At 35.0% G+C, this 72089-nt stretch overlaps 1 protein-coding gene across 1 annotated transcript; it reads right to left on the reverse strand.

Moving 5' to 3' along the window:
- Positions 1–13102: 13102 nt before the first annotated feature.
- Positions 13103–35621, reverse strand: LOC127555562 (L-amino-acid oxidase-like). Its single transcript, XM_051987953.1, has 7 exons — positions 35609–35621; positions 26753–26967; positions 23618–23730; positions 20988–21189; positions 20287–20355; positions 20017–20153; positions 13103–17796 (listed from the first exon to the last, which is right to left on the reverse strand). The coding sequence occupies exons 1-7, from the start codon at positions 35619–35621 to the stop codon at positions 16935–16937; spliced, it is 1611 nt and encodes a 536-aa protein (XP_051843913.1). The 3' UTR covers positions 13103–16934.
- Between the last annotated feature and the right edge of the window lie 36468 nt (positions 35622–72089).

Consider the following 72089-nt stretch of genomic DNA (forward strand, 5'->3'; position numbering starts at 1 on the left):
TTTTTTTTTCTTTTGAAAAAAATTTCTTTACAACATTATCCCTTGCATTCACTTCTGTTCCAACTTTTTCCCTCCCTCCCTTTATCCCCTCCCCCAGATGGCAAGCAGTCCTATACATGTTAAATAGGTCACAGTATATCCTAGATACAATATATGTGTGCAAAACCAAACAGTTCTCTTGTTGCACAGGAAGAATTGGATTCAGAAGGTAAAAATAACGTAGGAAGAAAAACAAAAATGCAAACAGTTAACCTTCATTTCCCAGTGTTCTTTCTTTGGATGTAGCTGCTTCTGTCCATCATTGGTCAATTGAAACCGAGTTAGATCTTCTCTTTGTCGAAGAAATCCACTTCTGATGTTGACCTTATCTTGCTATATAGTATGAAATGTTGGTCAATGCCTAGTTTCTGCCATACTATTTTCTGGGTTTTCCAACAGTCTTTGTCAAATAATGAGTTTTTACTTCAGCATCCCTTCCTATTAAAAATACTAGAGAGCATGGGGTTTATCAAATAGTAGATTTCTATAATAATTGACTATTGCATCTTGTGTACCTAACCTATTCCACTGATCCACTATTCTATTTCTTAACCAGTTATCAAATAGTTTTTTTAAAATTAATAGTATTTTATTTTTCCAAATACATGCTAAGATAGTTTTCAAAATTCACCTTTGCAAAACCTTGTGTTCCAAATTTTTCTCCTTCTTGTTCCCTTTTCCCTCTGCCCCCCTTCCCAAGATAGCAAATGACCTGATATAGGTTAAACATGTTTAATTCTTTTTTTTTTCTTGCTGAGGCAATTGGGGTTAAGTGACTTGCCCAGGGTCACACAGTTAGGAAGTGTTAAGTGTTTGAGATCACATTTGAACTCAAGTCCTCCTGACTTTAGGTTGGTGCTCTATCCACTGTGCCAGACTCGCTGCCCCTTATGCAATTCTTTTAAACAGATTTCCATATTCATCATGCTGTGCAAAAAAAAAAAAAAAAAAAAAAATCAGATCAAAAGAGAAAAAAAAAAAAAAAACAAGAGAAGAAAAATCCCCTAAGCAAATATGCAACAACAACTAAAAGGTGAAAATACTATACTTTGATTCACATTCAGCCTTCATAGTTCCCTCTCTGGATGTGAATGGCTCTTTCCATTGCAAGTCTATTGGAATTGCCTTGAAGCAATTCATCACAATTGATTATTACATAATCTTGTTACTGGGTAAAATGTTCTCTTACTTCTGCTTACTTCACTCAGCATCAGTTCATATAAGTCTTTTCCAGGCTTTTCTGAAATCAACCTGGTCATCATTTCTTATAGAATAATAATTTTCCATTACATGAATATACTATAACTTATTTAGCCATTCCACACGGCATCCACTCAATTTCCAGTTCCCTATCACTACACAAAAGACTGCTATGGATATTTTTGCACATGTGGATCCTTTCCCTTTTTTATGACCTCTTTGGGATATAGACTTAGTAAAGACAGTGCTAGATTAAAGAGTATGCATAGTTTGATAACCTTTTGGGCATAGTTCCAAATTCCTCTCCAGAATAGTACTAAATACTTTTGATGATTGATGCTTTATAATATAATTTTAGATCTGGTATGGCTAGGAATCCTTCCTTTGTATTTTTTTCATTACCTCCCTTAAGATTCTTGACCTTTTGTTCTTCCAGATGAATTTTGCTATTTGCTCTATGAAATAATTTTTCTAGCTCTATGAAATAATTTTTGGGAGTAATTTGATTGGATAGTGCTGAATAAGTAAATTTAATTTAGATAAAATTGTCGTTTTTATTGACGTTTTTACAATTTTTTTTTTTTTGCTGAGGTAATTGCAGTTAAGTGACTTTCCAGGGTCATACAGCTAGGAAGTGTTAAGTGTCTGAGTCTGGACTTGAACTCAACTTCTCCTGATTTCAGAGCTGGTACTCTATTCACTGTGCCATCTAGCTTCCTATTTTACAATTGTTTAATTCCAAATTCATATAGTTCCTGGTTGTCTTGGCAGGTAGACACCCAAATATTTTATATTGTCTACAATTTTTTAAAATTGAATTTCTCTATCTCTTACTGCTGGACTATACTAGTGATATGTAGGAATGTTGATGATTTACACTGGTTTATTTTATATCCTATATCTTTGCTAAAATTATTGTTTCAAGAATTTTTTTAGTTGATTCTCTAGAATTCTCTAAGTATAACACCATCATCATATCAAAGAGTGATAATTTTGTTTCCTCATATTCTAATTCCTTCAATTTTTTTTCTCTTTTAGCTAAAGTTAACATTGCTAGTACAATATTGAACAATAGTGGTGATATTGGGTATCCCTTTCTTACTCCTGATCTTATTGGGAATGCTTCTAACTTATCCTCATTACATATAATGCTTACTGATAGTTTTATAGAAATACTACTTATCATTTTAAGGAAAACTCCATTTATTCCTATGCTCTTGTGTTATGGGTGTTATACTTTGCCAAAAACTTTTTCTGCACCTATTAAGATAATTATACAATTTTTTAGTTTTGTTCTTAATATGGTCTAGCCACTACAAAAGAGGGCTGCCACAAATATTCTTGCACATACAGGTCCCTTTCCCTTCTTCGATATCTCTTTAGGATATAAGCCCAGTAGTAACACTGCTAGATCAAAGGGTATGCACAGTTTGATAACTTTTTGAGCATAATTCCAAATTGCTCTTAAAAATGGTTGGATCCATTCACAATTCCACCAACAATGCACCAGTGTCCCAGTTTTCCCTCATCCCCTCCAACATTCATCACTATCTTTTCCTGTCATCTTAACCAATCTGACAAGTGTGGAATGGTATCTCAGAATTGTCTTAATTTGCATTTCTCTGATCAATAGTGAACACTCTTTCATATGAGTAGAAATAGTTTCAATTTCATCATCTGAAAATTGTCTGTTCATATCTTTTGACCAATTATCATCTAGAAAATGGCTTGATTTCTTATAGATTAGAGTCAATTCTCTACATATTTTGGAAATGAGGCCTTTATCAGAACCTTTAACTGTAAAAATGCTCCCCCAGTTTATTGCTTCCCCTCTAATCTTGTTTGCATTAGTTTTGTTTGTACAAAGGCTTTTTAATTTGATATAATCAAAATTTTCTATTTTGTGATCAATGACGATCTCTAGTTCTTTTTTGGTCACAAAAGAAAATATATTTAAAAAAATGAATGTACATATTGTTTTTATGTATAATTGGGGAAGATAAATTTTTTTAAAATTAATTTCTCTGGAAAAGAAAAGAAACAAAAGAGGGGGATGTGATTTTGTACACAATTTCTAAAAAAAAAAAAGGATCTGGTCTCTAAGATACACAAACAATCAAATGATACTGTGTGTGTATGTGTGTGTGTGTGTGTGTGTGTGTGTGTGTGTGTGTGGATGTGTGTGTGTGTTTGCACATGTATAAAACTAACATCCATTCCCCAACAAATGAATGTTCAAAAAATATGAACACAGTCTTCAAAAGAACTGCAAATTATTAACCATATGAAAGAATGCTCCAAATCACTAATAATAAGAGAAATGCAAACTAGAAGAACTCTGAAGCTTTACCTTATATGCTACAAATTGGCAAAGATGACAAAATATAGGAATAATCTGTATTGAAGAAGTAGACATATTAGTGCATTGTTGATTGAGCTGTGAATCAATAAAATCATTTTGGTAAACTATTTGGAATTAAGTAAATAAAGTGACTAAATCACCCAAGCCCTTTGATTCTACTATTAGTCTTATTTGATTCTACTATTAATTCTACTTCTCAAGGAGGCCATTGATAAGGGGAAGAGGCCAAAACAGAAATTTTTTATAGAAAAGAACTTTAAACAAAACAAAAGCCCATCACTTTGGGCCTAAACAAATTGTGATACATAAATGTAATGGAATATGACTATTTATAAAAAAAATAATGAATATGATGGAATCAAAGAAACATGGAAACACCCACATGAACAGATGGAAAATGAGATAAATGAAATTAAGACTACAACAATGTAAGTGGAAAGTATAACTTCAAAGAAAAAATCATAAGTGAATATTTCAAAATTACAAAGAACAAATAAAGGTGCAAAGAAAGGATATGAGAAGACACCCTTAGTCCATCCCTTTGCAGAAATCCATTGTGTATACTTTCATACTTTTCCAATGTATAGATCAATTTTGTTAATTTTTTCCTCTTTTTTTCCTTTTTGTCTTTAAAAACATTTATTTGTTAGATAGGATAACACTCTAGGAAGGAAAGGGAATGAATCCTGGAGGAATTTTTGGGGATATAAGAGAATAAAAGGTAACAAAAAAATTTATTTTTTAAAGTACATAGAAGAAAACAAAAGGAAATTCAAAAGAGGACACAAATAAGGTGATTTTGTTACTATTGTGCTAAATTTAATACATATGTTTGAAAAAACAAACAATGTACTATTTACAATTTTATAAATAATTTTCGTTTTTGTTCTTTTTATATACTGAAATGTTCTTATTTGTTGATATTAAGTTCACAGTGAAAAATTTAAATCAGAAAAAGAAAGAATTCCAATTAGTTATTTTTATATCTTTGGCCCTAGACAAATCATTCTGCAAGTTGTAGAAAAGGGACCAAACTGTGTTTGTCAACAATGAAGTTCCCTGTGTCAATAAAATCACAAGTCAGACCTTGTTCCCCTCCATTCTGATGCATTCCAAGATTACAAATTTCAAAATTACATTTTCATTAACAGAGAAAACAGGAGCAGAAAACAAATTTATCTGTGGTTACCTAGAGAGCAGGAACTGTCTTTTGATTTTCACTGTTTTGCTCACTACCTAGTTCAGAGACTGCACTTAATAAACGTGTATTGACTGATTGGCTGGCTGACTGAGTTAAGGTATCCATATTCTCTTCCTCACCAATGATCATTATCCCCATGCAGCTTCAGAAGATGACAGCTACAGATGTAACTCCAAAAGTGAAAGAACTATGAGAGGCAGAGTCAAGAATAAGAAGTAATATTTGTTTTCTGGGAGATATAACTATACTATTAGTATCATTTCTGTTTTACCCTAAAGTGTGAGTTGCTAAAGTAATACTTTCTCCACTATAGGCAGAGGAGTTTGTCTCTGTTTTGCTTATGAGGAATGAAAATATTTCCATAGTTTATTCCTCCCCCCCCACTTTATTATTCATCTTGTTATTCTATCTCTATTTAATGCATTGCTTTTTTTAACTGAAAAAAGAATCTTTTAAAAAATTATTTTATATTAAACTTAAGAAATAAAATCAATAATTTTAAGAAATAGAATCAGTAACAATAGAATAGAAAAAATGATCTATTATGTATAGTTTGTTATTCCTTTCAAATATATTTGCATATGTATATATGTATATATAACACACATATACAATATATAACATAATGTATATAAAAAAGTATATATATATATATATATATATATATATATATATATAAAGCTATCATGTAACATTTTTTACTTTTTCTCTTTCTTAACACCACTTCACCAACACCTTAAAAATGACTACCATTAGACAAATGTGTGTGTGTGTGTGTGTATGTAAATACATTTTATAAATACTATTTATCAGTTCTTTTTCTGGCGGCAGAGAGCATCTTCCTTCAGAAGTCCTTTGTACTTTATTTATAATAGTCAAAATAACAATTATTGAAAGTTGTTTATAAAAGAATGTTGCTTTACTGTATACAACATTCTCTTGATTCTGTTTATTTCACTCTTCATTATTTTGTGTAAATATATCCATGTTTTTCTAAGATCACTGAGCTCATTCTTTCTTATAGCACAGTAGTATTCCGTCATGACTTGTTCAACCATTCCCCAACTGGCAGGCATTCCCATGATTTTCAGCCTTTTGCCACCACAGAGAATGTTGCTATCAATATTTTAGGACATTTAGGTTTTTTTTCTTTTTTCTTTTCAGTGTCCCATTTTTTCCACATCCCCTTCAAAATTTGTCACTTTCCCCTTCATTTTAGCCCCAATTATTTTAGCCAATCTGATAGGTGTAAAATATCTAAGATTGTTTTCATTTGCATTTCTCTAATCAATAATGATTTAGAGCATTTTTAATGACTATAAATTGTTTTGACTTATCAGAAAACTGTTCATATCCTTTGACCATTTATCTAATGGGAACGACTTGTATTCTTTTAGATTTGGCAAAATTCTTTACATATTTGTAATATAAGATCTTTATCTGAGAAACTGTTTATAGAATTTTCCTCAATTTTCAGCTTTGCTTCTGATTTTGACCAATTTGTTTTATTTGTACAAACCTTTTTTTTTTAAGTTAACATAATCAGTTATTTTTCTCATACTACTCTCTATCTCTGTTTATTCATAAATTGATTGCTTATCTAAAGACTGATGGGTAATATGTTCCATATTCTTCAAATTTTCTTATAATATCTCTCTTTATATCTATATAATGTAGCATTTAGATCTTGTCTTGATAAATAGTGTAAAACATTGGCTTATACCCAATCTTTTCCAGACTATTTTCCAGTTCCCCCCCCCGCCCAATTTTTTCACCCAATAATGAATTCCTATTCCTAAAACTTATGTCTTTATACTTGTAAAACACAAGGTTACCGTAGTCATTTGCTACTATAAATTGTATGTCTACTCTGTTTCAATGAACTATCTTTCTATTTCTTAGCCAACACCACATAGCTTTGATAATTATTTAATAATAATATCTAGAATATTCCAAAGATACAACTAAAAAGTTAGTTGAAATATTAACTTAAACAAAGTAGCAAGACATGAAGTAAATACACATAGATCATTAACATTCCTATATATCACAAATAAAAACTGCTAGAAGAGATAGCAAGTGGTATCCCATTTTCAATAGCTTTATATGGTATAAAATAGCTAAGCATACACCTGCCAAAATAATCTCAGAAACCATGTGAAATGAACTATTAAAAAAATTTTTTTATACAAATAAAATCTGTAGAGGGTCAGTATTGAATAAGTCCAAGTACAGGGAGAATCCAGTTCAGGTATTACTTGAGACCTGCTCTATGTAAGGGTGAACAGTACAAAGCATTGGCTTACCACCTCCCTTAATGATGAATGAAAGACATACTTGAGATAAATTTAGGATAATCTTGATGGAGAATGCATGTGACAGGATCAAGGCAGAACAACTATACTATTTACAACTTTGTTTTGACAAATACCTTGTTATTGATAGTTACTGCTATTTATGACTGTTTTGACAAATACCTTGTTATTAATAGTTACTGTTATTTATGACCCTGTTATGATAGATACCTTGTTATGTCTAGTTAAGGTGGAACTGAAATCTCAAAGTATAGTCTATATATTAACCCTGAAATGTATGTAGTGTCATCTGGTGTTAATACAGCACTAGCTCAAAGAGTATATAAACTCTGGCTCTTAGATTAATAAATGAAATTTGCAATGCAAATCTTTTTGCCTGGCTCATGGAATATTCACATTGATTCATATTCTTGGTATTCACTGGACTTGGACTCCAACAAAAATCAGATTTAAATAATGGGAGAAATATTAATTTTTTTATTAGTTGGTAGGGTCAATATAATAAAAATGACAATTTTATCTAAACTAATTTATATATTTAATGCTATCCTAATTAAATTTCCATAAAATATTTTGAACTAGGAAAAATAATAACAATTCATTTAAAAGAACAAAAGGTCAAGAATACCTACAAAAAAAAGAATCTAATTTTTATAAAAAGGTAAAAGAAGATTTACCAGTATAAGATCTTTTAAGTTGTATATAAGGTAATTATTGTTTCTTGATTTAGAATTATTGCCTTACTTGTTCTTTGAGAATTCAATGGATGGTATCTCAAGGAACATTTGCACATGTATGATTACTCTTAATGGTTCACTTGAGATATCAAGGGGTTCCAAAATTAACAGGTAGATTTTCTATACAGGCTTGATACACATTTATGGTACTGGCCTTACAATCTTTCTCAAATTTATCTTTTGCCGGATCAAAGTCATATTTACCTCATAAAAGGAATTAAGTTGTCAATTTTCCCTTCTCTATATTTAGAAAGTCTAAATATAGTATAGCACTCACTCCCACCATTTATATGTGAGTCCTCTGAAAGTTAACCAAATTATAAGTTCATTATAGATTAGCATTCACTCAAAATCAAAACTTGCAAGGCCCCATCAATGTATTTCTATTATTATTATCAACCAGATGATATATTCATTCATAGCAAACAAAGCAACCAAAAAGTGACAAAAAAGATATACACAAAAGTATATTTTCCCCAAGGTCACTACCACCAATAAAAGAGTAAATACATTATACACACATGTATGCATACATATATTAACATATACATATGTATATATGTATTGTGCATGTATACACACATACATGTATGTGTGTCTAAGACAACTCATATTACTGGACTGGCATCCCAACTGGACCATCTCTTCACTCCTTGTGTTTGCTTCATTTGGATCAATTGTATGTATGTGTGTGTATATATATATATATATAGATATAGATATAGATATATATATATATTATCAGCCATTAGACTTGAGCCCAAGAAAATCATCTCTGGAGCAATGCTGAAAAGTACTAGCTAGAGCTCTTGAAACTGGTGCTCTATGTCTTAAACAGATCCCTGCATTACCTACAAAGGAATTACTTGTTCTTTAAAAGGCTGGTAGGACTTCACAACTGTGAATAGGGAGAGATTTATTGACCAAATAATAGATAGAAATGATCATGAAATGTGCCAAAATGTTTGTGGCACCCTTTTTGTAGTGGCAAGAAACTGGAAACTGAAGGATTGCCCATAAATTGGAGAATGGCTGAATAACTTGTGGTATATGAATGTTATGGAATATCATTGTTCTGTAAGAAATGACCAGCAGGATGATTTCAAAAAGGCCTGGAGAGGCTTACATGAACTAATGTTAAGTGAAATGAGTAGAATCAGGAGATCGTTGTACATGGCAACAACAAAATTATACAATGATCAATTCTGATGGACGTGGCTCTCTTCAACAATGAGATGATGCAAACCAGTTCCAATTGTTCAGTGATAAAGAGAGCCATCTACACTCAGAGAGAGGACTGTGGGAACTGAGGTGTGGACCACAACATAACATTTTCACTCTTTCTGTTGTTATTTGCTTGCATTTTGTTTTCTTTTCAGGTTTTTTTCCCCTTCTTGATCCGATTTTTCTTATGCAGCAAGATAACTGTACAAATATGTATACATATGTTGGATTTGACATATATTTTAACATATTTAACATGCAGTGGACTACCTGCCATCTAGGGAGGGGTGGAGGGAAGGAGGGTAAAATTTGGAACAGAAAATTTTTCAAGGGTCAATATTGAAAAATTACTCATGCATATGTTTTGTAAATAAAAAAAACTTTAATAAAAAAAGAAATTATTATGAAAGATAAAATGGGTAATTTTGGCATGCAAAAATCTTTCCCTTTCTTTCCCCCCTTTCCCTTCTACTTCCCTATAAGGTGAGACAAGTTTCTTTATGATACCAAATATGTCTGATATTCTCTCTTACAGCCAAATCTGATGACAGTAAGATTCACACAATGCTCACCCACCTTCCTTCTTTCTTTCAATTATAATAGGCTTTCTTTGCCTCTTTGTGAGATGTAATTTCCCCTTGTTTTACCTCCTTTTCCCTCTTCTTCCAGTATAATCCCCTTTCTACCTCTAGTTTCTTTTTCATATTATCATAACAAAATCAAAGTATACCCACATTCTCTAAGTATACCCATAACAGAAATATATTTCTCAAGAGTTCTTTCCTTTTTACCTTTTTATTGTGTCCTATCAGGAGCCCCCAAGTTGAGGTGACAAAACATACTGTGCTTTCTACAGCCCCCACACCAGGGTGATTAAAATATTGTGTCTTGCTTTCTAGAGCCCTCATGCCAGGGTGATTAAAACATACCACTTTAGTGGAGAAGTGATGAGGCAAGACTCCTGAGATGGTGGAAATATGGAGTCCATTTATTCCCAGTTCTTTCATTCTTATATATCTTAGTATCCTTATGTAACTAAAACAATACTAGGTATGTGCTAAGTATATGCTGAACACGTGGGACTACATGAACAACTTGCTACTGAATATAGATTGCCACCTGGTATCACTCTTTGCCACCCGGTATCACGCTGCTTCAATCACAATACAAGTTGTCACTGCCTCCTGACTTCTCAGGAAGGTGGAGAGCCCTTAGGCGAGATAGGGAGCCAAACCAGACATTGTCAGCAGGTTCCCTCTGGGCTGAAAGATCTTATACCTTACCCAGAGTTTCCCTATTGTCTGTGACCCTCTGACAGGGTCACAGACCTTTTTAATTCTTCTCTTGAATTCTGTGTTTGGAGCTCAAATTTTCAATTGAAATAGGTGAAATTCACCTATATCATTGGATATCTATCTTCTTGCCTGAAAGATAATGCTCATTTTAGCTGGATAGCTTATTCTTGGCTGCAATTCCAGTTCCTTTGCTTTTTGGAATATCAGATTCCAGGCCCTTCGATCCTTTAAGGTGGAAGCTGCTAGGTCCTGGGTAATCCTAATTGTAACTTTTCAGTATTTAAATTGTGTCTTTCTGGCTGCTTGCATTATCTTTTTCTTGGTATGATAATTCTGAAATTTAGCCACAATATTACTTGGGGATTTAATTTTGGGGTCTCTTTCAGGAGGTGATTGGTGGATTCTTTCCATGGCTATTTTATCTTCTGATTCTAAAATATCAGGGCAATTTTTTTTTATGATTTCTTGTAAAATAATGTCTAGGTTCTTTTTTTCATCATGGCTTTCAGGAAGCCCAATAATCCTTAGATTGTCTCTCCTAGATCTACTTTCCAGGTCAGTTGTTTTTCCTAGGAGATATTTCATTTTTTATTCTATTTTTTTTTTATTTTTTTAGTTTTTGTTTGACTGATTCTTGAAGTCTTATTGAGTCATTCAATTCCATTTGTTTAATTCTAATTTTTAGTGTATTATTTTCTTCAGTTACCTTTTATAGCTCCTTTTGCAATTGGCCAATTGAATTTTTTTCTTCATTGCATTCTTTTTTCATTTTTTCCCATTCCTTCTTTCAATGATTTCATTTCATTTTCCCATTTTTCTCCTAATTTTTCTTCTAACTCTATTTTAAGATCTGTTATGCAATCTTCAAAGAAAGCCTTGTGAAATGGGGACCAATTCATGTCTCTCTTTGAGATTTCTTCTGGAGTTTCTTTGCCTTTAGGAACCTCAGGATTTGAGGTCTGTTCTTCTCTTTCTCCATGAAAGCTGTCTATGATAAGAGTTCTTTTTGGTTTTTTATCCATTTTTTTTTAGGCTTGAGGTCTGTTCAATGCAAAGGAGTGACAGCTGCTTTAATTTTCCCTGGGACAGTTCTGCTGATTGATTTCCAGTGCTAGGTAATGGCAGCTAGGTTCAGCGGTTTTCTGGGGCTCAGTGGTTTACCATTTGCCATTAGTAGCAAATCTATCAAACCACCTGCTTGCAACCAGGATAGATAGACTAAGAGGCTCACAGAAGATTTCCAAGTGTGTGGAACTGCAAAGCTCTGACTTGCTGCCCCAGTTCCTTGCCTCGTCTCCCTGTGCTGTGGTCTGGGCTCCATGTATTGCCCCCCTGCCAGATTGAAACAGACTTGTTCTGAAGTTCTTCCAAGGTATCTTTTTCTAGAAATGTGTAGTATTTCAAATATTTGTGGATTCTTTGACTTCAAAACCAATTTAGAGGCTTAATCTGCTGTTAGTTTAAGAGAAGATTAGAGGAGGTTACAGAGAGTCTTGTTTGTGCTCCATCATCTTGGCTCTACCCCTGGAAGATCTTTAAGACTTCAACTATTTTTGTAAGATTTTGAGTTCTAAATTTTCTTTTTCCCTCCCTTACTTCTGCCTTCCTAAGACAGTCAGTAATCTAATATAGATTATACATTACATGCAAATGTAACTTATATGGGACACTTTTTAAATGTGATTGCTATGAAAAGTTTTTAATCAGAAATATAGTTACCAGATGTCTTTTGCATTTTCCAGTAGGAGATTTCCTAGGGATGACTTTTATGCCATATTCAGATGGAAGATCTTGACTTTGAAATGAATTGTGACTAAGACGATAAGAGATGATTTGGATGGCTTTCAATTTCTCAAACATAAATAAAAAATCTGAAAACATATGCAAAGCATATGTGTCCCTCCTTTGCTTTTCTCTTTCTCCCATTGTTTGATTGTTCACGGGGGCATAGATAAGAAGGGAGACTCCATTAGAAACAGGCTATTATTTCTGATGTCTTTACCATCTGCCTTTGTCTTGCAGTACCTGTCATCTTAGCTATGTCTTTCCATCTGCTCTAACAATGAACCTGTAGGATTTTAAGGTCTGTCCTTGTGCTTTTCAGCTGAACCTTCTTACACATGCTTTCTTCTTCAATTACAGTATTAGATCTTTAAGAGTAGGGACTATCTCATTTTTCTATTTGCAGTTTCACTAATTAGCACAATGTCAGACATATACAAAACACTTAAAAGATGATTTTTTCATTCATTCATTCCCAGACTAAGTTAGTACTGCCTATCAGAGAAGGATAATGACATCAGTTATCAATGAGTTCAGTGTCTCCCATTGGATCAGGGAGGGTTAGAGAGAATATTCTAAAAGCCCAAGGTGTCAAAACATGTGGCTGACAGACTTTATGTGTCCCACAACAATTTGGATGGAGCACATTATTATATTTAAAAACTATGTCTCCATACAGTCCCAAAGGATTCTAATATATGGTTTAGCAGCTCTTTTTTCTTTTTGAATTTGACACCACTGTTATAGGTCATGTGAGTTCAAAGCTATAATGATTCCAATGGGATATTTGAAGGCAATCTGTGATAATCAGGGAGCCAGACTTTTGTCATATGAAAGTGCATCTGAGAGTTTAGGACTTAACAATAGAGAATATGCTTACGGTAAAGATGAACATTGTTGCTTTAAAACCTGTTGTTACTGAAATCTATGAATGAGAGAAACAGAAGCAAGTGTGGCCAATTTATTAGCAAAACTAGCAATTTCCAATAAATGAGATCCAGGGATGCCCACCCCATTGTCAAGGCAGTTAGTTCTTTTGTAGTAAAGAAACACAATCTGTCATTAGCAATGTAGGCCTTGTCAAATTACCATTGGTTGGATTTAGAGAATGAGGATTTTTCAGTCTAAGTCTTGGGGATTTTTCACAGCAACAATTTATATTTTCTAGAATATCTGACATCAGTGCTTCCTGGAATACATTTGACTTTTACTTAAGTAAGTCTCTCCTACAGTGGATGGTGGGTGACTTATAAGGGTGAAATAGGTTGTAGGCCTAATGAGAGAGAAAGAGCCTTAATTAAATCTTAATGAAATAAAGTAGAATATCACATTTTAATACCACAATTTCCCACTTGAAGCCTTTGAAGAGGTTCTATTTAACCATCCAAAATAAATGAAAGGACAGTAATGATCAATCATTGCACAGGTCCATAAAACAGTAAAATAATTGAGGGAGTAGCTCTTGGCTTGGGCCAACTTCTCAATCTCAAGGAATAGATTTCTGTCTCCTTCACTTCAAAATCATAATATATGAAAATATAGATCAGTGGGTCTTTATTCTCTTTCCATGCTCTTTTTTTTTTCTTTTTCTTTTTTTAATTGCTGAGGCAATTGGGGTTAAGTGACCTGCCCAGGGTCACACAGCCAGGAAGTGTTAAGTGTCTGAGACTAGATTTGAACTCAGGTCCTCCTGACTTCAAGGCTAGTGCTCTATCCACTGTACTATCTAGCTGCCCCTTTTCCATGCTCTTTTATAGGATTACTGATGTGCATCCCTTTTTACCTTTGTCATTTGTGCCACGATGTACTAGTTTTAGAAGGGAGATTAACCTACCACCAAGAAAATTCAGCAAACATAAACACCCTGAACTAAAAGGTCAAAACAATGCAATACAAAACAAAACATTACAAAACAAATCTCTGTGCTAAGTGCTGAGAATACAAACAATCCCTGCTCTCTGTGAGCAGGGACTCCTCTAAAGGGGAGACATCACATATGGAAAATTCAATAACATCAATTCCTCCTGCATCCTGACAGCTCACTCCCAATGTTCATTTAATCTGTTCATTTTCATTTTGTGTCCCAGATGTTCCACAATACTAGAATACATAACACTTGAACAGGCCTTCACAGGCAGCTTGAGTTTTGCTGGCCCATTGGAAAATCTTGTCCAAAAATTTTGATACTGGAATGGAAGTAATGTAGCAAAAAGTCCAAAGGCCCAGTTTATACTGCAGTTCCTTCTTCATAAAGTTCGTTCAGTGTATTTTGCTTAAATCTGCTGGTAAAAAAGACTCAATACATTTTAGACTCAACATAAATTTCCTATGAAAGAAAAAGAAGAGACATTGCTTGTGATAATATCAAGATATAGTTCCTGGAAGGGCACACTTATCTGATGTTATAACAAGGGAAAACTTTATTTGCATAATGATATGCATGCATTGCCAAAACTAGCTTAGTATCTGGGAGGCTCCAAAGTGTGAGAAAGAAGAAGTATTAGACTGTCTATTAAACTGAAGATCTATAGAGCTGTTGTACTGATTTCATTGTATTTCTGTGAAACCTGAATGAGATATAAGTGCCAATGCAGAAAACTGAATGGTTTTCATTTGAATTGCCTTAGGAAGATTCTAAAATCACCTGACAGGATGAGATACTGGACATTCAGGTCTTTTCTTGAGCTGAACTGCCAAGTCTTCAAACTGTACTGGAAAGGACACAACTCTCATGGGATGGCTTCATTGTTCAAATGCCAACTATTAGATCGCCTAAAAGACTGTTTTTCAGAAAACTTGCATAAGGGAGGTGTTCACATGCTGGTCAGAAGAAGTGATACACAATTCTGATGGATGTGGCTCTTTTCAGCAATGAAGTGATTCAGGCCAGTTCCAATAAACTTGTGATGGAGAGAGACATCTGCACCCAGAGAAAGGATTGTGGGGACTGAATGTGGGTTATAACATAGTATTTTCACCTTTTTGTTGTCATTCGCTTGCTTTTTGTTTTTGTTTTTTTTCTCATTTTTTTTCTTTTTCATCTGATTTTTCTTGTCATTATGACAAATGTGGAACTATGTTAGAAGAAATGCATGTTTAACTTATATTGGAGTACTTGCTGTCTAGAGGAGGGGTGGGAGTAAGGGAGGGAGAAAAATATGGATACAAGGTTTTGCAAGAGTGAATGTTGAAACTAGTTTTGTATATATTTTGAAAATTAAAAAAAAACTTATTTAAAAAGAAGTGATATAACTATACTCTAAAAGTTTCTATGAAAAACTTTGGAAACGATTACATAACTTGGGAGAAGCCAAGAAAGGACCACCCAAAAGGCATGCCTGCTTTAAAAGGTGCTCTGCTAGGTGGCAATTAGATGGCATAGTGAATGGAATGCTGGTCCTGAAGTCAGGAAGACCTGAGTTCAAATCTGACCTGAGACACTTAATACTTCCTAGCTGTGACTCTGGGCAAGTCACTTAACCCCAATTACCTCAGTAAAAAAAAAAAAAATGCTCTGCTTTATAAGCAAAGAAGAATTTCAGTAGCTCAAAAAAAAATGTGAGATATGCAAAATTAGAGAATCCACTACAAATGTTCATATGGACCATTTGTGTCTGACCTGTGGTAGAGCCTTCCAAGCTCTTATTGGTCTGATCAACTATAATCAGACAGACTGTAATTTGATTCTAACACAGTGATGTCATTTTGATCCACTTAGAGAATGAAGAAAAACAACCAGCCGTTTTTTACTTATATGTATATATGTTTCCCCTGTTAAAACATTTATTTGAGGGCAGAATTGGTTCTATTTTATCCTTATACCACTTCCCCACATGCACAATACAGTATCTGGTACATAGTAGGTACTTGATAAATGCTTGTTGATTGGCTGATTCAATTAGTGATTCATTTAAATGATTTTAAATTGTTTTTTAAATCATATCAGTAGCTATATATATATATGTATATTTGAAAAAAATAAGTGTAAATATATGTAAGAAATATCATTTATTCATTCCTGGAAAATATGTTTGCTGATTTATTTTAACATGTCATTTAATGAGATAGTGGACTTTTTTTTTCTCCTAGAGAGATGAATTGAGTAGTCAGATAAATTTAGATCCCATGCCTGTCACTGTTCCCCATGGCAAAGAAATGATACTCTTACCCTTGACTCTCTGCCTTAAGGTTACTCAAAGGACCTGGAGGCTATTTTTGGGGCTTGGCCAGGTAGCTTTCAGTCCACATCTGTTAGCCAGAACAGGTTTTAGAAAAGATGTTTGCCCCTAAGAAGTTTTGCCTCTAGGCCTGCTGGAACATCTAAATTTTAAACAATTGCTTTCAGAACTACTGGGAGCCGTCTCACTGATCTACCACTCCTCTCACTTAACTCCTTTATCTCTGAATTATGTCAAAAAGTCAAACTTTGCTCTATTATGTCCTCAAATCCATTGCATAGAGAACAGCAACAAGAGGTCAAGCCCCTGATTCCCTTGGAAGAAAAAAAGGATTATTTTTTTAGGGGGGAGTGAAGTATGGGTCAGATTAGATGACCTTTAACATCCTTTTTGGTTATTTTGATTTTGTGATTAGGTTCTAATGCTTAATTTTTTAATATCCAGAAATGTCTCTCATAATGATCAATTGCTTATAAACTTATGGGCAAATTGCCTTAGGTTATGCTATATCACATATTTCCTACTTCTCATTTCTACCTCCTTTTATCCACTGACCTCTCAAAGGCCACTTTGTGATGAGTAGACCTTTTGGAATTTTCCTTTAATCCCCAAAGAAAGTTAATCCCTTATTCAAAATTACATCAACATCATAGTCCTCATCACAGTCAGCCACATCATAGTCAGTAGCAGCATCAATGGCTGCCTGTATGTTCTGGGCTGCCTTGATCCCAGATTTGATTGCTGTGTCTATCCAGTTATTGGGCTGGCATGTGTGCTCACCAGCAAAGTGAATGTTACCTTCAGGTTGGAAGAGTGTTTCTGAATAGTCAACAAATTGGTAAGGGTTGAACTGTGAGAATGCACCCAAGGTGAATGGGTCTAGGGACCAGCGTTTCACAACAGATGTCTCACACAAATCCTGGAGCTCCTTTTTAGACCTCTGATGGATAGTTGCCAAGTCACCCAGCACCAGGTCCACCAACTTCTTATGTTTCATGCCCAGAAAAAAGGTAGAGTCATCACCCACAGTATAGGAGGCTAAAAGGACACCTATATTGCCAGAGAAATTATGGCTGGGATAGTAGATGAATCTAGTGGGCAGGTCTGTGATAGTTGCCCCAGCTTTGATGCCATCTCGTTCCCAGAAGCGCTCTTTGCAGGCCAGGACCACCTTGGTGGCACTGGTGTAATGAATGGAGCGGAGGGCATCTTGCTTGGCCAAGGAGAGTGGTGGCTCAAATTGGATGAGGCGTGTGGCCTTGGCTGATGAAGAGATGATGGCAAAGTCACCTGTGATGGTGGACAGGTCTGAAGAAGGTCTTCCTCTCTGGTAGGTAATCTTGACCTGAGGCCCAACCATTTCTACCTTCTCCACTGTTGTCCTCAGTGAGACAGTGCCAGGTTGCAATGTATGGTAGAGGGCATTGGGGAGCTGATCAAAGCCACCAGTGATTTCATCAAAGCTGTCCCCAAAGAAGAAAAGAAGAAAGTAAGAGGATACTCTAGCCCTCTAAAGAGACAACGTATGTGGCCATCTATGGGGTGGTCTTAAAGGGCCTTTGATGCTCCCAAATATCACCCAATTTGCCTGTCATAGAGACTGAAATCCTATCATCATCAGTAAGATTCTTGGTGTGAAAAATTTCCCCAATCAGGCTTGAATTTTAAAAAACAAATACCTCCAGAGAAAGGAAAATCTGTTTAACTAGTTAAAGTAGGTGTTCTTAACATAAGGTACATGCTGCAAACATATATTGTATCTAGGATATACTGCAACATATCTAACATATATAGGACTGCTTGCCATCTAGGGGAGGGGGTGGAGGGAGGGAGGGGAAAAATCGGAACAGAAACGAGTACAAGGGATAATGTAAAAAAAATTACTCTGGCATGGATTCTGTCAATATAAAGTTATTATTAAATAAAAAAAACAAAAAAAATAAGGTACATGCACCTCATATAAAAATATTTTGATAGCTGTATTTCAGTATAATTGATTTCTTTTGCTTTTGTGCATTTAAAACTAAAGGGGTCCATAGGACTCACTCGATTGTATGACTAGTAGAAAAGGTTATAGATCCTTGGATCAGCGATTTATCTCTGACAAGAGAGGAGATAGTTAGCTTGGGACATTGGCAAGAGAAGCAGGTGTGGGGGACCTGAATGGATAATTCTGTCCATTTCCTAGCCCTATTTCTGGGATATTGAAGTTAAAGACTTGTGTTCAAATTCCAACTCTGCTGACTGCTATTAATGTGACCTTGGGAAGATTACTTAACCTCTGGACCCAATTTCTTCATGTATAAGAATAGGAGATTTGATTCTTGGCCTTTGAAGTCTCTTCAAGCTCTAAATCTTATGAACTTTTTAATTCTGATCTCAGAAGTCCCAAGGGAAAGCCAGTTTGGAAAAGCTCTATGACAATTCTCACATATATATTCCTCCTTTTTTCTTTTCCCATATTTAAAATGGGCCCTTGTCACCATTGGCCCAACCTACTTCAAGAGCTTCTTAAATTTGTTCCATCCTCTAGCTAAATGTCTTTCTAGCTAAATGTCACAGTGGAGAGGGTGCTGAACCTAGAATCAGGGAGACTTGTCTTCATGAGTTCAAATTAGGCCTCAGACACTTTTAGGTTGTGTGACCCCAGGCAAGTCACTTAACCTTGTTTCCTCAGTTTCCTCATCTATAAAATAAGCTGAAGAAGGAAACAAGAAACCACTCCAGAATCTTTGTCAAGAAGATGGAGCTCTGAAGAGTTAGACACAATTGAACAACAACAACTACTACTATTTCTCTTTTCTTTCCTAGCCACTGTATCACTGACAAAAGTTTTGTGGGTTTTTTGGTGACTGCACCTAGACACGTCATACTTCAGGCTTCTAGCTGTTAGTCTTTATCCTGATATTCAAGGCTGGCCACAACCTGGCATCATTTTAATTGTCATGTCCCCTAACAACATGCCCATCATCTTTTCATGCTTATTGCTTATGAAGAAGGGAGAGTGATTGTCCATCATGCATGAGGCCATCAGGACACCTTTGTGGCTAAAGATGTTCCTGGTATTTCCCAGACTTATCCAGATTAAATTTGCTTTACAGATTATCTTTTCCCACTCCTCCTTTGCATACATACTTCCTGCTCTAAACTTCCTGCTTCTAAATATACCCTCTGCTTTTCTATTACTTCATTCTTATTCCTACTGTCTCCATTCCTGGAATATCCTCCCTCCCTTTCCTTTTCATAGCTATCCTTTGAATTAAAATAACATTCCCTCCATGAAGCTTTCCCCATATTCTCTCTTCTATAATGATTTCCCCCCCCTGGACCTCCTATTATGCTTTGCTTAAAATTCTCTGATGCCCCTATGCACAATTTTCTTTCTTTTTTTTTTTTTAATAACTTTTTATTGGTAGACAATTTTCTATCATTATTATTGCTCCCTCAAGATCCCTTGGCTACTTGGAAAGAACTATACTGAATATGTTGAGAGAGAACACACCTCTTTTTCTACCTCCTCCCCAAGATTGTTGTGAGAACCAAATGCAATAATATTTTCTAAGCACTTAGCACAGTAACTGGCACACAGTAGGCATTTCAAGACTGGGGAGTGCCTGACATAGTAGCAATAGGGATCTACCCCTCACCTCCCAACATGAACTTCATGTTCATGTTCTACTTACCTATCTGAATGAGAGAAAATAATCTCACTCCTCAGGGATTGCAAGAAAGATTTGTAGTAGCCTGCATCTTCATTCATGATATCCCCAATCATCTGGACAGCTCCCTTGCTCAGCTTCCCCTCCTTTAGCAGGTAGACCTGGGTGAAGAGCAGAGGGGGTAAAGGAGATGCAGGGGATGGGAGAAAGGAGGAACAAGGGAAGGGATGTAGATATGGGGTTGAACCAGGTGGAGAATTCCCTATCCCCTCCCCCATTTCCCACAATTCATACCTTGGTGGAGAAGGAGTCATACGTAGACAACAGATGACTACAGTTGGTAAGCCTCAGTTTTTCCACCACCTAGAGGGAAGGGGTGACATGAGTCGTAAAGGAGCAGCCAAGACACCTGGGGTTTATTGCTGCCATTAGCCCAAACTCCTTCCCTCTGTACTCTTCTTCCCAAAACAGAAAGGACATGGCAGAGTTGTATCAGAAAGAAGAGGTACAATTTGGAGAAATTGTTTGAGGGCCTGAATTAAGAGTTGGAACTTAGGGAAAGTAGAAGAGATGGAACAGGATTGGCCCAGTTTTTAACTATACACCAGGACAGAAATTCAGGGCATCATAATTCCAGGGCATATCTATTTGCCATATAACCTGAAATTTTAGCAAGGATCTGTTTCCTCAAGGGCCTTCTGGAAACACATGTCTCTTGAGTCACTTATTTTCTGAGAGTGGATGATCACAGAAAAAGTCCAGGAGGTCTGGAGTGGGGATACTGATGAGACAAAGGACATAAAAGCCTTCAAGAGCCCAGTTGTCCCTCTACCCTATCCTGGAATAAAGCCTTATAGGAAAACAAGAATGAGCAGAGGCTTCAAAGACACAAGTTAGGTGTGATTGGTTAGACTGGCTGCTTCCCCAGAGAACTAGCATCTGATTGACAAGATGTAGGGGTTAGGAGGTGACTGAATGAGTAGTCTGTTGATCACCTTAGCTATTGCTTCTTTGTAGAGTGTAATGGGCATCTTGCCTGACTCCTCAGGTTTCACAGAGTAGCCCAGGATGTTGGGGTTGGCCAACACATCTGAAGTCCTATGCCGGCGGCCATTGACATAATACCAGGTATTATTACTGGACTGGATAAAGGTGTTCATTTTCAGACCAAGCTTCTCCACATAGAATCGGACCAGCCTGGGATACAGAAAGAAGAGAACCCCAACAAGAATGTTGTCACCTCATGGCTCAACCATGGTAGTGATTTCCCCAGAAAGGAATTCCAAAATTACCACTCCTTCCCCTCTCCAAAGAGCTCTGATCAATATGTTTTTCTTGAAGTCTAGCTTCTGCTTTCTCCTATTTTTTTTTTGGTCAATTTCACTTTGTTTTGGGCCCCAGGAAAAGGTATAGTTGCTCACCTTTCTTGAATAGCTGTAGCGCCTGGTGGTGACATAGTTCTGGGCTTGGCCTTGGGGAGACCTGGGTTCAAATCATCTCCTCAGATATTTACTAGTGTGATTTTGGGCAGATCACTTCCTCTGACTATTAAAGATTTTTCATTTATATGAAATGGAGAGAATAACAGCATTCTCCCAAGGTTGTTTGAGGGTCAAATGAGATAACACTGATAAAATGCTTAACAAAAAGGCCTGGAACAAAATCAACTGCTATAGAAACATATATTTTCTCCTTTAATTGATTGTTGGAAATTCTGAGACCATTTAGAATTTAGAGAGGTATCTTGGCTGGAGAGAAAATTCATTGTGGTTCAGAATAGTTCCTTTTTTCTTCTACATATCTACTTTAAGGAATTACACTATACACCCATAGCTTTTTCGAGGCAGAAAGGACTTTAGATATTACTTAATCCACCTCTTCATTTATAGAGTGGGAAACTGAGGGCCCAGCAAAGGGAAAAGGGTGGCTCAAGGTCACACAACAAGTGGCAGAATTGGAAATTTGAATCCATGTCCCTTGACTGTCCAGAACTCTTTTCCTCTTTCTGGGCTACATCATTAATTGGAATGGATTCATGGGAGGATGGAAGAGGGAAGACGAGAGGAGATGAAGGGAAGTAGAACAGGAAGCTATGATTTCTGTTGAATAATAGTTTAAGCAAAAACAGAAAATAGAATACATGAGTAAGTTATATTAGAGAATGGGGTCAGAAACCACAAGACAATAACAACTAGCTATATGGTGCTTTAAGGGTTGCATAGCATTGCAAATATTTCTTTGGATCATAATTGAGAACTGAAAGGAATAGAAATTAGAGAGAATTAAGTGCAACCCCTTCATGTTACAGATGAAGACAATTAAGAAGAACCAGATTTCCAACTCAGCTCATCTAATTATAAACAAAACAGCCCTCTCCATTATACTCTGCAGTTCAGAACTCTCCTTGGTCCTGAAAACTTGTAGATTGGATTTGTGCCCAGTATTTTAAACTAATTAATTCCTCCAGTAAATGTTAGCAAGTCACTTACCTTCTTGGTATTTCAGTATTCTCACCCATAAAATGAGGGAAAAGAAAGTTGTGCTGCATTATCTCTAAGGTCCTCCCTTCCATCTTTGATGTCCAAGAATTTCAAGCATAATTCATATCTATATCTCATTTGATTGTTAACCAAGAATTTTTCTCACAACACTCCTATGAGATAGGTGGAATATTTAAATAATTGAAAGAAAGAAGGAAACAAACCTTTACTAAGTACCTACTATGTGCCACACATTGTACTAAATGTTTTATAAATGTTATCTCATTTGATCCTTGTAACTACCTTGGGAGTTAGCTACTGTTATTATTCCCATTTTATAGTTTAGTAACCTGAGACAGAATGACTTGTCAAGGGTGACACAAATAGTAAGTGTCTGAGGCAGAGTTGAATGAACTCTGTCTCTAGGTTCAAGATTGTGCTACTAATGTGACACCTAGAAGCCTAATGATCAGAATACCATAGCTCAGGGAGGCCAAGTAACTAGTTCAAAGTCACACAGTTAGTAAAGTGGCAAAATTGGGACTAGCACCCAAATCTTCTGATTTTTTTCCAAATTATACCAAGCTACTGGAGAGGGTAAAATTTCCCTCCCTATTCTGGGATTACAATCCCAAGTATCTCTCTGCTGGTTTCTTCTCCAGCTTTCTATATCACCACCATCCCTATGGCTATACTCTCTTCCTTTGTCTCTGATGCTTCTTCTTATCCCTACTTCTTGTCTCTTCTTTTTATTTTATTCATCCTCCTTCCTCTAGCACTTTCAGATTTTTCTCGGTCATTTACATGCCTTGCTCTGCTAAACTTACTTTCAAAACCAAATTTGGACTGCCTGGTATAGTTTGCTTTCTGAGCAGACCCTGATGGCAACCCTATATAAGCAGGGAGAGCTTTCATCTGGGATAAAGAACACCACAGTATTTTGTGATGTCTCTGCTGTTATATTAGCTTTGGAATGTTGTATCTTGAGATCTCTGAATTCCATCAAATATAGATCATAATCTCTGTTTTACCCACTTCCCAAGGGCTATTTAATAGGACTTTGGAAAGTTCATTACTGGGGATAACTGCCCAAGTTATCTTCGTTATATCCAATCCCTGCCTGAATTCTTTATCCCAGGTCTTACCTCTGATTGGCTGGTAACCTCATAGGACCCAGTTCAATGTACCAGTCATTCTCTGGGCTTCGGAATGTTGCAACTCTTCCCCCAATTTTGTGCTTGGCTTCCAAGACTGTCACCTAGATTTAGGAAGGGCACCTCATTAAGACAAGACTTTACCCACAGCATATCTTCTCATCCTTCCATTCTCCCTAATTTGAGATGAAAGTATGTCATTCATGAATGAACAAGAATAGTATGGAGGGAGGACCTACTCTGTGTCCTATATATAGTCCCATTTGAAAGTACTTAAGAGTGGAGAGAGAAAGCCCAGAGAAGTCCTCATTCCCTTTATGTCAGCATGCATTAAACTAATGAATTACTTATTAAGTACCTACTATATTTGCTAGTCATTGGGGAAATAAATACAAAAAAAGTGTGATGTTCTCTGCCTCTAAGAAAGATACATTTTATTTTATTTTTTCTTAGTTTGGATAATTTAAAGTTTAATGTATTAGCATTGTTCCCTTACCCTAGAAGTTACTTTTTATATATTTTGTCTTAATTTTCCTTTTTTTAAAAAAAGTAATTATTTATTTTAAAGTAAATACAAAATGAGAAAAAAACCAAGTAGAAGAAAAAAGACAGAAAAAGGAAAAATAAAATAGATATTATCATGTGCCCTATACAACATCAGGGAGGATTCAATATATATGTAACAATAAATTTCCATTTTAAGAAGGTATATATAATAATAGAAGACATTATATTCATATCCCTCTTTGCTTCCTTGTAAGTAATTCTTTTGTTCTTTGCTGTGCACTTTTTTACTTTAATCTTTTTTCTCCCCCACCCCCCCCTTTCCCCAAGCAGGCCATATTTAAGTACAGATTATATATACATATAATATGTATATGTGTGTATACGTATATACTTTATATGTGTGTATACATATATACTTCTTAACTAGACTTGCTATTACTTAACTTTCCCCCACTCATGGGTCCCTCCCTTATCTTCTCCTTCCCCATTTCACTCTCCCTTTATCACATTCCCATTATTCTACACATTTTATCCCACTTCTATTTATCTAAACACCCTTTTATATCCCATCTTATCCTATGCAACCCTTTCCTTTCCTTTTTATCCCTTTTCCATTAATTTATAACTTTGTCTCACTGCAATAAATCTAAACACCCTTCTGTACCCCACCTTATTCTATTCCCTCTCTATTTCCTTATAGATTTTGGAAAGTGCTATACTCTTCTTGTTATATATTGTATTGTTCCCTATCTAACTCAACTTCAATGTGAGTAGGTTTTCAGAACCTCCAGCTTTCTTTCCCCCCTTTAATGCCTCTGTATCAGTTTTTCCTCTGCACATCATTCACTTGGCATAATTATTATTTTTATCTTTTTCTGGACAATTTTACTTTTTAGAGTCAGATCATATTCACCTCTGCTCCAATATTTCTTTTGAACTACCTAGTTATTGATTATCTTACATGTACAGTTTACAGTTCCACATATAAAACATACACGGTTTATTCTTGTTGAATGGCTTGAAATTAGCCTTTGATGTTAGCTGTTATATATTAAATTTTCTGTTGAATTCAGTTTTGGTTGAAACCAAATTTTGAAAATCTGTACATTTGTTGGATGTACATTTTTTTTTCATTTAATATTATGCTTAGTTTTGTGGGAGATGATAGTTTTGGACACAGGTTTAGTTATTTTGATTGTTAATTTGTAGTATTCCAGGACCTGTGGTCTTTTATGGTAGCTGTATATACATTCTGAACAATTCTAATTGTAGCTGCAGCAGAGTGTACATTTTATTAGAAAAATAGAGCATAAGATATGATGCAGGAGAAAGCATTGTCCTGGCAATCAAGGGCATTGAGTTCAAGCCCTACTTCTGCACTGATTGAGGCAAACTATTTTCCCTTTGGGGAACTCTGTTCCTCATCTTGGAAGGCAGAAAGATCCTTGTCTTGAAAGATGAGATTTGAAAATAAGTAACTTGACTAAAGAAAGACCTTAGCCTACTATGGTTGGCTAGCAGTAGAGTAGAGACCTCAAAGTAGTGGTGGGTTGGTTTGGGGCAAGCATTGTGAATGGGGATTACCTGTGTTGGAAATTAGGGGAGAAATTATATTTAAAGCTCTTACTTATTCATGTCTTTTTACTTACATTTTGCTCCCCTCTCCCTGGACAAGTCTTAATTAAGGACTACCGTTTCCAGGAAATCTTCCTTAATCACTAGAATCAATGCTCCTATAAACAGAAACTCAGAGTTCAAAGATCATCCATTCTAAGCACTGACTAGGCCCTTATAGTCTGATACTTATTCATATGTGCTCAAAAATTTATTGTTTGCCAAGCATTTGCAGAATCTGAGAATATTTGAAGGAAGCAGGATAGAAAATTTACAAAAAAAAAAAAAAAAAAAAGGAAGCAGGAGTTTTATCTGTCTTCTGAGACCATGAATTCTCTGAAAATAGTAGAAAAATTTGTTCCTTTGCTTTCTTCCTCAAATCACTTGTTCCATGAAGAGGTTCTGAGTTTGTTTCTTGTTCTGTTTTCCTCAGACTGTTTTCTGTGAGAGCAGAGCTTAGGTCTCTATGATTTTGTCTCCTCTCAAATAGGTGAGATCGTTGAGTCTCAGAAGAGTTAAATATTTTCCCTAAATTCACACAGTTTTTTTAAACACCTGAAAACTATAAGCCTGTATTATTAGTATTTTTTCTCTTATGGATCTTACCTCCAACCTACACTGTGTGGGGGGGGGAGTGGGGTGGGGAGGGGCAGAGAGTTAGATGTAGAGACCGAGAAACAGAAAGAAAAAGGAAATCACTCGAAGGCAAAAAAGAAACAGAGCAAATCCAGACCCTGGTTTGGAGAGAAAATGGAAGAATATATCTAGGGCATGCCTTTACAGAGGGCTATCCTCACAGAGCTTACAGTTTGGATGGGGGAACAAGAGAAGGAAAAGTTTTTGTTCCAGCTCCACAGTTAGGATTCAGTTCTTTCTTTGGCTTCCATGTTACATTGTTAGAGCTCACCTTTTGAAGAAGCCAGGGACCTGTCCTGGGGAAACTTCAAGTCTGGCTGAGAATAGGTGATTGATTAATGTTTGTGGATGGATTGATTGCTGCCTCACCTTGTGTCCAGCATCCTGAAGGATTTTGGCTGCTATCAATCCGGACATTCCAGCTCCCACCACCAGGATATGCTTCTTAAAGGCAGAGGTTCCAAGTCCCTCCTGGGCAGTTTTCAGAATAGCTTCATATTCAGGGTCATGAAAGCACTTGGCAAGAAGGTCAGAATATCCATGGCAATTAGAAATGGCTAGGATGAAGGCCAACTTCAGGACACCTGTGGACAAAATATTCATTTCCTGAAGATGGGAAGATGCAGAAAGGTCAGGGCCAGGACATTCCCTTCCTCCAACTTAGCTTACCCTGGGCTTGGCTTCTCATTCTTTTCATTGACGTCAAACTGAACTGGAAATATTTTTTGACTCTAAGCCAAGATTGAATTTGAATACTGTCTCTAAACCTCAATTTCCCCATCTAGAGATATGGATGATCCCATCAACTCTCACCTGTGGCTCCAGAAAGCTGTAATATTCACAGTGACCACACCCAGGTAAACCATTTCAGCACTTGGGCTAAGCCTAGTTGAGGGTAATTGAAGGGTTTGAAACCCATCAGTAAGTTAGGGAGATGTCTACCCCAAGAATGTAAAAAATTTCCCTAGTGAAATGGGCACGTGAGAACAACTTGTTTCCATGACTAGGAAGACAGCTGAAGCAGGTACTGTGGAGTGTTTAGAACTTGGTTAGACATCAAAGTTGCAATGGTAAATGACTGCTTCTTGAGTCATCATCAGTCATCTTGACTCTGTCCCGTCATTGGACTGTGATAACTCTGGAAGAGAGAGTAAGGGCAATGACTTCATGCAGTTCTGCTTCATTTAAATGCAATTTATGTACAAATCAAAAGTCATCACTGATTCTATTTTATTATTTTTACCTATCTCAAAGTCCTTTGGAGAGAAACAGTGACAAAGGAGCAGGTATGGATATACTTGGAGTTGTAGTCACAACCTGTACACAGGTTGCCCTGGACATAGGATCATATTCTCACTAGAAGCAGCAGTGAGATTTGGCAATCCCCTTGGTGTCTGAGCAGCTTTTTAAGAACTACACTGATTACCTCATCATGTAAGGAAAGGGCTTAGAAAAAGTGCCCTAAAATTGTCTGTTTACCCAACCCTGGCCTGATGGGGTTCATCTTGCAGTCAAAACACACATAAAAATGTACAGACCTCTTTCAAAGATGATTCTGCTTATTATTGGCATATTAGATGTGCACATATTTATAGAGAAAACAAAATCCCATAGATCTGAAAAGAACCAGGTCTTGTTGCAAGAAAACTCAGAAGATATCACATCCAAATAGCAGCCCTAAGTGTAAAATGGCTTTTTTTTTTTTTAAGTTGAAGCTGGATATCTCTTTTCCTGGAGTGGCCACAGTGAAGGGGAGTGCCATCAAAATGGGGTGAGTTTTGCAATCAAAACTAATCTCGTTGCATACAATGGTTAGTATTTATTATACAGGCTTTTTACATGGAAATATATTGCTTTATATTTTGAATCCTCTCATGTTCTACTGTGCACATGGCAATACTTTTCTTTTTCTATTTTGTATTTAAGTTTCAAATAAATTAATTAATTTAAAAAACCAATCTGGGCAACAAGTTTGTATGCATACCAAAAGAAATGAACAACAGGCTCATGATAGTATCTCATGTCATCATCATAAATGTATGTTCCCAACATGATGAACTTTGATGAGATCAAAGAACAATTTTATGAAGATCTGGAAACCCTCATCATTGATGTGCCAAATGAAGGCTTATAATTCCGGCTGACTTTAATGCTAAAGAAACCTGAGACTACCAGACATGGTAAGGAATACTTGGGATCAATGGAATCCAAATAGAAATAATAATAGTCACTTACTATTGAAGTCTTGTGCATCTCAAGACCTTTTCATCACCAATACATTTACCTATTTGCAATAAAACTTGTTGGATGTATCCTTACAACAAACATTGGCATTTAAAAGATTATGTCCTTGTAAGGAGACAGACAGGATGTGAGAATGATGATGACAATGTGTGGCCCAAAGTGTTATACTGATCATAGACTTATCCTCACCAAGATAAATCTTTTCATTCAACAAAAGCAAAGATCCTGAGCAAAATGACTACTAGAAGACTTAAGGTGAACAGAGCAGAGATTTTTTATGAATGGGAATAGTTTGTTACCAACTTAACAAGAAAGTTGAGCCAATACAGTTGGCAAATGGAACAGAAAAGAAATGGACATTTGCTCATCTGGATCACAATACTCACAAATATCAAGATCGGTATGATGAAAACAAGAATTCCACAGAATTTACCAGCAGGATAGTCCATCTACATCTAAGAAGGTAGCATTTAATTCCATCAAAAGTAAAGTACAAGCAAAGCTTAGAGAGATGCAGGGTTCTTGGCTTAGTAAAGAGGCAGATGAAATTAAATTTCATACTGATAGGAATAATTCAAAATTTTCTATGATGCCCTGAAGTCTATTTATGGGCCAAGGACCTATGGTGAATCTCAACTACACAGTGCTAATAGAGCTGCATTGATTACTTATTATAGAGGGTCACAGAGAGTGGGGGAACTCTGGATGAAGTGTAAGGCCCTTCAGCCCAGAGGGAACCTGCTGACAATGTCTGGTTCCACTCCCCATCTCCCCTAAGGGCTCTCAGATTTCCTGAGAAGTCAGGGGCAGTTGACAACCTGTATTGTGCTTGAAGCAGAGTAATACCAGGTGCCAAAGAGTGATACTAAGTGACAAACTACGTACAATAGCAAGTTGTTTATGTGGTCCCACATGTGCAGTATATACTTAGCACATGAGCAGTGTTGCTTTGGTTATATAAGGATATGAGGGTATATAAGGGTGAAGGAAATTGGAATAAATGGATTCCATATTTCCACCATCCTCAGGAGTCTCACCTCATCACTTCTCCACTAAGATGGTATATTTTTTCACCCTGGTACTGGGGGATCTAGAAAGCATGGTACATTTTGTCACCCCAACTTGGGGGACCTAGAAAGCAGGACACAACAAATGATAAAAATAATCTAAGGGAGATAGGTGGAAACTTCCATAGTATTCTCAACAGACTCTCATCAATCAATGCTGAAGCAGTTGACTATTTACCTCAGGATAAAGTCAATCTCTCCAAATTGTTCCAAATGAAAAAGAGGTTTTGAATGCCATTAGTCTCTCCTCCATGTGGCAAAACACCTGTTGCATTCTATTCCAGCTGATATTTACAAGGTAGCGCATCTATTTCTCACACAAAAACTGACTGAAATTTTCTGGTTATATGACATATATATGTATGTATATAGAGGTATATAAATTCATGGATGCCTCCATTGTCCATCTCTATAAAGGTGAAGTAAATAGATTGTCTTGTAACAATCATAGTAAGGGTCTCTCTTTTAGCCCTTGATGGCTTGATTCTTGCCAGAGTCCTCTTTAATGACCTCCTCAATCACCTGAAAGACAATTATCTATCTGAGAGCCAGTGTGACTTCATAAATGGCTAATGAACAGTTGATATGGTTTGCCCCAAAATTCCAGGATCAGAATGGAGGTCTATATAAAATGTTTGTAGATCTGACCAAGCCCTTTGAGGCTGTCCATTATGAGGGCTTATGGGAAATCATGTCAAAATTTGATTGCTTAGAGAAGTTCATCAACAAAAGCAAAGATCCTGAGCATGCTGATATCATATATCAATTTCATGATGGCCCACTTGCCCAGGTTATAGATTACAGACAATGTTCTCACACTTTCCCAGTCATCAGTGAAGTGAAACAAGGCTGCGTGCTTGCTCCCATGATTTTTAGTATGATAATTTCAGCCATGTTAAATACCTTCAATGAGAACAAACATGGCATCAAGGTCATTTCCTGCCCTTAAGTCTATTTATGTAAATTCTCCAACTTGGAAAGGTGACAGACCAAGACTAAAGTGGAGGAAGTGTTGATGCATCATTTTTTGTTCGCAGATGATTGTGCAGTCAGTGCAGCTGAGATGCAACACAGTATGGATCAATTCTCTGCTGCTTGTACTAATTTTGCTCTAATAATTAATATAAGAAAATACAGGTAACTTTGATCAGCCAGCACCACAAAATCCATATGTATCATCTGTTATAACAAATGGAGAAATCTTGAATATTGGGAATAAGTCCACTTACATTGGCTGTATACTTTCTAAGGATGTACACATTGATAATGAGGTATATGCATGCATTGCCAGGGCAAGCTCAGTGTTGGGAAGGTTTTGAAGGAAAGTTGGATGAGAAGATTGTTGTTGCTATTGTTATTTGTCCTTTGTCTAAATGAAGATCATGACATCAGGGAGGTGATGCCTAACATGCAAGTGAATAGAAGTTAAGTGAAGGAGGTCTGTGCAAAGTCACCAAACTCACTTTCTCCTTTGGACCCATCTAGGTCCAGGGACAAGATGAAGATCAGGATAATTGGAGATGGTTCTGGATGTACTGGGAGACCTTGGCCTTTTTAAGTTGAGGTCTTTAAAAGGTCTTAGTCTGTCAGAAGAAATGGTTAATCAGTAATTAAGGCTAGGTGAGAAGGGCTATTTTTACCTAGTTAAAAAAATCGTTCTGGAGAGGGGAACACTCATTCTGGCCAAAAAAATAATAGTCATTTATATTCAATCTAAGCCAATCATGGCACAAACACCTAGTGGTGTTTGACTTGGGACCTACTATTGGTTAATGAAATTTGCCTTCGAGTGATTTGGATTTGAGGCATACTCTTAGCCCATAAACCCCCAGATATCTTGTGAGGTTTCAGGGATCAAAATGTGCATTTCTCTGAGCAGAGCACCCTCAGATAAGGGTATGATATCCTATAAAGACAGTGGGAAGGAAGGGGAAAAAAAAAGAAAAAAAGGAGCTCTATTGCCCAGCTGGCCAGTTTCAGCTGGGTCTCCAGTGGAGCAAGTCCCACTCCTACTCATAGAGGTTATTTCTTGTTCTTTATTCTCAAAGAGAGCCATGATGTCAGGGAAGTGGTGCCATGACAAGTAAGTGAATTGTATTTAAGTGAGGGAGGACTGTGCAAAGTCACTGTGCAAAGTCATCATTTTTTCCTCCAGCACTATCTGGATCCAGTAATAAGATAAAGGTTAGATAATATTGTATTTAATTTATACTTTAACATATTTAACATATATTGGTAAACCTACCATTTGGGGGAGGGGATGGGGGGGAAGAAGGGAAAAAATTGGAACAAAAGGCTTGGCAATTGTCAATGCTGTAAAATTACCCATGTACATAACTTGTAAATAAAAAGCTATAATTAAAAAAAAAAAGATAAAAGTTAGGAAGCCTAAAGATTTTAGCACTCTGGACAGGTTAGCTAGCCATTGCTAACATTGGCAAGGCCAAGCTAGAGAATATCATGTGGCTGTTGTAGGCTGCTTGGACACCCTTGTTGTCCCAGGCTTTAGCAAGTATCTCTCCTGCTCTAATCCCAGTCTTTTCCCAGAACTTTGACTCACGTGAATGTCCTACTTAGCCATGGCCGAAATGTAAGATGGACTATCAAACTGGTCTCATTGTTGTATGTCTATGAAACCGGAGAGTATACCAAGTGCCATTCCAGGAAATTGAATGATTTCCATTTGAGTTGTCTTAAGAGTTGAAAGATCACCTGGCAGAATAAGGGATTAGACACTGGGGTCCTTTCTTGAGCTAAAATGCCAAGCATTCAAAGTGTAGTGCAGAAGGTGCTGTTCACGTTTTTTGAATGCCAAACATATGCTTGCCAGAAAGACTTTGTTTATGGAGATTCACATAGGACAACCACTCACATTGTGGTCAAAAGAAGCAGGACAAGGACACCCTGAAGGTCTCTATTAAGAACTTTGGAATTGATTGTGTGACATGTGAAACGATGTCATAAGATGTGTCCTTCTCAGAGAAAGTGTTATGCTCTATGAACAAAACAGAATTGACATAGCTCAAAAGAAATATGAGATTTTAAGATTTTAAATTTAGAGAATTGACCCCAAATGTTCACATGGACTATTTGTGCCCAACCTACAGTAGAACATTCTGAGCTTGTATTGGCCGATTAGCCCCAGTTGGACATACTGTAACTTGACTATAACATAGTGATGTCTTTTGGATTCTCTTCCAGAATAACAACCAAGCCTCACAAGGCTTAATCCTTACTTCATAGGACTGTTATGAGGACTAGATCATTGACTATCAGTGTCAAACCAAGACAATGAATTCAAGTCAACAAAGCCCATAATAAGTCCAAGGCATCCTTCACCCACAGGCTCCCACCTCTGCCATGTCCCTTTGTCCCTTTTATGAGTCTATCTATGTATGACTGTAAGTATGCATCTCACAGAGACATACAACTGGTGAGACCAGTTTTTGCAGCCATCCACTCAGGCACACAAGGGAGCAGACATACAGAGATACAATTCTATTGGTACTTGTTCCTAACACCAACACTTCTTCCACTTTAGTCTTGGTATGTCACCTTTTCAAGTTGAAGAATTTACCAAAAATCGACTTAAGGGCAGGAAATGACCTTGATGCCATGTTTGTTCTCATTGAAGGTATTTAACATGGCTGAAATGATCATACTAAAAATACAATGCATTGATACAATACATGCTTATACATGGAATTCTCCCATAAAAACAGATACACAGACATACCTTCACACAGATACATTCAGATATACTCATAGACATATTTGCATAGCCCCATGTGCAGAAACAAACAAACAGCAGCCCAAATGGATGTATTTAGAAGTAGAAATAGGAAAAAAGTGAACAGACATTTACATGATGGCAAATATTTCGCTTTAGTCCCATGGGGTATCCTACCCTTATGCACAATCTGAGTTAGCTTAATTACACATACCACCTGGATGAGATGGAGTTCCTTCTGCTGAGATGGAGGAACACCACGTCCTACTCTCTGTCCTGTTTGTTTTTGTCTCCCAGACTCTGGCACTATCTCCTGATTAACTGATGCAATCTAAGGATACTAGGACCTTGCCAGCTACCCTGTTGCTAAACTTTAAGGATTCTGGGGCTTTTCTCTGAACCATACAGTTGAACTTGTCTTTTCTGTCTCAGACAGTGGGTGATCTCTATGAGAGCAAGTATTTTTTTTTCTATTCTTATCTAACATGGTTCTTGTGCATAATCAGTGCTTCCTAAATGGATATGAATAAATTATATTATATATATATAATATAAATGAATAAGTTGATTCATATGTTCATATGGAATATGCATGTATAGTGAATATATATTCATTTATTCATTGAAATACCCTCTAACACAGATATCTAGACAGTACAACAAACACATACAGACAAATAGATATAGGCACAGATACATTCACAAGACACTCACAAAACAGATTCCAGGAGCATAGGGGAGCCTAGCTTTCAACAATGAACACAGTCCTTGGGTCTACCTCCTATAAAGCTTGGGGTTGTGGAAGGGGCCATCTCTTGTTCCTAACAAATCTCTGATGAAATCAGGAAACTATTTTTGGTCAAGCTGGTAGATTACAGCCCAGGCAATATTGCTATTATTGCTTTTGCTACTCTCCATGCAAAACTGGATTTCAGTTCTGGCTCACACTTAGGCTCACAGCTCTATACTCTTTGCCTCAGTTTCCTCAATTTGAAATGGATAAAAGAATGCAGGTATCTATTACTACTCTCCTTTCTCTGTGCAATTAATAAATATCTAATAAGTCATGTGTGACTTTCACATGGTGACAATTAACTATGGATTTTTAAGTCTAATGCATAGGGAAACTAGAACATGGGGGCTATATAATTTTTCCAAAGTCATTTGGCTAACTAGGGAGAGAACAAGAAAGGAGATCTGACTTCCACCCCTGGACATTATTAGAAACATTTTCAATACTGCACCAATATTTCACTTGTTTTATAGTAGGTGAAGCTAAGATCTATAGCATTAAAGAAAATGAATTCTTCTATATTGCCAACTGAGGTAGGAGTAGGAAAATAAAGTGTCAGCCTGCCTGAACAGATAGAGATATTACAAAAGCAGGAAAATGAAAAAATGGAATCTTGCATCTTTGGATTTATCCAGCCCCAAATTCTCCATAAACAATCTCCTGAGGTCAGAATATCAGAGGTGGAAGAGATCTTTAGAGCTTATATTCTTCTCCTTTTATAGACAGGGAGACTGAGGCTCAGAGGGTGAAAGAGTCTTGTCCAATGCCAGAGTGGGCCAACAACAAATCCAGAATTAGAATCCAGCGCCTTGTCCAGGACTCACTCTACACTACCTTCTCTATCCTCTATAGTTCCTTCCTCATCACTCTGTCATTATCTCTAACTTCTATCTCCATGACCTCCATGTCCCATCCACAATTTCATCATTTCTTATGGCCTTGTCTATAGCTCCCCTTTTCTGGGACCCTAGTTTCCTTTCTCATATCATATGGCCTCTTTTCTTTGATTCCACTTCCTCCAGCTCTATCACCATCTTTTATGACTCTTAAACCTAAATCCATCCCTTCTCCCAAACTTCTGTGTCCTCTTGTATCCTTTCATTCCCTTGTCCCTCAGTGTCCTCATCCATCCCCTTCTCCCCCTTAGCTCTGTTCTCCTCAGCCTCTGGTAGTCCCATCTTTTGCCAACACTCATTCCCCAGTCACCCATTCTCTGCCATGCCATCTGAACCATCACTCACCCTGCAGCTCCATGACACCATCTGTATGCCAGGATGTAAGCTTTGCTGGTCTGTATTCTTATGAGGATTTAGTTCCACTTCAGCTCCCACCTCCTGCCTGCCCATTAGTGTCCTTGCCAACCAATCCCCAGGTTTTGCTTACCAAGGAACCCCACAGCTCCATTGATTCCAGGCAAGCAACTCTACCCTCTCTCTAATTCTTAAGGCTTTGATAATGGGTGTGATTGCTCCAGTTGATTTATTTGTATCTCAAGCTTCCTCTTCCTGACTCCCAATGGGAAGTATCTCACTGTCCCCTTCTTCTTTCTAAGCCCTGGACTAACTGTCCTGGCATCAGCTCCAAAGGCCCCTGGGACATGAAATAGGGTATCCCAGAGCCTACTCCAGAAGTGATCTTGAACAAAGTCAGGTAAAACTACCTCAGTCAAGGGCTCTCTCTCTTTTCAGGGATGTCACTGTTTCCTCTTATCTATATTACCTGCTTTACTTGTCATTTATAGCTCTGTGCAGGATGGTTATAATTTTTTTTTTTGGCCTGGAATTTTCCAGAGGGGAAAAGAGCTTTTCCCCTTTTCCTCTCAGGTGATTTTGGGATCCTTCTCCAAGAATTGACATAGCCACTACACTCTTTCTCCATTCAGGGCCAGTTGTGGATGGTTTGGTACTGGACATTTCCTCATTCCTCTTGAATTCTAAGGGTTCTCTCATGGACTTATGTTAGTAGGTTACCTGGGTAAAGGGGTAGCCAGCCCTAAGTGGAAGTTCAACACTTCTTTATCTGGACCCAAATTGAAGTCTGGGGATAGGGAACCAGTGGAGTTCTGAAAAAGGATATGGGTCTAGAGGTGGGCAGAGGGGTGTAGAGAATCAGGCAAATAAATATGCAGCAGGAAGTAGAGAATGGGATAGAGATAGACATCCAGTATAAGTAGGAGGGTTAGCAGAAGGCAGATGCCAGGTGGGACGGAGCAGGGAGAGGTAGTCAGTAGAATAGTCAAGTGTCACTGGCCTGAATCATCTCATTATTGAGAAGAGCCACATCCTCAGAATTGATCATCATATAATCTTGCTATTGCTATGCATAATGTTCTTCTAGTTCTGCTCATTTCACTTAATATCAGTTCATGCAAGTCTTTGCAGGCATCTCTGAAATCATCCTGCTGATCATTTCTTATAGAACAATATTATTCCATAGCATTCATATACCATAACTTATTCAGCCATTCTCCAACTGATGGACATCCACTCAATTTCCAGTTTCTTGCCACTACAAAAAGAACTGTCACAAACCTTTCTGTACATGTGGATCCTTTTCTGTTTTTTATGATCAATTTAGGATATGAGCCCAATAGAAGCACTTCTGGGTCAAAGGATATGCACAATTTGATAGCTCTTTGGACATAGTACCAAATTATTCTCCATTATGGTTGAATCAGTTCATGACTCCACCAACAATATATTAGTGTGTCAGTTTTCCCACATTCCCTCCAACATAATCATTATCTTTTTCTTTTTCTTCCCTTTATTAAAGCTTTTTATTTTTCAAAACATATGCATGGATAATTCTTCAACATTAACCCTTGCAAAACCTTGTGTTCCAATCCGCCCCTCCCCCTTTCCATTCCCTTCCCTAGACTGCAAGTAGTCCAATATATGTTAAACATGATAGCCAATATATGCACACATATTTATACAATTATCTTTCTGCACAAGAAAAATAAAGTCAAACCAGATAAAAAGGAGAAAGAAAATAAAATGGAAGGAAACAACAATAGAAAGAATGAAAATGTTATGTTGTGAACCACACTCAGTTCTCACAATCCTCTCTCTGGGTGCAAATGGCTCTCTTCATCACATTGACCATTGGAACTGGCCTGAATCATCTCATTGTTGAAGAGAGTCATATCCACCAAAATTGATCATCATATAATCTTATTGCTGCTCTGTACAATGATCTCCTTATTCTGCTCAATTCATTTAGCATCAGTTCATGTAAGTCTCTCCAGTCTCTCTGAAACCATCCTGCTTATTGTTTCTTACAGAAAAATAATATTCTATAATATTCATGTACCAAAATTTATTCAGCCATTCTCCAACTGATGGGCATCCACTCACTTTCCTGTTTCTTGCCACTACAAAGAGGGCTGCCACAAACATTTTTGCACATGTGGGTCACTTTTCCTCCTTTAAGATCTCTCTGATATATAAGCTCAGTAGGAACATTGCTGGATCAAAGGGTATGAACAGTTTGATAACTTTTTGGGCATAATTCCAGATTGCTCTCCAGAAAATTGGATCCATTCACAATCCCACCAACAATGTATTAGTGTCTCAGTTTTTCCATGTCCCCTCCAATATTCATCGTTATCTTTTCCTGTCATCTTAGCCAATCCAAGAGGTGGGTAGTGATATCTCAGAGTTGTCTTAATTTGCATTTCTCTGATTAATAATGATTTAGAGCACCTTTTCATATGACTAGAAATGGTTTCAGTTTTCTTCATCTGAAAATTGTCTGTTCATATTCTTTGAACATTTATCAATTGGAAAATGTCTTGAATTCTTATAAATTTGAGCCAATTCTGTATATATTTTAGAAATAAGGCCTTTATCAGAACCCTTGAATGTAAAAATATTTTCCAGTTTATTTCTTCCCTTCTAATCTTGTCTGCATTGGTTTTGTTTGTACAAAACCTGAATTCAATAATGTACTCCACTTTTTTTTTTGGCCACAAATTCCTTATTTCTTCATAGATCTTAGAGGCAATTATCCTTGCTTATAGTATCACTCTTTATGTCTAAATCATTAACCCATTTCTATCTTATCTTGATATAGGGTGTTAGATGTGGGCCAATCCCTAGTTTCTGCCATACTAATTTACAATTTTCCCAGCAATTTTTGTCAAATAGTGAGTTCTTATCTCAAAAGATGGGATCTTTTCGTTTGTCAAACACTAAATTATTATAGTCGTTGATTATTTTGTCCTATAAACCTAATCTGTTCTACTGACTACTCTATTTCTTAGCCAGTACCAAATGGTATTGATGACTGCTTTCTTATAATATAGTTTTAGGTTTGGTACAGCTAGGCCACCTTTATTTGCAGTTTTCATTAATTCCCTTGAAATTCTTAACTTTTTGTTCTTCCAGATGAATTTTGTCATTATTTTTTCTAGTTCTATAAAGCAATTTCTTGGGAATTTGATTGGTATGGCACTGAGTAAGTAGATTAATTTAGGTAGTATTGTCATTTTTATTATATTAGCTTGGCCTCTCCCTGAGCACTTAATATTTTCCCAAGAGATTTGATCTGACTTTATTTGTGTGGAAAGTGTTTTGTAATTATGTATATATAATTCCTGATTTTACCTTGGAAGGTAGACTCCCAAAATATTTTATATTATCAACAGTTATTTTAAATGGAATTTCTTTTTGTATCTCTTGCTGTTGGACATTATTGGTGATATACAAAACTCCTGATGATTTCTGTGGATTTATTATATCCTGCAACTTTACTAAAGTTGTGAATTATTTCTCGTAATTTTTTAGTTAATTCTTTAGGGTTCTCTAAGTATACTGTCACATCCTCTGCAAATAATGATAATTTGGTTTCCTCATTACCTACTCTAATTCTTTTAATCTCTTTTTCTTCTCTTATTGCCAAAGCTAACATTTCTAATGCAATATTGAATAGTAATGGTGATAGTGGGCAACCTTGTTTCACCCCCGATCTCATTGGGAATGGTTCTAATTTATCCCTATTACATGTGATCCTTGCTGATGGTTTAAGTAGGTGCTATTGAGCATTTTAAGGAAAAGGCCATTTATTCTTCTACTCTCTAGTGTTTTTAATAGAAATGGGTGTTGGATTTTGTCAAATGTTTTATTTTATATTTTGCATCTTTGCTAAGGTAAATAGCTTTCTAGTTAATTCTCTAGGATTCTCTAAGGATTCCATTCTCTAGGATTCCATTATATCATCTGCAAAGAAAGATAGTTTTGTTTTCCTATTGCTAAAGCTAATTCCTTCAATTTTTTCCCTTTTATTACTAAAACTAACATTGTTAGTACAATATTGAATGATAGTGATAATAATAGGAAACTTCACCCCACTCCTAAACTTATTGGAAATTCTTCTAACATATGCTTGCTGATAGTTTTAGAGAGACACTGCTTATCATTTTAAGGAAAACTATTCTCTCTATTTTCAATAGGAATGGGTGCTACATTTTGTCAAAGGCTTTTTTTCTGCATTGATTGAGATAATAATATGATTTGCCGGTTTTGTTATTGGTTTAGGTTTCAGCACCCTATTTGTGTCATAAAAAGTATCTAGTAGGACTCCTTCTTTGCCTATTTTTTCAAATGATTTATGTAGTATTATGGCCCTGGAGACTTTTTCTTAGGGAGTTCATTGATGGCTTATTCAAATAATTTTTCTAAAATGAAGTTATTTAAGCATTTAATTTTCTCATCTGTTAATCTGGGAAATTTATATTTTTGTAAATATTCATACATTATTCATACATTTCATTTAGATTGTCAGATTTATTGGCATAAAGTTGGGTAAAATACTCCTAATTGATATTTTCATTTCCTTTTCATTGATGGTGAATCACCCTTTTCATTTTTAATACTGGTAATTTGGTTTTCTTCTTTCTTTTTAATCAAATTAACCCAAGTTTTATCTACCAGCTCTGTTTTGTTTATTAGTTTAATAGTTTTCTTACTTTAAGTTTGATTAATTTCTTCTTTTATTTTCAGAGTTTTTAATTTGATATTTCATTGGAGATTTTTAATTTGTTATGTTTTTAATTTTCTTAGTTGTATGCCCAATTCATTGATCTCCTCTTTCCCCCCCTAGCATGGATTTGCTATCTATTTCTTCATGTACTTATTTAATTTCTCTAAGAATTTGGATGCTGTAGCACTCGGTACCTATATGTTTACTTCATATTCTATATTACTTTGTTGTCTATGGTCTCTTTTAACAAGATCACATCTGTTTTATGGGAGATTTCATCCCATTCCCATTTATAATTGGGATATGTATGATTATGATTATCAGCTGTGTATTTCCCTCCATCCTATTTTCTTGCCTATTTATACTTTTTTTCTCTCTTTTCACCTTGTCCCTCTTCAACAGGATTAACTTCTGACCACTGCTTCCCTCAATTTGCCCTTCTTTCTACCACCCCTCCCCGACCTCTTGTCCCTTCTCCCTCCTACTTCCCTATAGGGTAAGATAAATTCCCATACGCAATTAAATGTTATTTTCTCTTTGAGACAAATTCGATAAGATTAATCTTCAAACAGTGTTCATCTCCCTCCTTCTTTCTACTTACTACAATAGGTTTTTTATGCTTCTTCATGTGATCTGATTTATGCTATTTTACCTTCCCTTTCTTCTTCTTCTAAAACAATCCTTTTTTCCTATCTCTTAATTTCTTTTAAAAATCATTATATCTAAGGCAACTTACATCTGTCTGTTTTTCTATGTATAATCCTTCTAGTTACCCTAATAAAGGTACAATTCTCAAGAATTACAGTTATCATCTGCTTGGGTAGGAAGGTAAACAGTTTAACCTTTGATCAACATTTTTCCCTTTTTGCTTGCTTTTTGTTGTCTTGAGCCATGCATTTGAAAATTGAATTTTCTGTTTAGCTCTGATATTTTCATCAGAAATTACTGAAACTCTTCTATTTCATTGAATACCCACCTTTTCCCCTGAAAGATTATGATCAATTTTGCTGGGTAATTGATTTTGGGTTGTAATCCAAGCTTCTTTGCCTTGCAGAATATCATATTCCACGCCCTCAGATCCATTCATGTAGAGACTGCTAAGTCCTGGGTAATCAAGATTGTGGCTCCTCCATATTTGAATTGTTCCTTTCTGGCTATCTGCAGTATTAAATATTGGGATCTTTTTCAGGAGATGGAAACAGGGCTACTATATCTAATCAAACTAATTAGTCAAACTCATTAAAAATGATAAGATCTTATGTACTTGCACCATATTATACTAACTCAGATCTTTCTTTTTTTCTTTTAAATAACATGTAAAAATTTAATAAACTTCTTTATAATTTTCATATTTATGGCTTATAAACATTATCACCATTATAATACCAAATCTAAGTCAGTGGCAAGGGAGACCTCATATTTTTCTCTCTAGGACACAGAGATAAAATGGCATAGTAAATGGAATATAGGGTTTGAAGTCAGAAGAACCTGAATTCAAATCTGGACTCAGACACTTCTAGCTGTGTAACCCTTGACAAGTCACTTAATTCTGTTTCTCTCAGTTTCCTCATTTGTAAAATGAGCTGGCAAAGGCAAATCACTCAACCATCTTTGCCAAGGAAAGACCCGAATGGAGTTCACAGAAAGTTGAACGTGACTGAAAATGATTCAACAACAACATTGGTAACTCAGATATTTCAATTTGGATTGTGGGAGTAGAAAAGGACCTGAATGTGTGATTCTCCAATCACTTTCTCCCTCTCCAACCAAAGGAACAATAGAAAGCTTCCAAATTTCAGGAAGGAAAAGCCATGGGTAAGGGAGTTACCCATCAGAATACTGGAGAAGCAAAGCCAATAAGCTATTATAAGCTAGCTTTACTAGCTGCTTGAGTCAAGTGTTCAGTGACTGAGAGTTCAATATGATGGAATGCAATTCTCACACCAGATCCAACACAGAAGGACTGGAGCAGCTCCAGCAATTACAGATCTAAGAGAGATCTGAAAGAAATGACAGAGGGGAGGATTTTTGCCAGCGATTCTGAACAGACTTAAACACTAGCAAATGGGAGGAATCTTCTAATAGTAAGAAATACTATGAATTATGAGGAAAAAAGGAAGGAAAATCATTCTAAGGTGATAACAAATGCTATAGAACTCCAGAAAAAAGAATAGATTGGCCCCAAGAACGTAAGAGAAGATGGAAGAAATGAAGGATAAATTGAAACAAGAGATAAAACATGCAATTAGAATCCAACAAAAATGTTGGAAGAATAAATAATTTAGAGTAGAAATTGGAAAACCTTATTTACTTAGAGTCAATACCTTGAAAAAGAGTGCAGAACACAGAATTTTAAAATGATACAACAAAATGTAACAAAAATTATATAACAAGTTTCATAATATAAGAAGAAATATTAGAACAAAGTCAAAAAACCAACAACAAGAAGCAAATATACAATATGCCCTGTGAAAAATTACTGAATTGAATAATGTAGAAGATCAGCAAGGATGGTTAGGTTCTCCCACAACTATTTTGGAAAAGACCTAGAAAACTGCTTAGCTCCTGCCTGAAGCTATGTATGCTGCAAGGGGTAGCAACTGAAAAACAAACAAAAACTTAAAAACTCAGCTACTATGTAGCTTCTCTAGAGCAGGGTCTCAGATTCGGCTCCCAGTAGAGCTTGAACTAGCTGAAGCCTATAATAGTATTCCCAGATTTCAACAGGGATCAGGTCTAACTCAGATCTTTCAATAGTAAACTATTAATTAGTAAATCAGTATTGCAACAATAAAAACTTCCATTTTTTTAAAAATAATTTTTTATTGATAGAATGCATGCCAGGGTAATTTTTACAGCATTATCCCTTGCATTCATTTCTGTTCCGATTTTACCCCTCCCTCCCTCCACCCCTTCCCCGAGATGGCAAGAGTCTTTTACATGTTGAATGGGTTGCAGTATATCCTAGATACAATATATGTGTGCAGAACCAAACAGTTTTCTTGTTGCACAGGGAGAATTGGATTCAGAAGGTATAAATAACCCGGGAGGAAAAACATAAATGCAAACAGTTTATATTCATTTCCAGTGTTCTTTCTCTGGGTGTAGCTGCTTCTGTCCATCTTTGATCAATTAAGGCTCTCTTTATCGAAGAGGTCCACTTCCATCAGAATACATCCTCAAACAGTATCATTGTTGAGGTATATAATGATCTCCTGGTTCTGCTCATTTCACTCAGCATCAGTTCATGTAAGTCTCGCCAGTCCTCTCTGTATTCATCCTGCTGGTCGTTCCTTACAGAACAATAATATTCCATAACGTTCATATACCACAATTTACTCAACCATTCTCCAATTGATGGACATCCTTTCATTTTCCAGCTTCTAGCCACTACAAACAGGGCTGCCACAAACATTTTGGCACATACAGGTCCCTTTCCTTTCTTTAGTATCTCTTTGGGGTATAAGCCCAGTAGAAACACTGCTGGATCAAAGGGTATGCACAGCTTGATAACTTTTTGAGCATAGTTCCAAATTGCTCTCCAGAATGGCTGGATGTAAAACTTCCATTTTTGATCTGCTTCTATTACAGAAATTTTCTATGCAAGGAAAAAGAGAGAGTTGATGATGCTGTGATCAAGACTATCCAGATAAGGACACAGATTGACCTGAAGGGAAAACTTCCCTTATATTATTTGAGTTTAGGCATGAATCATATTTAAGAGAATCATGTATTAAAGTTTTACTTTATTCACAGTTTATCAAAAGCCAGATTCATAATCAATAGGAAAACGTCCAGTTAAGAAAGACAATAGCATAATAGGGAAGTTGAGTCAAGAGAATTCTACCTACATCAGGTCATTTGCTCAACTTTTCTCTGATACAAACCTCCAGTTGTAGAATTTCTCAGACTGTGCTCTACTTGAAAAGAATATGGTATTCTATTTGAATAGTGTACTATTGGTTTCATTACAATTCAGACATCATTCTTGGAATAAAAACTTAGAACAATATCAAAGTATAGTCCCATGAGATTTTATTCTCAAATGGCAAAACTTCACAAATCACAGCTTAAGATTAGGCTATTGCTATTTTTCTCATGTCTTAATAAATGAGAATATTTTGTTAGTTCTTCATATAAGAATAATTAATTCTGATGTTTTAATTGCATACAGTGAACACTAGTTCATATGCACAGTGAATAGTTTGTTCAAAGATGTAACTTCACTATCAACAGATACAATTTTATGGCTTTAGAAAAAACTCACTCTAGTTAACTTGTAAACTTTTCCAGTTTGGCTGGAAGAAGTCCTAGTTCCTCAAATTTCAGTTATCTCAGAGTTTACAGTATGTTGTAAACAGAATTGCTAAGATCTCATGACCTAGAGAGAACCTCACAGACAAAGATCTCAAGAATATTTTGCTACTCTTTTCTCCCAACAGTAAGTCATCATCAGCAGCAGCATTATTATTTTCTAATTTAAAACAAAATGTACTCCATTAAATATTTAAAAGTTTCTGAAAATGTTACATTCCAATAGTTCATATCAGCATCCAGATAAAAGGAGAAGTTACCTTCCTAATGGCCTTTATGATTCAATAGTTTCTCAAATTTCACATTAGAAGAAAGATCCTGGAAATACAGTAAGAACATGTAAAATACTACATATTTAAAACTTATTACCAATCAAGTGTTATTAACTCAGTTAAATGCATTTCCAAATGATTTCACGTAGAAAATAAATTATCTTACTACTTTTGACACTTAAGTCACATCTTGCAATTATACTAAACAATAATTTGTACAGTGCTTATTACCACATGCAAGACTTCTTTTATTGTTAAAGACTAATTTAGAGGATTTTCTAACTCTGCTTTCTGAAGTACTGTAAATTGTTTAGTTTTTTCTCATTAGTTATTTGAATTTCCTAAATGATTTGGCATAATAATTTGCTAGTTTATATCATAGAGCAATTAAGTAATAAGATTGAAGAAACTGGGGGAATTGAGTTGAAATACACTGACTTCATCTTGTGAATAAATTTTGGATCTAGCTCAGTTTCCTTTCTATTCAGTTAATCATCTAGTTCAGTTTCTGTCTTGTGAGAAAATTTTATTCAATTATGGAAATTGTAAGAATATTTTATTATATTTTTTGAACCTGGCCCTGTGTGGCTGGATCACTTCTAGCTATTGCTTAGAGATTCTTTGCTAAAAACCTAACCTATGCTAACCAGAAACCCTACCAGATCTGAAGACTGATGCAAGTTTTCTCACAATTATCATTTCAAGCAATTAATTTACCTTATTTGAAAACTGCCCCCATACTGATGGTTCAGTTATTGTTTCCATGTTCCTTTAATTGAATACATTCACATGAAAAAATTAAAGATCTTCATAACTGCCTCTTTCTTTTTTCTTTCCATCTTCTCATTCAATACTTCTCTTGTTTTCTTCTACTTGCTGAATTCCTCTAGATTTGATTCCCTAATCATATCCCAGACCATTTGTAGAATTACTCTTCATTCTTCTGAATTTTTTCTTAACAATTTAGCACAAATTTTCATTATACAATATCAATTAATAGCAACACTTTCTTTTTGGGATTGTTAAAAACTCAAAATTGCATAATTCATTCCAGTTTCTTTACTTGATTTTGTTTTTATTTTGCCAGTAAAATTATGTCATTCATAGTATTTAATTGCTTTGGAAGACTAGAAGCAAATACCATGATAAAACAAACATTATTTCAAATTAAATGTCACTTACTTTTGAATTGCTTCTTGATTTAGACAAATTTCTGTCATTACATGGTCAAGAAAGAGTAGGGAAAGGCAAGCAGATGGTACAGTGAATAGAGTACTGGTCCTAAAGTCACTAGGATCTGAGTTCAAATCTAACCTCAGAAACACACTTTCTGACTATGAGTCTGGACAAATCACTTAATCCCAAATGCCTTGACAAAAAAGAGTAGGCATGCTTAAGTATCAGATAAATTTAAAGTATAAACTGCTTTCTCTAATCAGTGAAATCCTTTCCTTCCTTGTACCATAAAAATCAATTTGCCAATCTCAAAATGCAAAAATGCAAAAAAAAAGGACAAAATGCTTTTTTTCATGTAACTTCTTACAGAGTTTCATTTATTTATTTTTTTCTTTATTCTAATGGAGTCTACCTCAAAACTCACTAAAACATTTCAGCATTTAAAAATGTTTAAACCACAACTTAGAGTCCCCTTACAAATTTAGTCCTTAATTACTTCACAATGCCATGAATTTCCATAGACTAGGAACAAAGATTCCTTTCCTTACCTGAGTCTGTTGTCTGTCATTCTTGCTTCTACAGAGTTAGAAAGTCAGAAAGAGAGAGGGGTTTTGAAAGGTTTAAAAGTTTCTCAGAAAAATACTTCTTTTTTCTTTGGATAAGTAGATCACAGGAAAAAGTTAACAGATTATACAATAAGTTTGACACAAAGATGTAGTTGCCAACAACATTTTTTATTTCCTAGTATAATTTTGTTGACTGTAATCTCAAAACCTTTAAAAATTAAAATACTCTTATTTTGGCCAGATCAGGGATTTATTTTTAAAAAATTTTTAAATTTTTTTTTAAATATATATATTTTAGTTTTTAAATTTTTTTAAAATGGATTTTAAATTTTTTTTATTTTATTTTTAAATTTTAAAGTTTTAAAATATGTTTTAGACCTACATTTCCACAATTTTAAAGATCTAATTTTAGTTATACTCTTCTGAATTTTTCTGTTGAACCAATAATTCAGTTGATTAGAGTGAGGTTATCCAATGGCTAATCTTGATTTTCCTAATATACAATAATCAAAGTGATAAATATGATAATGTAATAATAATCAAAATGATAGCTTGAGTCTCCAGTTCCATAGGGAAGCCCCTATTAGAACTTTTTAGGAATACAAGAACCCCTCTTTTCCAAAGTGTATAAAATTCTTCCTAAATTATGTTAGGATCTTCTTGCCAAGACTACTCCTCCCTTTATGCCCTTCCTTTTCCTTCTTATTAGGAAATACCTTGTTTTCCAAGCTTAAGACCCAGTAAGCAAGCTGTGCCTTGACCTTGGCCTTCTAACTGTCCTTCATGATCACCCTCTGGCAGCTCAATCATAGAAGCAGCTCAGACCAGATCCTTCTGTGTATTAAATTTGGTCAAGCACCTGTAGGAAACACATTTCAGTCATGAATCACTGCAATGAATAGACTTTTTGTCACTAGGTAAATCTGCCCCATTTACCTCACTGCTTGATTCTTTGTCTTGCCACAACCATATGTATCAAGGCTTAGCTTTGCTACCTTGGGTGTACTCAGTCCTAGACCAAGATCTGACACATGTTTCTTGTTTCCCTTTTCCAATGGAAGAAATAAGGTTTTTATTTTTTGCCTATAAATTCTATGAGCTGTTTGGCATTTTATTTTACTTTTCAGAGTTAAGAGTTGGTAGAAAGCTCTTTGCTGTAAACGTTGTAGGCTCTTTGGTAATTTATTTTTCAGAGCTGATAACTACATTACTTTAGAATTTAACCAAAATTTCCTCTTAAATTATAATGTATTTAGAATTTAACCAAATAGAAGAATTTCCTGATATTATAATTTTGGTTCCAATCTTACTTCTTCCTTTGAGGAATTATCTTATTTAAAAATTTAGCTAAAAGTCAGTGCAAACAATTTTAAAAAATCAATTTTAAGAATTTGCTATCACATTAATAATCAAATTAACAAAAACCATATGATCATCTCAATAGATGCAGAAAAAGCATTTGATAAAATCCAACATCCATTCCTATTAAAAACTCTTGAGAGTATAGGAATAAATGGACTTTTCCTTAAAATAATCAGTAGCATCTATTTAAAACCAGCAGTAAGCATCATATGCAACGGGGACAAACTGCAACCATTCCCAATAAGATCAGGAGTAAAACAAGGTTGCCCACTATCACTGTTACTATTTAATATTGTATTAGAAATGCTAGCTTTGGCAATAAGAGTTGAGAAAGAGATTTAAGGAATAAGAATAGGCAATGAGGAAACCAAATTATCACTCTTTGCTGATGATATGATGGTATACTTAGAGAACCCCAGAGACTCTACCAAAAAGTTATTAGAAACAATCCACACCTTCAGCAAAATTGCAGGATATAAAATAAACCCACATACGTCATCAGCATTCTTATATATCACTAACAAAACTCAACAGTCAGAGTTACAAAAAGAAATTCCATTTAAAGTAACTACTGATTGTATAAAATATTTAGGAATCTATCTGCCAAGTGAAAATCAGAAACTTTATGAGCAAAACTACAAAACACTTTCCACACAAATTAAGTCTGATCTAAGCACCTGGAAAACTATTAAATGCTCTTGGATAGGGCAAGCAAATATAATAAAGATGACAATACTACCTAAATCAATCTATTTATTTAGCGCTATACCAATCAGACTTCCCAAAAACTACTTTGGTGAACTAGAAAAAATAACAACAAAGTTCATATGGAAAAACAAAAGGTCAAGAATTTCAAGGGAATTAATGAAAAAAATCAAATGAAGGTGGCCTAGCTGTACCAGATCTAAAATTATATTATAAAGCAGCAGTTACTAAAACCATCTGGTATTGGCTAAGAAATAGACTAGTTGATCAATGGAATAGGTTAGGTTCAAAGGACAAAACAGCCAATAACTTTAATAATATAGTGTTTGACAAACCCAAAGACACCAGTTTCTGGGATAAGAATGCATTATTTGACAAAAATTGCTGGGAAAATTGGAAATTAGTATGGCAGAAACTAGGCATTGACCCACACTTAACACCGTACACCAAGATAAAATCAAAATGGGTTCATGACCTAGGCATAAAGAATGAGATTATAAATAAATTGGAAGAGCATAGGATAGTTTACCTCACAGACCTGTGGAAGAGGGAGGAATTTATGACCAAAGAAGAACTAGAGATCACTATTGACCACAAAATAGAAAATTTTGATTATATCAAATTGAAAAGTTTTTGTACAAACAAAACAAATTCAGACAAGATTAGAAGGAAAACAATAAACTGGGAAAACATTTTTACAATCAAAGGTTCTGATAAAGGCCTCATTTCCAAAATATATAGAGAATTGACTCTAATTTATAAGAAATCAAACCATTCTCCAATTGATAAATGGTCAAAGGATATGAACAGACAATTCTCAGATGAAGAAATTGAAACTATTTATAGACATATGAAAATATGCTCCAAATCATTATTAATCAGAGAAATGCAAATTAAGACAATTCTGAGATACCACTACACACCTGTCGGATTGGCTAGAATGACAGGGAAAGATAATGTGGAATGTTGGAGGGGATGTGGGAAAACAGGGACACTGATACGTTGTTGGTGGAATTGTGAATGCATCCAGCCATTCTGGAGAGCAATTTGGAACTATGCTCAAAAAGTTATCAAACTGTGGATACCCTTTGATCCAGCAGTGTTTCTATTGGGCTTATACCCCAAAGAGATACTAAAGAAAGGAAAGGGACTTGTATGTGCCAAAATGTTTGTGGCAGCCCTGTTTGTAGTGGCTAGAAGCTGGAAAATGAAAGGATGCCCATCAATTGGAGAATGGTTGAGTAAATTGTGGTATATGAATGTTATGGAATATTATTGTTCTGTAAGGAATGACCAGCAGGATGAATACAGAGAGGACTGGCGAGACTTACATGAACTGATGCTAAGTGAAATGAGCAGAACCAGGAGATCATTATATACCTCAACAACGATACTGTTTGAGGATATATTCTGATGGAAGTGGATCTCTTCGATAAAGAGAGTTAATTCAGATCAAAGATGGACAGAAGCAGCTACACCCAAAGAAAGAACACTGGGAAATGAATATAAACTGCTTGCATTTTTGTTTTTCTTCCCGGGTTATTTCTACCTTCTGAATTCAATTCTCCCTGTGCAACAAGAAAACTGTTCAATTCTGCACACATATATTGTATCTAGGATATACTGTAACCTATTCAACATGTAAAGGACTGCTTGCCATCTAGGGGAGGGGGTGGAGGGAGGGAGGGGAAAAATCGGAACAGAAGTGAATGCAAGGGATAATGCTGTAAAAAAAATTACCCTGGCATGGGTTCTATCAATAAAAAGTTACTTAAAAAAAAAGAATTCGCTATAAATTTCTTTTTCTATATAAGATACCATAGGGATTTTCCCAGTTGTAGGAGAAATTAGTTTCTTTTAGGTGAGAGAAATAATTCTCCTTCCTCTATTCCAATCCTTCCTTGGGGGTTTCTGTCAAAGAGTTATGTAGATCTGTTAAGTCCTTGCTCCTTGATTTTGACTGTGACTTAAACTACCCAAGAAGTTTGACTGCACAGCTGCACAGACCAGGTCTTTGGCTTATGAATCTAAATAAAATTCAGAGAGTCCTAAGAAAGAGTTCCTCCTGGAAGTCTACAGATTTCAATTGGTAGGCTTTGCTATCAATATCGCTATCCCAGAATCATGCTCAAGAGAATTTTAGGGATGGCTGCTACCAATCATAGTGCCAAATAGGTAGCCAGTTTATTCTTTTTTTTATTAAACCAATAACTTTTTATTTTAAAATACATGCTAATATAGTTTTTTTTTTATTTTTTAATAAAGCTTTTTTCCCCCAAAACATAGACATAGATAATTTTCAACATTCATCCTTGCAAAAGCTTGTGTTCCAATTTTTTTCTGTCAAGCAATCCAATATAGGTTAAACATGTGCAAACTTCTATATGTATTTCCACAATTATTATGGTACACAAGAAAAATCAAATCAAAAAGGAAAAAATGAGAAAGAAAACAAAATGCAAGTGAACAACAACAAAAAGAGTTGAAAATACTATGTTGTGATCCACATTCTGTCCCCATAGTCCTCTCTCCGGGTGCAGATAGCTCTTTTCATCACAAGACTATTGGAATCACCTCACTGTTGAAAAGAGATATGTCCATCAAAATTGCTCATTGTATAATCTTGCTGTTTCTGTGTACAATGTTCTTCTAGTTCTACTCACTTCACTTAGAATCAATTTATGTAAGTCTTTCTAGGCCTCTCTGAAGTCTTCCTGTTGATCATTTCTATAAAGCCATAATATTCCATAACATTCATATACCTTACCTTATTCAACCATTTTCCATCTGATGGACATCCACTCAGTTTCCAGTTCTGTCACTACAAAAAGGGCTGCTACAAACATTTTTGTCCATGTGGGTCCTTTCCCCTTTTTATGATCTCTTTCAGATACAGGGACAGTAGAGACACTGCTGGATCGAAAGGGCACAATTTGATAGCCCTTTGGGCATAGTTCCATATTGCTCTCCCGAATGATTGGATCAGTTCACAACTCCATCACTAATGTATTAAAAACCCAGTTTTTCCACATCCCCTCCAACATTCATCATTATCTTTTCCTGTCATCTAAACCAATCTGAGAGGTGTGTACTTAAGAATTTTCTTAATTTGCATTTCTCTAATAGTGATTTAGAACATTTTATCATATGACTAGAAATGTTTTTAATTTCTTCATCTGAAAATTGCCTGTTAATATCCTTTGACAATTTATCAATTGGAGAATGGCTTATATTCTTATAAATTTGAATCAATTTTCTCTGTATTTTAGGAATGAGCCCTTTATCAGAACCCTTGGATGTAAAATTTTGTTCCCCAGTTTATTGCTTCCCTTCTACTCTTGTTTGCATTAGTGTTGTTTGCACAAAAACATTTAAACTTAATATAATCAAAATTATCCATTTTGCCTTCCATGTATGAAGTAGTTCATCTTTGGTCACAAATTCCTTTGTTCTTCACAGATCTGAGAGGTAGATTATCTTTTGTTCTTCTATTTTGCTTATAGTATCACTCTTTATGTCTAAATCATCAACCCATTTCAACCTTATTTTGGTATAGGGTGTTAGATATGGGACAATACCTTGTGTCTGTTATACTACTTTCCAATTTCCCCAGCAATTTTTATCATATTAGTGATTTTTTTATTCCAGAAGCTGAGGTCGTAAAGATAGTTTTCAGCATTCACTCTTGCAAAATCCTGTGTTCCAGTTTTTATCCTTCTCTTATTCCTATTCTCCTAGACAGCAATCCAGTATATGTTCTTTAAGGAAGGAATTCACAGTGTTGGGATAGGGAATTTTATTTCACCTGTTACTGAAAACCTCAAATCCTGATGGTGGTATTTTTCCATATGGGTCTTACTTTAACTTAGATGATTTAGGATTGAGCCTGACAGAAAATCTGATCCCCAAATACACAGACTAATCTGAAGTCACAATACTGGAAATTTTCCTTTGCAAGGTTTGATTTTAAGCTTTGATTCATATGTAACAGGTAATTATTTATTAAAGTTCTACATTATTTATAGGGTATCCAAAGCCAGATTCAGAATTAATCAGGTAGGAATTTACTGTTTTCATTGCACCTCAATGCTGCCTTGAAGTGGCAAAGATAAGTGGTTGGTTTATTTTTAAAAATTGCCTTACAATTTTGGGTTAGTGAATGTTATTTTATGCATGACAAAAACCTCTTGTCTTTCTTGTGGGGGGTCCTTTCAATTTGAGACTTACTTTAGCTCAGATGATTGAAGACTGAAGTTTAAGGGGAGTCAAACTTCCAGGAAGCCCTCAGTGAAGATGTACCTTTATGAAACATCTATATTGAGAAGCTTTATGAAGTTCCTTGGCAAGATCATTTTTGAGTTAAAGGTCCCATCATTTGGTGTAGTAGCTGGCTTGAAGTCTGTGATAAGGAAACACAGTTCTAAGCAGGATAAATTTATTAGTAAAACTAGTAATTGCCAATAAATGGGATCCAACAATTCTCAGGATCTAGGACCCTTTTTCCTAACAATCAAGAAATTCTTTTTTTTTTTTTTTTTGCTGAGGCAATTGGGGTTAAGTGACTTGCCGAGGGTCACACAGCCAGGAAATGTTAAATATCTGAGACCAGATTTGAACTCAGGTTTTCCTGACTTCAGGACCAGTGCTCTATTCACTATACCAACTAGATGGTACAATTTTTTTAATATAGCAAAGTGACAAAATATAATATTTGTCATGTGGGAATTGATGGGTTACTATTGGTGAGAATCAGAGAAAGAAAATTTTCACAGACTGGCATAGATTTCCTGTAATATCTGACATCAATGCTTCAAAGAATATATTTTTATCTTAGGTATGTTTCTCCCAAAGTGGGGGATGGATGATTTACAAGAGTGAAATAGTGAACTAAAGTTGCAGGCTTAAGGAGTTTTAAACTTATATAATCAGAGAGAAGTATTCTTGATTAAAGCTTAATGAAATAAAGTAGTATGTTATATTTTAGTATCACAATTCATTATTTCTGCTGCAATTGTCCTTGGATGATTTATTGATAGAAAAAGTTATATAATGAATAGCTTCTAGAAGTTATATAATCAAGCTAAGAATCAGGAGTATGACCTTCAGGGAATCAAGATTTGTTCCTCGGAAGGTCCCCCTGTTATTGAAATAATGGAAAAATTTGAAGCTCTTCAATGGGTTATTTTCCTGGATTTTAGCTGATTCCACATATGGTAGTTAAAAGTAGTTGGTGATATGTAAAGAATTTTCTTGTATGCCTGTTTTAGTTCAATACAAGGTGTCCTAAAAGTTTTAGTGTTATCCCAAGCTTTTGTAACTTAACAATTAACTTTGGATACATCAGTCAAGGGAGAACACTTACATTTGCTACAGAGAAAATTCTATTGCCCCAAGATGGTGGCATATATGTCTGTAAGAAGTGTGAAACATATTCAATACTGAAAGGACACTGCTACCAAGTCATACTGTTTAGTTGAAGAGTATAAGTGCAAGCAATTATCTGGAACTTGTTCGTGCAGTTTTTTTTCTTTCCTATAGGGAGACTAAAAGAACACAGTTAATATCCTGGCTTGACAGATTACTTCATCTAGTGTGCGTTAAGTGTAGCAAATTAAGAATTAGAAAACTCCTACATTGCCAAGATATTTTGGGATAAATGACTTACTTCAAAGAATCCTTTCTATCTTTAATAGACTTTGAAAGAAAATTCCCTGTGAAATTACTGTCTTAACGGGAATCACTAAGTCTAGAACTATACTTTTGGGCAAATGGCTTAACGGGAATCACTAAGTCTAGAACTAGAACCTCAAAGAAATCCAAGGACTGAGTGTTTTAACCACAGGACTGACCGTGTTGGGGACCTTGTGGCTTAATGAGAAGGCTCAAATGAGTCAGCATGTGATATTACTAATATAAGTATATAATGTTACTAAGAATGATGCTATACATTTAATTCCATATCTGCTGATTCTAAAATGAAAGTCTAAATTACATATTGAATTATGCTTTAGAGACTTGGAAGATAGAGTAGGTAATAGTGTTCACCATATCTCTTGACTGAGATGAGCTGGAGTAGGCCTATCTTATGTGTTTAGGTTAGATAGATAAGGAAACTGAGGCCTAGAAAAATTAATATAGAATAATTAGAGAAGGAAAGGATTCATCTTCAGAGGAGAATATTGAAACCACAAAATCCTGCTCTCTATACTCAAGAGAAAGGTTAAATGGCTATCTGCTCAAAAAGAACTTATAGAAGAACTTTTTTAGAAGAACTTTTAAGAGGGAAATTGAGGAAAAACTAAGAAAAAAAGAACAATGCAAGAAAAACAAGATTATGAAAAAAAAGTCAACCAAGTAGAAAAGGAGATACAAAGTCTTAAAGAAGAAAATAACCCTTTGAAAATTAAAATTGGCAAGAGAAATCCAGTGAAATTATATGAGACCAAGAAATAATAAAGCAAAGTACAAAGAATGAAAAAATAGAAGAGAATTGTTCTGTAAGAAATGATAAGCAGACTGATTTCAGAAAAGCCTAGAAAAACTTACAATAATTGATACTAAGTGAGGTGAATAGAATTAAGAGGACATTGTATATAGCAGTAAGATTATGTGATGATCAACTGTGAGAACTTGACTCTTTTCAACAAAGAAGCAATTCCAATAATTTTGTGATGGAAAGAGCAATTTGCAACTAGAGATAGGACTATGGAGACTCAATATGAATCACAACATAGGATTTTCCCCTTTGTTGTTGTTTGTTTTTATTTTTTTCACCTTTTTTGATCTTATTTATTTTTGTGCAGTATGATATGTGTAGAAATTGTTGGTTGGTTGGTGTCCTTCATTCTTGAAGAAAACCAAAATGACATCACTATTTCAAAGAGTCAAGTTACAGTATGTCCAACTGTGGGTAATTAGACCAATATGAGCTTGGAGTGCCCTGCCACAGGTCGGACACAAATAATCCATATGAACCTTTCAGGTAGTTGCTCTAATTTTATGCATCTTGTGTTTCTTTTGGGTTAATTCAATTCTGCTTTGCTCAGAGTAACTTATAGTGGGTTACTTGCTATCTAGGGAAGGGGGGAGGTAGTGAGGGAGGGAGGAAAATTTGGAATACAAGATTTTGTAAGGGTAGATGTTGAAAACTATCTTTGCTTGTATTTTGAAAAATTTTAAAAAACCTATTATTATTAAAAAAATAAAACATAAAATTGACATTAGTAATTGGACAGTCCAAAAAAAAGGTTGGGCTATAGCTGAGTATGATGTGATTCCAAAAAGCAAAAATATCTAGGAAAACACAAGAATAATCAATATGCTATACCAATGGAGTACAATAGCAAAAAACATAGGGAATTAAAATGGGGGAGGAGGGATGATAGTTTTGACAACCTACTTACATCAGGAATGGGTTTAAGAGGGAACAATACTATATACTTCTTGTTTTTTATAATGTGTATATATATATATTTAATTGTGTCAACTATGACAATGAATTCAAGTCAACAAAGCCTGTAATAAATTCAGAGCATCCTTGACTCAGAGGATCCTCAACTTTGCCGTGTTCCTTGGGCCCATTTATGAGAATGTCTACGTGTGTAATATTGTGAGTAGGCACCTGTATATATTGCATTATGTGTCCTATAGAGAGATCTACCCATTCATGACATACACAGTTATAGTCATAAAGGTTTATACATGTGGTGATAATTACAGATCAATTTCTGCCCATCCACCCAGATACATCAGGGGACAGACATATAGACAAAACAGACAAACACTTTTATGAAGATACTCTGTTGCTTTGCCCATACGCAGATCTGGCTAGCAGAGCTGGCTCATAGTATAGGTCCCTAAAAGGATTTCTAAAAACAACTGCACAAACCCACTGAAGTTTGGGAGATTGCACCCTTCATTCTGAAAACAGATTTTACTTTAACTGTAATGTTCTCTTCTCTAAAATATAACTGTTCTCTTGGAGCAGATTTCTTGGAGGGCTTCTGGGTGCAGCCTTAGTTTCAGTTCAATGTAATAATCACCTCAAATGAAGCCACCTGTTAAAGTCCAGGTCCTTTATTATCTCTGGCTTCTGAATCTCCTTCCTGAGGCCCAGTTAGCTTTCTCAGAAGCCTATCTCTCTCCTTGGTCCCAAGAGCTCCTGTTGCTAGTCCTTTGCCTCTCCCTCTGCCAGCTTCAGCCTCTTGCTCCCAATGTCTCCAGCCAGGACAAAGGTTGAAGTTGGAATGGATCTGACTCTGCCTCCGAGAATGGAATTATGGGCTTCTACGTTAGACTTGTGAATCTCTTCGACTGAATCCTGACTTGTGAATCTCCCAAAGTCTCTAGTTGGCTTGTGGGAGCTCCTTATATATGATCTCTTAAAGGTGTGAACTCTAATGTGTGAACCAATGTGTGAACTCTCCCAAAGGTGTGAACTCCAAAGGTGTGAACCAAGTACATAAGCATTGTTTCTATCATTTCCAGTGACTTAGCACCTTTTTTCAAGTTCTGGCCCATAACATTAACAAAGAGTTAAAAGTCTAGTAATAAACTGGGGAAATGATTAAACAATAGAAAAATATTCTAACCATAGAAAGTTACTATGAGGACAAGGAAGATCAATATACTCACTCAGAAGATTAATAACAAAGTTAAAGTTCCTTTATCCAAAACCTCAAAGAAAAATGACAATTAGCCTTGGGCTACGGAAGAACTCAAAAGGGATTTTGGAAATCAAATAAAAGAGATAGAGGAAAAATTGGGAAGAGAAATGAGAGTGATATAAAAGGAAATAAAAAAGATAATAATAAGAATGCCTTAAAAAACAAAATTGGCCAAATGGAAAAGGAGGTGCAAAAACTCACTAAGGAAAATAATTCTTTAAAAAATAGGATTGAGCAAATAGAAGCTTGTGGATTTATTAAAAAATCAAGATACAATAAAACAAATCCAAAGAATGAAAAAGCATTAAAAATGTATAATATCTCATTGAAAAAAACAACTAACCTGGAAAATAAGATACAAGAGAGAATTTTAAAGTTATTGGTCTACCTGAAAAAACCTTCATGAGTTCAAATTGGGCTTTCTAGGACCAAGAAGAGAAAACCAATATCACAGACTTCTTTCATTTGAGAGGTCTTAAATAACAGACAAATCAGAGAGTATTGTTCTACCCTAGATAAAGAAAGAAGCCTAAATTGAAATTTGAAAGGCATAATTCTATAATTTTTTTGGAACCCTGTTCCAATTGAACAATTGAACAAATATTGGACAAATTACTTCCCCTTTCTGTAAACTCCTTCACTGTAGATCTTATTTTCAGTCTTTTTATTCATACTCCCAGTACCTAGCACAGTTTCTGGCTCACAATAGGTGCTTAATAAATGGTAATTTATTGATTGGAACAAAGGCTATTTAGTCTAATCTATACCTAAAGAAAAATCTAGAATTAATAAGGGATCATCCAGCATCGGATTGTGAGGGAAGTACATAGTACAGTAGATAGAGTGTGGGATCTGGAATTAGAAGGAGATGGATTCCAATCCTGCCACTGATACTTGCTACCTCTTTGACCTTGGACTTTGTCTCCCTTCCTCATTTGTAACATGAAAGTTTGGTATAAATGATATCTTCCTAATATCAAGACTAAAACATGCCTTTTTGCCACTTCTACTCATGTCTCATGTATATGTCTTCTAGGACCAAGCACAACAAGCTCAAACACTCTTTCATATAACTTTAAATACTTAGATATAGCTACTAAGTAATTTCTCCTCCTTCCTTGTCTCCTCAAAATCTTTGCTTCTCCTAAGCTAAACATTATCAGCACTTTCAGTTATTCTTCATATAGAATAACAATAGCACTTTAAAGTTCACAAAGTACTTTACACAAATTATATCACTTTATTCTCTGAGAAGCTACCATTATCCCCATTTCATGAGATGACAATTTCTAATTGTCAGTTAGAAAAATTAAGCAATTTGCCCAGGATCAGTTTTTTCATTTTGGCCTCATATTTTATTATCTGGAAAGATTTTATTATTGTCATTTTGTCATTTCACAAATAAGGAAACAGGTTGGAAAAGCTAAAGTGACTTACTCAGAATCACCTAGTTAGGGAAGTGTTTGAATTTGGATTTGAAGAAAGGTCTTCCTGACTCCAAAGTCATTTCCCTATTTACTGTGCTACTTTGCTGCCTTTACTAGTCTCATTGGCCAATTTCCAATCAATACTCTTCCAAAAATGTAGTGTCAACAACAGAGCACACTGTTCTAGAATAAATATCAATCAATCTGTCAGGATTAACATGTCATAATGTTTGGCCCTTCTTAATGTAGCTCAGGGCCATACTACCCCTTTTTTTTTTTTTTTTGGATGTCATATCATTGTGAATTCTACTGAGCTTAAAGTCTGCTTAAACTCCTGATCTTTTAAAAGAAAAGTCATTGCCTAAACATACTTCTCCCATGTTATTATTGGAAATTTGATCATTTTATTCAAAATGTAAGATAATACATTTATACATACAAAACTAGAGCTTATTAACTCAAAATCTTTTTGCAAACTTTGTTCTCCAGTGGGTCAACTATCTCCCAATATTGTCTTCTTTTAGATTATCTGTGAATTTTATAAAGGTGGCATCCATGCCTTTATCTAAATTACTGACTAAAATGTTAAACCTTAAAGCCTTCTTCTTCATATCTCCTTCAAAGATGGCATTCAACCATTAATGACTGATAAACTTTATATTCCATTCAACCAGTTTCTTTTTTCCCTCAAGAGTATTTTATTTTTCCAAATACATGCAAAGATATTTTTTACATTTATTTTTGTAAAACTTTTGTTCCAAATTTTTGTCCCTCTTTCTTTTCCTTCTCTTTTCCCCAAAATAACAAGCAGTTTGTTATTGGTTAAATATGTGCATTTCTTTTAACCACATTTCCATGTTTGTCATGTCATGCAAGAAAAATCAGGTCAAAAGGGAAAAAAAAACATGACAAAGAAAAAGCAAACAAAAAAGGTGAATGTGGATGGCAGTTTCCATCCCAAGTATATTGGAATTGTCTTGAACCATTGCATTGCCAAGAAGAGCCAAGTACATCACAGTTGATCATCACATAATTTTGCTGTTACTATGTACAATGTTGTCTTGGTTTTGCTCATTTCACTCTGTATCAGTTTATGTAAGTCTTTCCAGGCTTTTTTTTTTTTTAAATCAGCCTGCTCATCCTTTCTTATAGAACAATAATATTCCATTACATTCATATTCTATAACTTATTCAGCCATTTCCCTATTGATGGGCAATCCCTCAGTTTCCAGTTCTTTGCCACTACAAAAGAGCTGCTACAAATATTTTTGCACATATGGGTCCTTTCCCCTTTTTTATGATGTCTTTGGGTTAGAGACCCAGTAGTGATACTACTGGATTAAAAGATATATGCAATTTAATAGCCTTTGGACATAGTTCCAAATTGGTCTTCAAAACAGTTGGATCAGTTCACAACTTCACCAACAATGCATTAGTGTCTCAATTTTCCCATATCCCCTCCAACATTTATTATTATCTTTTCCTTTCATCTCAGTCAATCTGAGAGGTGTGAAGTGGTACTTCAGAATTGTCTTAATTTGCATTTCTCTAATCAGTAGTAATTTAAAGCATTTTTTCATACGACTATATAATTTCTTCATCTGAAAATATTTTGCTCATATTATTTGATCATTTATCAATTGGAAAGTGACTTGTATTCTTATAAATTTGACTTAAGTTCTCCATATATTTTAGAAATGCGGCCTTTATTAGAAACACTGGTGGTAAAAATTTCTTCTTCCCTTCTAAACTTAGCTGCACTGGTTTTGCTTGTGCAAATTACTTTATAAAGCTAGTAAAAATAATAACAAAATTTATTTGGAACAACAAAAGGTCAATAATACAGAGAGAATTAATGAAAAATTGCAAAAGAGGGTGGCCTAGTCTTACCAGACCTAAAACCATATTATAAAACAGCAGCCATCAAAATTGTTTGGGATTGGCTAAGAAACAGAGTAGTGGATCAGTGGAATAGGTTAGTTTCCTAAGAAACAATAGTCATCAACTATAAAGTAATCTATTGTTTGATAAACCCAAAGACTATAGCTTCTGGGATAAGAATTCATTACATGACAAAAATTTTTGGGAAAACTTGGAAACTGTGTGGCAGAAACTAGGCAAACATCAGTATTTAACATCCTAAACCAAAGTAAGATTGAAATAGGTTCATCATTTAGACATACCATTAGCGAAATAGTAAAACAAGGAATAATCTATTTGTCAGGTCTACGAGGAAGTGAGGAATTTATGGCCAAAGAAGGACTAAAGAACATTATGAAATTCAAAATGACTAATTTTGATTACATTAAATTAAAATGTTTTGCACAAACAAAATGATGATGATTTATGTGGGTTAATTTTATCCTGCAACTTAGCTGAAGTTGTTATTTGTTTCTAGTAGTTTTTAAAAATTGATTCTCTAAATGTACCATCATATCATCTGAAAAAAGTGGTAGTTCTGTTTCCTAATGACCTATTCTAGTTTCTTAATTTTTTCCTCTTCCTATTGCTAAAGCTAACATTTCTAGTACAATTTTAAATAACAGGGGTGATAATGGGCATCCTTGTTTCATCCCTGATCTTATTAGAGCTGTTTCTAGCTTATTCCTATTACATGTAATGCTTCTTGATGGTTTTAGAAAGATACTGGGTGTCATTTTAAGGAAAACAATTTATTCTGATGATCTCTAGTTTTTTTTTTTTTTTTAGTTAGAAATGGGTGCTATATTTTGTTAAATGCCTTTTCTGTATCTATTGAGATAATCATATGATTTGTTAGTTTTGTTATTGATATGATCATTTATGCTGATAGTTTTCCTGACTGAATAAGTCCTAAATTTCTTGGTCATAGTGTATTAATCTGGTGATAAGTTGCTGTAACCTCTTTGTTAATAATTTTTATTTAAGATTTTTGTATCTATTCATTGGGTAAATTGATCTATAATTTTCTTTCTCACTTTTGGCTCTTCCTGATTTATCCACACTATAACTATAACTGGTTTATCATGAAAGGAAGTTGATAGGACTTTTCCAAATAATTTATATAATATTGAAATTAATTGTTCTTTAAATGTTTGGTAGAATTCATTTATAAATTCATCTATTCCTTTTTCTTAGGGAGTTCATTGATGGCTTATTTGATTTTTTTCTAAAATATGACCATTTAGATAGTTTATTTCCTCCTCTGTTAATCTGGGCAATCTATATTTTTGTAAATATTCCACCTACATTGTCAGATTTATTGGAGTACAATTGGGCAAAATAGCTCCTAATTATTGCTTTAATTTCCTCTTTATTGATTCTAAGTTCACCCTTTTCATTTTTAGTATTGATAATTTGTTTTTTTCCTTTCCTTTTTAAAATAAAATTAACAAAAGATTTATCAATTTTGTTTTTTTTTCAAAAAGCCAATTCTTAGTTTTATTTATTAGTTCAGCAGTTTTATTGCTTTCAATTTTATTAATCTCTCCTCTGATTTTTTTTCAGAATTTCTAATTTGGTATTTAACCAGCTTTTTTTTATTTGTTATTTTTCTAAGTCTTTTTAGTTGTATTCTCAACTCACTTATCTTCTCTTTTTCTATTTTATTCATGTAAATATCTAGAGACATAAAATTTCCCCTAAGAACAGCTTAGAACCCATAAGTTTTGGTGTGTTATCTCATTATTGTCATTTTCTTGGATGAAATTATTGATTGTTGTTTGACTACACATTCTTTAGAATTAGGTTGTTTAGGTTCTAACAAATAATTCTGTCAAACATTTCAAGAACAATTAATTCCAATATTATATAAATTATTTGGAAAAGTCCTACCAACTTCCTTTTTATTAACAATTCATTTGTCTAGTTAAGTGAGTTATAGGTTCATGACTAAACAAGACATAGAAAGCACTATGAAATGTAAAATAGATAATCTTGATTATGTTAAACTAAATATATTTTGCACAAAATAACCCTCAAACAATGCAACCAAGGCTAGAAAGAAAGCTGGAAAACAATCCTTCTGGCAAGTGACTCTGATAAAGGTCTCATTTTTGAAATACATAGAGAACTGAGTGAAATTTATAAGATTTCCCAAATGATAAATTGTCCAGGGATATGAACAGGCAGAAGAATTAAAGCTATCTATGGGCATATGAAAAAGTGTTCTAAATCACTAGTGATTAGAAAAATGGAAATTAAAACAACTCTAAAGTACCATCATACACCTATCAGATTAGTTAATATGATTAAAAAATATAAAAGAAAATGATTAATGTTGGAAAGGAAGTGGGAAAATTGGGACACTAAGGCATTGTTGGTGGAGTTGGGAACTAACTCAATCATTGTGGAAAGCAATTTGGAACTCATCGTCAAAGGACAACCAAATTGTATATACTTTTTGATCAGTAATCCCACTGCTAGGTCTGTGTCCCAACGAGGGCATAAAAATGGGAAAGGGATCTACATGTGCAAAAATAGTTATATCAGTCTTTTTCATGGTGGCAAAATGTTGGAAATTGAGGGGATACCTATCAAGTAAGGAATGACTGAACAAGCTGGGGTATATGAATGTAGCAGAATACTATTGCACTATAAGAAATAATAAATAGGCAGATTTTGGAAAAACCTATAAAGATTTGTAGGAATTGATGCAAAGTGAAATAAGAACTAGAGAAACATTGTACACAATACGAGCAACAAGCATACAAGAGTATGATGAACAACTATGAACTTAGCTCTTTCTTCTCAGCAACACAATGATCAAGTACAAAGTAAAAAGTACAAGTACAAAGAATTCTTGAAGAAAGATGCTATCCACACAGATAAAGAACTGAAAGACTCTGAATACAGATCAAAATATACTTTTTTCACTTACTTCACTCTTTTTCATGGTTTTTTTTTTTCACTTTTGTTCTGATTCTTCTTTCATAATATGGAAATATGCTACACACAATAGCACACATTTAAGCTATATAAAATTGCCTATCATTTTAGGAAAATTCAGAGAAGAGGGAGATACTGAGAAAAATTTGAAACTCCAAATCTTATAAAAATTGAATGTTAACAATTGTCTTCACATGTAATTGGGAAAAAACAAGACACTAACTCAAAGGGAAAAAAAAAAAAAAACTTTAAAAAGGAGCCAAGAAAGGGAGGGAAGATTAGGACTAGTGCTGAAGAAATGTTTACTATATTACATTACATTAAGATGGGGTATTTTTAGACTTTTGCTTGTTTTTCCTTAATAGTTTGAAAATAGTAAAATCTCATAAAGTAATATATAGACTGACAGTACATAGGAACTGAAAAATCTGAATTAAGTCTCACGTCTGACACATAGAGGCTGTGTGACCCTGGTCACTTAATCTCTCAAGGTCCCAGAAAACTTTAGAACCATATGTTGCAGAGGATAAACTAGGTATTGCTAGAGAAAGTCCTTCCCCAGAAGCTGCCTACATGAATGAAATTACAGGTCTAGGGATTCAAAGTCCCTTATAACTTAGTTTTCCCTACTTTTTCAGCCTTCTAACATTTTGCCCCACTCCACACACTCTTCTATCCAGTTATACAGTCTTCCTTGCTGTTCTTTGTACCATCTCACAGCCCTAGATATTTTTACTGACTTTTCCCCATTCCTTGGAAAGCTTTTCTTTCTCATTTCTGCCTCCTTCATTCCCTGGATTCCTCTAAGTCCCAACTAAAATCCCACTTTTTTTAATGGGAAGTCTTTCCTGATTCCTCTTAATTCTTGTGCCTTCACTCTGTTAATTATCTCCTGTTATAATGTGCATAGCTTGTTTGTGGATATTTACTTTCTTGTTGTTTCCCCCAAGATAGTGAACTCCTAAAGATTGGGATTTTCTGCCTTTTGGTATTTCCAGCTCTTAGCACAATGCCTGCCACATAGTAGGCACATAATAAATTCTTATTGACCCTACTAGGTAGAACTGACAGAAGAAAAAAGAGAACTTGAACGTCTTAAAAAATTTTTTTTGTGATGATTTTGGAGTATAAGATAGGGAAGAGGTGTCAACCAGTGGTTCTCTTCCAGATAAGAACCTTGAAGAGGAAAATAAAACCAAGGGAGAAAAGAAGCAGAAAAATTCAATAAAAGGAGCCAGGAGTCAATCCTTGAATTTTGAGGATAGAAGGAAAGGGAATAAGTAGACAAAGTATTGCAGGGTTAGGGGACCTTAGATCCAACTACTTCTTAAACCCAGTCCTAGGAAGATGTAGTAAAATTCAGCATGAAAGAAAAGTACTACTGTTCCTGTTCAGTGCTTCAAGAGACTAGAGGTTTGATATGGGTCCTGCCACTAAATAGCTGTGTGACATTAGAGAAATCATTTCCTCTCACTGGACTTTATTTTCCTCCCCTGTATAATGAGGCTAATAAACTAGACAGTCTCTAAGGTCCCTGCCAGCTCTTGTTCTATAAGTAGTTTTGCTATTCTGCAGCATTCATCGACTTTACCTCATGGTATTAACTAGGTTAGCTATAGATCTTGATGGAAAGAAATAATTGGGTTGAATCTAACATGATGAAATTATATAGGGAACAATATAAACTCTTACACTTGTTTCCAAAAATCAGCTGTAGAGTTATAATATATTATAGGAGGTATGGTTCAACAATAGTTAATATGAAAAAAACATACCTGGAGATTTAATAGTATCAATCAACATTATCAAATGGCAGTCAGTCTCCCAAAAATTAACATTATAGTATCTCAGGCTTCATTAACAGAAAGATTGTGTCCATTACTTTCCTGCTGTCTCTTTGTCTTTATCAGATCACAACAATGTCATTGCCATCATTAAGTTGTCATGTGATTTAAGGTTTACAGAAGCTTTATCAACATATAGTTAAAAAGAAAAATATGTTATGATTAATAGAACTCTGAAATTTTCATGTACAACCCCCATTCTTCTATATATAAGAAAATGTCCATTTTATTTGATGTTTGTCAGGTTTAGAATTTTAAAACACATATATGCAGGATGGTTTTTACAAGTCTTTAATAGCTATATAAATATTAGTTTTTGCCTGATCTTTGGGTACTTTTAGTTTTACCTCGGGGAGATATCTGTCCTTGGACTTTCCCAACTAGGGAGACATCAGCCTATACTCTGTACCCTTCTCAGTATGTCCTGTCCCTTACCTAATTACAGAGCAGGAAGGAATTACATAGAGTTTCTCATGGTCACCCTGTATTACTGGAAAGCAGTTAATTCTAAAGTTATTATAAAGAAAAAATAAGATGATGTTTGCATAGTACTTAGACAGTATTTGGTACAAGTTAGTCATGTCTGATTCTTCATGATCCCATTTGGGGTTTTCTTGTCAAAGATACTGGAGTGGTTTTTCATTTTTTTCCTCCAGTTCATTTACAGGTGACAAAATTGAGCAAACAGGATTAAATGGCTTTTTGGGGTCAGACAGATAGTAAATGTCTGAGGCCTGATTTGGACCGAGGGAGATGAATTTTCCAGACTCCAAGCCCCCAGTACTCTATCACTTTATTCTACTCTACCTTAGCTGCCAGCTGGCACATAGTAGGTGTTATAAAAATGTTAGCTATTAATACTACTACTACTAATAGTTGAGCTGAGGGATCAGAAGTAGACATCAGCAGGAGACATAAGCATTTGAATAAAATGCAGAATTAAAAGAAACCATTCTTCTAATATAGTATACTTGTTTATAATTTGTAGTCTTATGGTTTTTATAAATGGAAGATTTGTGACAACCTTGTATCAAGCACATTCATCAGGGACTTTTTTCTTTTTTACTAATAGCATGGTCATATGACATATCTCTGTGCCATATTTTAATGTTTCTCCCAATATTTCAAAATTTTTTCATTATTATTGAATCTATTAGAGTGATCTGTGATCAGTAATGTTTGGTGCTAACACTAATTGTTTTGGACCATGTGCAAATAAAACAACAAATTTAATTTTTTTAAAACTTTTTATTGACAGAACATATGCCTGGGTAATTTTTTACATTATTCCTTGCATTCACGTCTGTTCCAACTTTTCCCTTCCCTACCTCCACCCCCTCCCCTAGATGGCAAGCAATCTTGTACATGTTAAATATGTTATTACAGTATAGTCTAGATACAATATATATGTGCAGAACCGAACAGTTCTCTTGTTGCACAGGGAGAATTGGATTCAGAAGGTAAAAATAACCTGGGAAGAAAAACAAAATGCAAACAGTTTACACTCATTTCCCAGTGTTTCTTCTCTGGGTGTAGCTGCTTCTTTCCATCATTGATTGATTGGAACTGAGTTGGATCTTCTCTTTGTCGAAGAAATCTACTTCCATCAGAATACATCTTCATACAGTATCGTTGTTGAGGTATATAATGATCTCCTGGTTCTGCTCATTTCACTTAGCATCAGTTCATGTAAGTCTCTCCAAGTCTTCATCCTGCTGGTCATTTCTTACAGAACAATAATATTCCATAACATTCATATGCCACAATTTACCCAGCCATTCTCCAATTGATGGGCATTCATTCATTTTCCAGTTTCTAGCCACTACAAAAAGGGCTGCCACAAACATTTTGGTACATACAGATCCCTTTCCCTTCTTAAGTATCTCTTTAAGCCCAGTAGTAGCGTTGCTGGATCAAAGAGTATGCACAGTTTGATAACTTTTTGGACATAATTCCAGATTGCTTTCCAAAATGGTTGGATCTGTTCACAACTCCACCAACAATGCATCAATGTCCCAGTTTTCCCGCATCCCCTCCAACATTCATCATTATTTTTTCCTGTCATCTTAGTCAATCTGACAGGTGTGTAGGTATCTCAGAGTTGTCTTAATTTGCATTTCTCTGATCAATAGTGATTTGGAACACTTTCATATAAGTGGAAATAGTTTCAATTTCATCATCTAAAAATTGTCTGTTCATATCCTTTGACCATTTATCAATTGGAGAATGGTTTGATTTCTTATAAATTTGAGTCAATTCTCTATATATTTTGGAAATGAGGCCTTTATCAGAACCTTTCACTCTAAAAATGTTTTCCCAGTTTGTTGCTTCCCTTCTAATCTTGTTTGCATTAGTTTTGTTTGTACAAAAGCTTTTTAATTTGGTGTAATCAAAATTTTCTATTTTGTGATCAATAATGATCTCTAGTTCATCTTTGGTCACAGATTTCTTCCTCCTCCACAAGTCTCATTCTTTATGCCTAAATCATGGACCCATTTTGATCTTATCTTGGTATATGGTGGTCCATGCCTAATTTCTGCCATATTAATTTCCAGTTTTCCCAGCAGTTTTTGCCAAATAATGAATTCTTATCCCTACAGTTAGGATCTTTGGGTTTGTCAAACACTAGATTGCTTTAGTTATTGACTATTTCGTTTTGTGAATCTAACCTATTCTATCACTGATCAACTAATCTATTTCTTAGCCAATACCAAATGGTTTTGATGACTGCTACTTTATAATATAGTTTTAGATCAGATCCAGCTAGGCCACCTTCATTTGATTTTTTTTTTCATTAATTCCCTTGAGATTCTTGACCTTTTGTTCTTCCATATGAATTTTGTTGTTGTTGTTTTTTAATCATTAAAATAGTTTCTTGGGAATCTGATTGGTATGGCACTAGATAAATAGATTAGTTTAGGGAGTATTGTCATCTTTATTATATTCGCTCGGCCTATCCAAGAGCACTTAATATTTTTCCAATTATTTAAATATGACTTTATTTGTGTGGAAAGTGTTTTGTAATTTTGCTCATATAATTCCTGACTTTCCTTTGGTAGATAGATTCCCAAATATTTTATGACAGAGAATTTAATTGATAAATGTTGTGTGTGTTGTGACTGTTCCTCCAACCTGCCATTCTAAGTCTCTCTTCCTCTCCTTGGACTTCCCTATTCTGTGAGATACAACAATATTAAAATTATACTAATTAATAACCCTATAATGACCTCTAAGTGTTCAAGTAAAACAAAAAGTGAACGAATATGGCAAACATTATCTTATTTTAAGAAAATACCAGAGGAACCCATGCCTTCAAGATCTATAACCCTGATTAGTGAGCAGGCATCAATATTGAGGCAAGACTCTCCACCAGCAAGATGATCACTCATCAAGGCTCAGATAATGGTTAGCATTTTTTCACAATTAGCTATTTTAAAATTAAGCTATGTACAAAACCATCTCTAGTCATATGAAAAATATTCTAAGTCACTATTGATTAGAGAAATGCACATTAAAACAACTCTAAGGTGCCATCTCATATATCTCAGATTGGCTAAGATGACAGAAGAAGATAATGATGAATATTGAAGGGGATATAAGGAAATGGGGATACTAATGCATTGTGGTGAAGTTGTGAAATGATCCAGCCATTCTGAAAAACAAATTGGAACTATAACCAAAGGGCTATAAAACTGTGCATACCCTTTGATGCAGCAGCGTTTCTACTGGGGCTGCATCCCAAAGAAATCATAAAGGACCAAAAAGGACCCATGTGTACAAAAATGTTTGTAGCAACTCTTTTTGTGATGACAAAGAATTGGAAAGTGAGTAGATGCACATCAATTGGGGAATAACTGAATAAGTTATGATATATGAATGTAACAGTATATTGTTGTTCTATAAAAAATGATGCACAAGCTGATTTTTGAAAGGCCTGGAAAGATTTACATGAGCTGATGCTGAGCAAAACAAGTAGAACCAGGAATACATTATATAGAGCAAGAGCAAGATGTGTGATGATCAACTATGAAAGACTTGGTTCTTCTTAATAGTTCAGTGATCCAAGGCAATCTCAAACTTTGGATAGAAAATTCCATCTGCATGCAGAGAGAGAACTATGGAGAATAAATCAATACTTTTTTCTTTTTCCCCTCCCTAACGGTTTTTCTCTTTTGTTTTTATTTTTCTCTCCCCACATGATTCATAAAGAAATGTGTATTTTTAAAAATTAATATATATGTATAACCAGTATTTTAATTAATTGTTCTTTAAATGTCTGGTAGAATTCACTTGTGAATACAAGTGATCCTGGCAATTTTTCTTAGGGAGCTCATTTTTGGTTTGTTCAATTTATTTTTTTAAGATAGGGCTTTTAAAGTATTCTATTTCTTCTAGGGCAATTTATATTTATGTAAATATTAATCTACTTCACTTAGATTGTCAGTGTTATCGGCATATCATTGGAGAAAGTAGTTCTTAATAATTGCTTTAATTTCATTTTCAAGTGTGATGTTTTCACACTTTTTATTTTGATACTGGTAATCTAGCTTTCTTCTTTCTTTTTAAACATTAGATTAACCAATAACTTTTCTTTTATTGATTCCCCCATTCCCATAAAATTGAATCCTAGTTTTATTTATTAATTTTTCTTACCTTCAGTTTTATTAATCTCTTCTTTATTTTCAGGCTTTCCACTTTGTTATTTCTAATTTGGGGGATTTCTAATTTGTTCTTTTTCTAATTTCTTTTTTAGTTGCATGTCCAAGTTCCTTGTTCTGTTTTAAAAAATGTATTTAGGGACATAGCTTTAAAAAAAAATTACAGCTTGGGATATATCCTACAAATTTTGGTATGTTGTCTTATTGTTGTCATTCTCCTTAATGAAATCATTGATCATTTCTATGATTTGTTCTTATTGTCACCATCTAGCCCCAACACTTGTGTGGCATCTACTTGGGCATTGGATTCGGTTTTTACCCTTGTAGCTCACATCTCTCCTTCCAAACTCCTAAATATATTATGATAAAACCAAAGCAGCTCCTAACTTCAAGGGGGTTATAGTCTACTGAGTGTAAAGGCAATCTGTAACACTGTGTACCTAAGTAAGAAAATGAAAAATAATTCTGAATAATTTCAGAAGGTGGAGAGTACCAGTCACTAAAGCTATCAGGAAAAACTTCACGCACTTAGTTTATGCTTTGAAAGAAATAGAGATTTCTTCATAGCAAAACTGAAAAAGAAGGATATTACATACAAGGAGGATTGCTTGTGAAAAGGCCCAGAGGTCAGAGATGATCTGTCATATGTGAGGAATAGCTGAAATGTGAACCTTAGGCACAAGTCTTAATAAATGTTCCTTCAATTAAGTTGAATTAAAATATGGCTTGGGAGGTAGGTGAGAGACAGATAGTAGAGGGCTCTGAATTGCCAGGCTGAGAATCTATGTTTGATCATAGAGATCTCTTATGCTTAGTACTTTTGTGCAAGATACTTCACCTGGCTAGACCTCAGTTTCATAATCTATAAAAGAAAGAGGTTAGACTAGATAGACTAAATTCCTTTTCAGTTATCATGCCAAGATTAAAGAGACATTGAACTTAAGGAGTTAGTTGACATAGTTATGTCTATACCTTAGGATGATTGATTTGGCACTGATAGTGGATGGACTAGAGAGGTTAAAGACTATAGGCAGGGAGAGAGGCTATGAAGCAACTATCTAGGCAAGAAGTGATGTAAAATTCTACATTAGGACAGAGACCGTATGCATCTAAAGAAGATTACAAATGTGAGCAATATCATAGAAATGGAACGGATTAAAACTAGCAATTGATTGGATGTGGGGAATGAGGAAGCAGAAAGAATCGGGACAAATTTGAAGGTTTAAAACTTGATTTATTAGAAGGATGTTACTGCTATCAACAAAAATGAAGGAATCTGGAAGAAGGAATGGAAATGGGGAAACTAGAATAAATTCCATTTTGAGCACATTCAGCCTGAGATGCCCTTAAATGGAGAGGGAACTGAGGTAGCTGAGGAATGACAATTTTTATGCACATCTGGGAAAAACTGGAGAACAATGATTTGTTTAGGGAGAAGAACTAGAAGACCAGAGTGTTCAAAAAGCAAAGGAACTGAATGGAGAAGAAGATTATAAGAGAAATATTAAGCATATTTGGGAGGAGGAAGAATGACTTGGGAGTCCAGAGATGACAACTAGGATCTGGACAGATTTGAATCAGCTTTAATGGAGAAAAAGTGGTTGACTTGTAATAATAATAGAGAGAGAGAGTAGTGGGGAGTGGGGATGAGGAGTATTTCAAGCCCTATCTTTTTTTAAAAATAAGATTTGTTTTTCCTTTTCTTTTTTCCTTTTCCTTTTTTTTTAATTGAAGCTTTTTATTTACAAAACATATGCATAGGTAAATTTTCAACATAGAATTTTCAACAAATTCAACAAACATTCAACATATTCAACAAATATACAACCTTTGTATAGCCATGTGTTCCAAATTTTCCCTCTTTCCCCCATCCCTCTCCTCTAGATGGCAAGTAATCCAATATATGTCAAATATGTTAAAATATATGTTAAATCCAATATATGTGTATATATTTATACAGGTATTTTGCTGCATAAAAAATCGGATCAAGAAGAAAAAAAGAAACTGAGAAAGAAAACAAAATGTAAGCAAACA

The sequence above is a fragment of the Antechinus flavipes genome, chromosome 3 (assembly GCF_016432865.1).
Source record: "Antechinus flavipes isolate AdamAnt ecotype Samford, QLD, Australia chromosome 3, AdamAnt_v2, whole genome shotgun sequence".
In the NCBI taxonomy this organism is placed as follows: Eukaryota; Metazoa; Chordata; class Mammalia; order Dasyuromorphia; family Dasyuridae; genus Antechinus; species Antechinus flavipes.

Bases quoted from the DNA above. Each gene is read 5' to 3' on its own strand.
- LOC127555562 (XM_051987953.1), bottom strand. The intron at 23,731-26,752 runs GTGAGGCAGCAA...TCCTAAATCTAG, and splicing joins TTCAGGATGCTGGACACAAG to GTGACAGTCTTGGAAGCCAA. The intron at 17,797-20,016 runs GTAAGTAGAACA...CTTTGGGGACAG, and splicing joins ATTTTCTCTCATTCAGATAG to CTTTGATGAAATCACTGGTG.